Source organism: Heterodontus francisci, chromosome 50 (genome assembly GCF_036365525.1).
Source record: "Heterodontus francisci isolate sHetFra1 chromosome 50, sHetFra1.hap1, whole genome shotgun sequence".
In the NCBI taxonomy this organism is placed as follows: Eukaryota; Metazoa; Chordata; class Chondrichthyes; order Heterodontiformes; family Heterodontidae; genus Heterodontus; species Heterodontus francisci.
In genome coordinates, this window is record NC_090420.1 from 2,845,182 (window position 1) to 2,917,270 (window position 72,089).

Consider the following 72,089-nt stretch of genomic DNA (forward strand, 5'->3'; position numbering starts at 1 on the left):
GATATCGTCGAGCAGTTACACCTCATTCTAGAGGGCGTGGGTGCACAGCCAGAGTTCTTGGTTCACATTGGCACCAACAATATAGGTAGCAAAAGGGATGAGGTCCTGCAGCCTGAGCTTATGGAAATCGGAAAGAGATACCAAACAGGACCTCAAACGTTGTGATATGTGGATTATTCCCAAAGCCATGTGCTAGTGAGTATAGAAATAGGAGAATGCACCATATGAATGCATAGCTGGATAGATTGTACAGGAGGGAAGGCTTCATATTTCTGGGACAGTCTGGCCAGTTCTGGGTAGGTAGGACCTGTATAAGCCGGACGCAATACACCTGAAGTGGAGAATTTTGTGGCTAACCGGTCTATAATACCCTGCCTCCTTTTTAAGTAGTGGGGTGACATTAGCTACCGTCCAATTCTTTGGAACTGTTCCAGAGTCGATAGAATTTTGAAAATAAAATAACCAGCAATGCATCTACTATTTCTAGGGCCACTTACTTCACTCCTCTGGGATGTATATTATTAGGGGTCCTGGGAATTTATCTGCCTTCAATCCCGTCAATTTTCCTAACACCATTTCCCTAACAATACTGATTTCATACAGTTCGTCCTTCTCACGACACCCAATGTTCCCCAACACTTCTGGGAGGTAATTTGTGTCTTCCTTTGTGAAGACAGAAACAAAGTATGTATTTAATTGGTGTGCCATTTCTTTATTCCCCATGATAAATTTCCACGTTTCTGACTGTAAGGGGCCCACATTTGGCTTCACTAATCCTTTCCTCTTCACATACCTATAGAAGCTTTAACCGTCAGTTTTTATGTTCTCAGCAATCTTACTCTCATAGTCTATTTTCCCCTTCCTAATCAACCGCTTTGTCCTCTTTTGATGAATTCTAAACTACTCCCAATGCCCAGGTTTGTTGCTTGTTCTGGCCTTTTTATATTTCTCCACCTTGGATCTACTGCTGTTGCTAATTTCTTTTGTAAACCACGGTTGAGCCACTCTTCCTGCTTTCTATTTTGCGTCTGACAGGGATGAACAATTGTTGTAATTCATCCATGTGCTTTTTAAATGCTAGCCATTGCCAATGCACCATCAACCCTTTAAGCAACGTTCCACAATCTATCATAGCCAACTAGCCCCTCATACCTTCATAGTTTCCTTTATTTAGATTCAGGACCCGAGGCTCGGAACCAATTCCCTCACTCTCCAACTTAATGAAGAATTCTATCATGTTATGGTCTCTCTTCCGGAAGGGACCGCCGCACAGCAAGATTCTTAACTAATCACTTCTCATTACACAATACCCAGCCTATAATGACCTGTTCTCTAGTGGTTTCCTCAATGTATTGGTCTAATCAACCATCACGTATGCACTCCAGGAATTCTTCCTCTCCAGAATTATTGCTAATTCGGTATGCCTAATCTATATGTAGATAAAAGTCACCCATTATTACAGTTGCACCCTTATTGCATACGTTTCTAATTCCCTGTTAAGTGCCATACTCGATATTGCCACTGCTGTTTGGGGGGTCTATATTTAACCCCCACCAATGTTTTCTGCCCCTCGGTGTTTTTTAGTTCCACCCATACAGATTCCACTTCAGGATTCCCTCAGCTAATATCCTTCCTCTCTATAGTATTGATGTTCTCTTTTCCTAGCAATTCTACTCGACCTACATTTCCTTTTTGACTGTCCTTCTTAAATATTGAATGACCCTGGATATTCAGTTCCCATCCTTGGTCACCCTACAGTCATGTCTCCATAATCACAATTACATTGTATGCATTTGCATCTATTGGCATGGTTAATTCACCTATCTTATTGTGAATACTCCGCGCATTGAGATGCGATGCCTCTACGCTTGTATTTTTAACATTCTTCATCATCTCAGCATTATTTTGCACTATGGCCCTATTTGTTTCTTGCCCTTGATTTCCATGCATTTCCATGGACTTTTGCATTTTTGGTTTCCTGTCTTTCGTTTCTATCCGTGTTTCCTCCTCCTCAGTCTCTCTACTAAAGTTCCCATCCTCTGCGATTCTAGTTTAAATCCTCCCAAACAAGACTAGCAATCACCCCGTTGAGGACATCGGTCCCGTCCTGCCTGAGTGTAACCCGTCCCGCTTGTACAGGTCCCATCTTCCCCAGAACTGGCCCCGATATCCCAGGAATCTAAATCCCTCCGTCCAGCCACGCATTCATCTGGTCTATTCTCCTAACACGTGGCACAGGAAGTAATCTTCAGATTACTACTTTTGAGGTATTACTTTTTAATTGCAGGACCTCATCCCTTTTTTATACATATGTCGGTGGTACTAACATGTACCACGACTACTGGCTGGTCACCCTCCCCCTTCAGAATGTCCTACAGCCGCTACGAGACATCCTTGATACCAGCACCAGTGAGGCAACATACCACCCTGGAGTCTCGTTAACCGCCATAGAAACGCCTGTCTGTTCCCCTTACAATTGAATCTCGTATCACTATGGCTCTCCCAGCCTTCCCGTCCAGCTTCCTGTGCAGCAGAGCTATCCATGGTGCCACGGAATTGGCTGTTGCTGCTGTCCCCTGGGAGGCCATCGGCCCAACAGTATTCAAATTGATATACCTATCTGAGGGGGGTATGGCCACAGGGACCCCTGCAGTCCCTGCCTGCTCATACTACTCCACCTTGTGTGCACCCATTACTTGTGGTGTGACCACCTCTTTAAACGTTCAATTCACAACGTCCTCAGAATCGCGGATGTTCCACATTGAGTCCGTCCGCAGCTCGAGCTCCGTAATGCGGGTAGCCAGCAACTACAGCTGGATGCACTTCCTCCACACACTGGAAGCGTCCCTGATTTCCCACATAGTGCAGGAGGAGCGTATCATGGGTGCGAGCTCTCCTGCCATGACAACTTTAGATTATTAGTTAGTCCCTATAAATTAACATTCGTTACAGTAGGGGCCTTATGCTACTCCAAACACTACCCCATACAGTCTAAAGTCCTTAATAAATTGCAGTAATTAAAAAAAACATACTTTAGTATTACTCACCTTATCAGTTATACGGTAGGTTTTGAGAGTTAAAAAAAAAACTGCCCCCTTATTTCTTATGCTATTAAAATCCACTAACAGCTGTTACTTACCCAACAAGTTCGCTTACGATTTTCCCGTGATGTCACTGGAAGTCTTTTCTTCCCCCTCTTTTGATTCTCTTTGAATTGGGGCCATTCGAGTCAGGGCAGGAAGTGCCATCGGCCCTTTAAAGGGAGGTGGTGTGCCCATACTTATCCCAACCCTCCCATCTATCTTCCCATTGTTTCATTTTTTCGCCCATGTCGCAGTCATTGTTGCCCATCGTCGGGGCAGATGGCACCGTGGTGTGGACTCCCTTGATGTGTTTCTGCATCAATCTGATCAGTTGCCGATACGTCTCCAAATTATTACTGTCGCTTTATCACTTTTTTGTTCTGCCTGAGCTTCCCAACATTTTCTCCTGCGGGTTGGCAGATCATTTGCCTGTCACCCTTGTTGCTTCATTCTCTCTATGAGTTTTCTGTGTTTCTGGGCAAGGTGGACAGATATACTGCCTTCCCCTCGCCATTGTACCGCAAAGTCCAACTCCGCTTTCTTGATTGCAATCATTTCCACGCACTCAGAGATCGCCTTGTCTCCCGGAGACCCCCTTCTCTCCCCGTTACAGCTCGAATCTGCCTTCTAACCCATCCTTCCCTTATGCGAACTTACTTTTATGAATATTTTTCAATAACTTGAAGTAATACTCACCCAGGTTTCTTCCTGTCTCTCGTGGGGTTGACAGATCCTGCTGACTACTCCAAACTGAAGCGAAGAACTTTGTTCTCGCTTCCCACGGTAATAAGACGAGACAGAAGCGTCTTTTCTTCACCAATTTATTCAAACATATGTTCCGTCATAGATCTCACCAACTGTTCGCCGATCATTTATAGACATTAGTTTAAATATACATTGATATAAATTGCTAAGCTCCATTCACCAATTCCGTACAAACATCATCTTATCAGTATCCAATCATGCTGATCGGGTTATTTATTTATTTTATGGCCCTTCGGCCCACCGACTCTGTGCCGACCATCAACCAACCATTTATACTAATCCTACATTCTTACCGCATCCCCACCTGTCCCTCTATTCCCCGACCACCTACCTATACTAGGGGCAATTTATAATAACCAATTTACCTATCAACGTGCAAGTCTTTTGGAGGAAACCGGAGCACCCGGCGAAAACCCACGCAGACACAGGGAACATTTTCAAACTCCACACAGGCAGTACCCAGAATTGAACCCGGGTCGCTGGAGCTGTGAGGCTGCGGTGCTATCCACTGTGCCACTGTGACGCCCGTTGGCGACAAAGGATACAATTCTCCAATCACGAATACTGCATACACTTTTGGTTGCACAATTCTGAAAGTAGACAGACTTATCCTGTCAAGAGTGAGCCGTTCGTGCACAATTTCTTCAAACAAACTTAGATATTCATTAAAACTTAATAGGTGTCTCGTGTTTTTCAGTTAATTATTTTCTATCTATATATACGAAGTAGACTTGTCTCATTGCCTTCCATATGTTTCTGCTGAGCGAGCACTCTGTCGTACGTCCTGTCAATAGCTCTTTACACTTCCATGTTATTTGTTTTTACAGTTCTAAAGAAAGGACATCTGCTGATCTCAGTTCTGCATTCTGTTTTTGCAGATCACTTCTTACGACAGTAACAATTTTTTTGACTAAGTGTCCCATTTAACCTACACTAAACTAAACTTCTCATCCCTTAGGCTCCCTTTCAACAGTTGAACAGGACTGGGATGAAAACCCTTTCAGGAAGGTTTGCTAGTGCTGTTGGGATGCTTTCAGCTAGTCTGGAAGGAGGATGGGAACCTGAGGGTAGATTCAGATAAGAGAAATTCAGGGCAGGGAACGGGAGGCAGAAAATAAGCGTGTGAATTTGAGGCTATTTCAGGGTAAATCAACATCTGACATGTGGGAGTCTTTCAAACGTCAGTTGATTAGAATCCAGTACCAGCATGTTCCTGTGAGGAAGAAGGATAAGTTTGGCAAGTTTCGGGAACCTTGGATAAAGCGGGACATTGTGAGCCTCGTCAAAAAGAAGCGTTCGGAAGGAATGGAAGGCTAGGAACAGACGAATCCCTTGAGGAACATAAAGACAGTAGGAATGAACTTAAGCAAGGAGTTAGGAGGGCTAAAAGGGGTTAAGAGAAGTAATTGGCAAATAGGATTAAGGAAAACCCAGGGCTTTGTATACGTATATAAAGAGCGAGAGGGTAACCAAGGAAAGGGTTGGCCCACTCAAGGACAGAGAATGGAATCTATGTGTGCAGCCAGAGGAAATGGGCGAGGTGCGAAATGAGTACTTTGCATCAGTATTCAGCAAAGAGAAGGACTTGGTGGATTATGAGCCTACGGAAGGGAGGGGAGATAGCCTCAGTCATCTCATTATCTAAAAGGAGGAGTTGTTGGGTGTCTTGCACAGCATTAAGGTAGATAAGTCCCAGGGCCTGATGGGATCTACCCTCGAATACTGAGGGAGGCAAGGGAAGAAATTTCTGGGGCCTTGATAGAAATCTTTGCATCCTCATTAGCTACAGTGAGGTCCCAGAGGAATGGAGATTAGTAAATGTTGTTCCTTTGTTTAAGAAGGGTAGCAAGGATAATCTAGGAAATTATAGACCGGTGAGCCTTACGTCAGTGGTAGGGAAATTATTAGAGAGGATTCTTCCGGACAGGATTTACTTCCATTTGGAAACAAATGAACTTCGCATGGTTTTGTGAAGGGGAGGTCGTGTCTCAATAATTTGATTGAGTTTTTTGAGGAAGTGACGAAGATGATTGATGAAGGAAGGGCAGTGGATGTTATCTATTTGGACATCAGTAAAGCCTTTGACAAGGTCCGTCATGGCAGACTGGTACGCAGGATCAGAGGGGAGCTGTCAAGATGGATACAGAACTGGCTGAGTGGAACAGTGGAAGGGTGTTTTTCTGAATGGAGGGATGTGACTAATGATGCTCCACTTGGATAAGTGCTGGGACCTTTGCTGTTTGCAGTATATATAAATGATTTGGAGGAAAATGTAGCTGGTCTGATTAGTAAGTTTGCTGATGGCACAAAGGTTGGTGGAGTTGCGGACAGTGACGAGGATTGTCAGAGGATACAGCAGGATATAGATCGGTTGGAGACTTGGGCGGAGAAATGGCAGATGGAGTTTAATCCGGACGAATGTGAGGCAATGCATTTTGGAAGGTCTAATGCAGGTGGGAAGTATACAGTAAATAGCAGAACCCTTAGGAGTATTGACAGGCAGAGAGATCTGGGCGTACAGGTCCACAGGTCACTGAAAGTTGCAACGCAGGTGGGTAAGGTAGTCAAGAAGGCATACGGCATGCTTGCCTTCTTCCCTCGGGGCATAGAGTATAAAAATTGGCAAGTCATGCTGCAGCTGTACAGAACTTTAGTTCGTACACACTTAGAATATTGTGTGCAATTCTGGTTGCCACACTACCAGAAGGACGTGGAGGCTTTGGAGAGGGTACAGAAGATGTTCACCAGGATGTTGCCTGGTCTGGAGGGCATTAGCTATGAAGAGAGGTTGGATAAACTCGGATTGTTTTCACTGGAACGACGGAGATGGAGGGGCGACAGGATAAAGGTTTACAAAGTTATAAGCGGCATGGACAGAGTGGATAGTCAGAAGCTTTTTCCCAGGGTGGAAGAGTCAGTTAAGAGGGGACATAGGTTTAAGGTGAAAGGGGCAAAGTTTAGAGGGGATGTGCGAGGCAAGGTTTTTACACAGAGGGTGGTGAGTGCCTGGAACCTGTTGGAGGGGGAGGTGGTGGAAGCTGGTACCATCGAGATATTTAAGAGGCATCTTGACAAATGCATGAATAGGATGGGAATAGAGGGATACGGACCCTGGAAGTGCAGAAGGTTTTTGTTTAGGCAGGCATCAAGATCGGCGCAGACTTGGAGGGCCGAATGGCCTGTTCCTGTGCTGTACTGTTCTTTGTTCTTTGTTGTTTTCTGGCTTTGAAAGGCAGAAGAAGCAAAGGTTAAGATGTGGACAGTACAGACATTTGGCAATGTTAAAAGGCATGTATTTATATGCAAGAAGTATAACAAATAAAGTCGATGAACTGAGGGCAGAACAATATCTTTGCTGTAACGGAAATTTGGCTTAAAGTGGGGGAAAAATGGCAGGTATATCCCTGGATATAGAGTTTTCAGGCGTGATAGAGAGGGGGGATACAAAGAAGGGGGTATAGCATTATTGGTTAGGGAATTAATAACAGCTGCGGGGAGAGATGTTATGCTAAATGAATCATCAATTGAGGCCATAAGCGTGGAGCTCTGAAATAAAAAAAGGGAAGCCTCACTACTAGGAGTGCACTATAGACCCCAAAAAGCAAGAGGGAGATAGAATAACAAATATGTAGGCAAATGTCTGAGTGCAAAAACAATAGGGCAATAATAGTTGAGGATTTCAACTACCCTAATGACAATTGGCATACAAGCAGTGTGAAGGGTACAGAAGGCACAACATTCTTAACCCTTCCCTCGCCCCAGTAGTGTCACGCCGGCATTCCCCAGATGGGGAATTAAAGGCATGGAATGCTAACCACCGTACTGAGGATTGCAGCTGGTCCAGATGACTGTAGGGATGTTGATTTAAATCTATTGATCTCCATAATTTAAAAAGTATTGCTTTTTCCCTCGCTCAGCGGCGTGGTGGCTGTCACGGAGCTTCACCACCGCTGTTAAGATCAGGTCAGGCCCTTGCAGCGTCAGCCTCTGTGGTGGACCTCTGGCGGAACCGTATTATAGCCGCCCCGACGTCGTGGAGCCCGACGGCACGGGCTTAGTAATATTCAGCCCAAGGTGATAATGGTAAGTCGATGATTGGTCCAAAATCATTTAGTGTGTGTATCTTAATGAAATGGTTATACAAATAGGGTCCGATTTACAGAATGTGTAGAAGACTTCAAGAGACAATTGCAGATTGAGGCAAGTGTTTTCACACGAGGCTGAAGGCATTTATTTCCATGACTTTTCGCAAGGCAGAAATGCTGTAAAATAACTCTCAGGCACACACTGTAAAGTACTTCTCAGATACTATTATGTATCAAGTCTTACTTGTGCAGGATAACGTTTAATCACTGCCATCAATATGGATCAATGTCGACTCAATGCCTATTAAGGTATATCAAAAGGAAAACGTAACATAAAGTAGATGATGAAAATCTATTTCCACTGGTTGTGGAATCTAGGAATTGGAGGCAGGGTCTAGAAATGAGATCCAGACGTTTCAGCAGTGAAACTAGGAAACACTTGTACACACAACGTGTCGTCAAACTTTGGAACACTCTTTCACAGACAACAATTGCTGTTAGATCAATTGTAAATTTTAAATCTCAGAGTGATAGTTTCTGTCAACCAATGTTATCAAGGGATATGGGACAAAGGTACCTGTATGGATGTCGGTCACAGGCCCGCCATGATCTCATTGAATGTTGCAACGGGCTTCAGGTGCCAAGGGCCACTGACCTGAAACTTTAACTCTGCTTCTCTCTCCACAGATGCTGCAAGACCTGCTGAGTATTTCCTGCATTTCTTGCTTTCATTTCAGGGGCTAAATGGCCTCCTTCTGTTCTTATATTCCTATGATAAACCCACCTCCATCACCAAGACTACACAGTGCTGATTCCCCATGTACTTATCGACTCGCCATATTTTAACATTACATCAACACGCACTTACCTGATACACAGCCACAGGGTTGATTCACCATGTGACTATCGACTGGTCATATATTAACATCTCATCAACATGCACTTACCCTATACACGGAGCATCCCAGAACATCCAACTCTAAAATGTTTCATACATATTTCTGTCAAATTTTCCACGAGAAATTCCAATAACCACATTTTCGATAAATATTAATGATCTGGTCTTGGGTATTTCGTGCACACCGTCAACGTTTGCAGATGAGTCAAATCTCGGTGATGTAGTAAACAGTGAGGCAGATAGTAACATACTTCAGGAGGTCCCAGACTGACTGGTCAAATGGGCAGACACATGGTAGATGAAAGTTAACACAGTGAAATGTGTGGTGATATATTTTGGTAGGAAGAAAGAGGAGAGGAAATATAAATTAAATTTTAAGTGGGTGCAGAATGAGAAACCGGGGGTATATGTACACATATCCTTGAAAGTCCCAGAACAAGCTGTGAAGGCTTTTTAAAAATCATACAGGATCTCTAACTTTATTAACAGAGTACAAAAGCAAGGAGGTTGCGCCAAACTTTTATAAGACACTGATTCCTGCTCAGCTGGAATATTGTGTTTAATCCTTAACTTTAGGAAGGATGTCGAGGCCCTGGAGAGGAAGCAGATGGGATTTATTAGAATGGTTATGCGGTAAGAGATTTCAGTTATGTGGGCAGACTGGAGAATTTGGTGTTGTCCCCCTTAGGGGAAAGATAGTTAAGACGAGACTTGGTAGAGACGTTCAAAAACATGAGTAATTTTACAGATTAAATAAGGAGAATCTTTTTTTCTGCAGTGGCAGAAGGGTCTGCAATAAGAGGTTGCAGATTTAAGGTGATTGGCAAAAGACCATTGGCGCAAAGAGGAGACATTGTTTACACAGAGTTGTGATCTGGAATGCGGTCCATGAAAGGATGGTGGAAGCAGATTCAATGGCAACTTTCAAAAATGAATTGAATAAATATTTGAAGGAAACTACAGTGCTGGGATCTGTGAATAAAGAAATTACACTTCAACTCGGTACGAAACGATCGACTCTTATTCTGAGTCTATGACCATGTACTCTAGACTCAACAGCCACGGGAAACATTTTCTCAGCATTTACCCTGTCAAGCCCCTTAAGTCGTTTATCTATTTTCAATAGATCACCTCAAATTCTTCTAAACTCGAGGGAATATACATATCGTCCAAGCAACCTCTCCTCATGGGACACTCCTCTTGTCCCATTAACCGGTCTACTGAACCTTCCTTCCACTCCTTCTAGGGGAAGTATATCGTTCCTTAAGTAATGAGACCAAAACTGTATACAGGAATCCAGGTGTAGCCTAACCTAAGCCGGTATAATTGTACTAAGAATTATTTACTCTTATCCTTCAACTACTTTGCAAAAAAAGGTACATACAATTTGCTTTCATAATTTCTTGCTGTATCTGCGTGTTACCTTTCTGTGATGTATGTACTAGGACAGCTAGGTCCGTCTGAATGTAAACATTCCATGTCTCTCACCAATCAACAAATACACAGATTTTTCTGTACCTAAGTGGATCACTTCACATTTTGCCACATTGTATTCCATCTGCCATGTTCTTGACAACTCACCCAAGCTGTCTATATCCCTCGGCAGCTCCTCCCAGCTTACCTTCCAACTTAACTTTGTATCGTCAGCAAAGGTGCATATGTTGCACTCATACTCTTTATCCATGTCATTAACTCACCTTGTAAATAGCTGAGGCCCAATTACTGATCCTTAAGACACCCTTCTAGTCACAGCGTGTCAATCTGTAAATGCCCTGTTTACACCAACTTTTTTTCTACTTTCCAATCCTTGGGAACTATGCTAGAATCTAAGGAATTCTGAAAGATCAAAACCAAAGGATCTAATATCTCTGCAGCTACCTCTTTTAAAACTCTGAGGTGCAGTAGTACAGGTACAGGGGATTTGCCACCACTTTGTTCCATTAATTTCAGGAGTACGATGTCTTTACCTATACTGATCCCTACAAGCCCCTCATTCTCACGAGACACAGTGTTCTCCGTTATTAACGGAACATTTTGTCTTCTACTGTTAATAGTAACAAAATATTTGTTTAATGACTCCGCCATTTCCCCAATATAATTTCACAGGTCTGTGCCTCCAATGGGCCCACCTTTATTTCCACCAATCTTTTTCCATTTACATAACAATAGAAATGTTCACAATCTGTTTTTATGTCTCTCGCTCATCTACTCTAACAGTTTCAGTTCTCTTACCTGATCAAATTCCTGGTCCTCTACTGAAGTCTAAAATCTTCCCAATGCACAGGCTCACATTGAACAACTTCTCCTTCAACTTGACTCTCTTTCTTCAAGTAAAAGGTGTTGCTATGGGTATGCACATGGGTCCTAGTTATGCCGATCTTTTTGTGGGATGTGTTGAACATTCCTTGCTCCAGTCCTACTCAGGCCCCCTCCCCCCACTCTTTTTCCGGTACATTGATGACTGTATTGGTGCCGTTTCCTTCTCCCGCCCAGAACTGGAAAACATCATCAACTTTGTTTTTAATTTCCACCCTTCTGTCACCTTTACATGGTCCATCTCCGACACTTCCTTTCCCTTCTGCGACTTCTCTATCTCCATCTCTGGGGATAGGCTGTCTATAATATCCATTATAAGCCCACCAAATCCCTCAGCTACCTCGCCTACACTTTTCCACATCCTGCCTCCTGTACGGACTCCACTCCATTCTCCCAGTTTCCCGGTCTCCGACGCATCTGCTCTGATGATGCAATGTTCCATGACAGTGCTTCTGATATGTGTTCCTTTTTCCTCAATTGAGGATTCCCCCCACTGTTCTTGACAGGGCCCTCAACCTTGCCCGGACCATTTCCCGCAGCTCTTCCCTCACCCTTTCCCCTCCCTCCCAGAGCCGTGACAAGGTTCCCCTTGTCTTCACTTTTCACCCCATCAGCTTCCATATCCAAAGAATCATCCTCCACCATTTCTGCCACATCCAGCGTGATGCCACTACCAAATGCATCTTCCCCTCCCTTCCCTTGTCAGTATTCTGAAGGGATCCGTGACACCCTGGTGAACTCCTCCATTAACCCACCACCTGACCCCCTTCCCATGGCACCTTCCCCTGCAACCGCAGGAGGTGCAAAACCTGCCGATTTACCTCCTCTCTCCCGACAATCCCAGGCCCCAAACACTCCTTTCAGGTGAAGCAACGATTTACTTGTACTTCTTTCAATGTAGTATACTGTATTCGTTACTCACAATGTGGTCTCCTCTACATTGGGGAGACCAAATGCAGACTGTGTGACCACTTCGTGGAACACCTCCACTCAGTCTGCAAGCAGGGCCGCGCGATTCCGGTTGCTTGTCATTTCAACACTACCCCCGCTCTCATGCTCACATCTATGTCCTGGGCTTGCTGCAGTGCTCCAGTGAACATCAAACGCAAGCTCGAGGAACAGCATCTCATTTACCGATTAGGCACACTACAGCCTGCCAGTCTGAACATTGAGTTCAATAATTTCAGAGCATGACAGGGCCCCCATTTTACTTTTATGTTTAGTTATTTTTTCTTTTTCCCTTTTTTACATTTTTTTGTGTTTATTTAATTTGTTTCATCTTAGTTTGTTAAGTTTGCTTACCCAATGTTTTTTCATGTTTGTACTTGCGGCAGTTCAATTTTCAGTCCGTTAACACCCTATATGTACTGATGCTTTGTCATTCAACACATTATTGACATATTGTTTGCCTTTTCTCCACGATGTTTCCGTCAGCTATTTTGTGACCTTGTCCTATCTACACCTTCTCCTTTGTTATCTCTTGCCCCACCCCCACTTTACTTGCTTATAACCTTTTACATTTCTAATATTTGCCAGTTCTGAAGAAGGGTCACTCACTTGAAACGTTTACTCTGCTTTTCTCTCCACAGATGCTGCCAGACATGCTGAATATTTCCAGCATTTCTTGTTTTATTTCATATTTCCAGCATCTGCACTATTTTGCTATTATTGAGTACAGGCTTACTACTCTTTTTGGCAACATTATAAACTTCTATCTTTGATCTGTAACTATATTTAACACCCCTTGTTGGCCACAGTTGGACCACTTTTCTTCGGTGTGATTCCTGTACATTTGTAAAGGTAGTATTAATTCTTGAAATGCTATCTATTGCTTGTGTACCATGATATATTTCAATGTAGTTTCCCAATCTAACTTAGCCAACCGGTCTCTGAATTTTACATAGATTGTTTTCTTTAGGATTAAGACCCTAGTTGCAAATTTCACTTTCAAACTCAATGTAAAATTCGACAATGTTACGGTACCACTAACCATATTATGGTACGCTTTACTGCAATGTTATTATCTAACCCTTTCTCATCAAAAACTTAAATACATAATGAAGATGGTGACTTAATTCAGCTTACTATTACCTCCCCGTAAGCCCATCAGATACTGTCAATGTTGTCTCAGGCCTTGGCCAGCTCAGCCACGCCGGATAACATGGGCCAGCTGGCCTTCTGCCCTGGGGCTGTTTGTTTCTTGACATGAGCATTATCATTACAACGGAAACACATGCAGAATGCCGGAGCACACCCCAGGAGTAGCACCATGCATAGCTAAGAGTGAGGTGTCAACGTTCTGATGCTACAACCACAGGACTACTTACATGCCAAACAGTGGAAGCAGAACGCGATAGACAGGGCAACGCAATCCCAAAAAAAGGATCAATATCTAAGCTCTGCAGTCCTGCCACATCCAGTGGTGAATTGTGGTGGACAATTACACAACTGTCATGAGGAGGATGCTTCAGTAAGATCCCCATCTCCAATGATAGAGTAGCCCAGGACATCAGTGCAAAAGAAGCATTTACAACAATCTTCAGCCAAAATGGATGATCCATCTCGGCCTGCTTTGAGGTCCCCAGCATCACAGTTGCCAGTCTTCAGCCAATCCCATTCACTCCACACGATATCATGAAGCGGCTGAAGGCACAATTCAGAAAAGTCTGTGGACCCTGACAGCAGTCCGACAATAGTACTGAAGACCTGTGCTCCAGAACTATCCATGCCCCTAGCTAAGCTGTTCCAGTACAGCTACAGCACTGGCATCTGCCCTGCAATGTGGAAAATCGCACTGGTATGTCCTGTTCGCAAACATAAGGACAAATCCAACCAGACCTATTACCGCACTATCAGCCCAATCCCAATCATCAACAAAGTGATGGAAGGGGTTGTTGCGAGTTCTATCAAGCGGCACCTGCTTAGTAATAACCTGCTCAGTAACCCTCGGTTTGGGTTCCGCCAGGGCTACTTAGCTCCGGACTTCATTACAGTCCTGGTACAAGCATGGGCAAAGCAACTGCACTCCAGACGTGAGGTGAGGTGAAAGTGACTGCCCTTGACAGTAAGGGTGCATTTGACAGAGTATGGCCCCAAGAAGCCCTCGAGAAACTGGAGTCAATGGGAAGCAGGCGGAAGATTCTCAACTGTTTCGAGGCATACCAAGCAAAAAGGAAAGATGGTTGTGGTTGCTGGAGGTCAATCATCTCAGTTGCAGGGCATCACTGAAGGAGTTCCTCAGGGTAGTGTCTTAGGCCCAGCCATCTTCAGCTGCTTCATCAGTGAACTTTCCTTCATCGAACCATCAGAAGTGGGTTTGTTTGCTCATGATTGCACAATGTTCAGTGCCATTTTGCGATTCCTCAGATACTGAAGCATCTCTTGTCCAGATGCACCAAGGCCTGGGCATTATTCAGTCTTGAGTTGATAAGGTGAAAGTGACATTTGTGCCACAGAATGCTAGGCAATGATCATCTGAAACAAGAGAGAATCTAATATTTTCCCTTGATGTTGACTTGCATTACGATCGCTAAATCCCCGACTATCAACATCCTGGGCTTATCATCGAGCAGCAAATGCACTGGATCATCCACATAAAAATTCTGTGGTTACTGCAGCATGCACGAGGCTGTGAATTTTGCAGCAAATACCTTGCCTACTGACTCCAAAAAGCCTGTCCAACATCCTTAAGGAACAAGTCAGGGGTGTGGTGGAATACTGACCACTTGCTTGGATGGGTGTAGCTCCAAAAACACTCAAGAAGCTCGACATATTCTAGGACAAAGCATTCTGCTTGATTGGTACACCATTCACCACCTTCACAATTCACTCCCTTCACTACCGATACAGTAGCAGCAGTGTGCACTGCAACAACTCGTCAAGGCTCCTTCGACAGCACCTTCAATACCCGCGACTCCTATCACCTAGATGGACAAGGGAAGTAGATGCATGGGAATGCTACCACCTGCAACTTTCCCTCCAAGCCACACACCATCCTGACATGGAACTATATCACAATTACTTCACTGCCGTTGGTTAACAATCCTTGAAATATCTTCCTAACAGTACTTTGTGTCTACCTGAACCTGATGGACTGCAGCGGGTGAATAAGACAGCTCACCATATTCTCAAGGGCAATTTGTGGTCAATAAATGCTGGCCTAGCCAGCGATCCCCACACCCCTTAAATGAATCAAAATCAACCATTTATTCTCCCCCAACAGTCATTGTCTCACACGTAGGATCATGTGCGTATGATGGGGAGGATGCTCTCCTGTCTAGGATGCCTTCAATACCATGCTCCGTAACTATGCGGAGTAGAACGTCCTGCGATTGCGAGATGAGCCTGAGGGGATAAGTCTTGATGATCCTGTAAAAGGAACAAGTGAGCGGGAGTAGGTCATTCAGCCTCTCGAGCCTGTGTCACCATTCCATTGCAAGATGATTGATCTTTATCCCCAGTACATGTACAGTTTATTTTTTTTATCCTTTAATAAATGTATCCAACAAATATATATATCAGTTTCTAGCATTTTCAATCGTTTGCCGGCCTCAACAGCTTTTTGTGGACACTGTTCCAGATTCCCACTACACATTGTCTGAAGAAGTGCTTACTGAAATCACCCCCGAACGGCCTGGCTCTAATTTTAATGTTTTGACAGCTTGTTCTGAACTCCTGAAACAGGGTAAATAACTGTTCTGCATCGACCCTATTAAATGATTTAACCACCATAAATATCTCAGTCGGATTACCCATTAATTTTCTATACTCACTGAAATAAAAAACTTAAGCTATGCAACCTGTCCTCACAATATTAGCCTAGGTATAATTCTGGTGAATGTGCACAGCACCCCCTCCACATCGGAAATATCCTTCCTGAGATGCAATGCCCAGAACTGATCAAAATACTCCAGATGGAGTCTAACCAGAGCTTTATTCAACTTTAATATTTCTTTCTGTAACAACTGTCATTCATTGTCTCTGCCCATCTATTGCATTGATGCAGATTCTGGCATTCCAATGTGAGCTAAACATTTATGAGGAGGAGGTATTGGATAGGCAGGCTGTTCTTAGAGTTGATAAGACATCAGTAACTGTTGAGTTGCATGCAATGTTACTGATGAGGTAAGAGTGGACATTACAGATGTGCTGGAAATGATCTTCCAATCCACATGGGTGGTGCCAGAGGGGAGGAAAATTGCAATTGTTACACCATTCCTCAAAAAGGGTTTAAGGACAAGCTCTGTGACTGCAGGTCAGTCAGTTAAACTTCGGTGGTGGGAAAGCTTTTAGAAACGGTATTTCGGGACAAAATTAATAGTCACTTGGACAAATTTGGTTTAACTAAGGATAGCCATCAAGATTTTTTAAAGGGAAAATCGTGTTTAACTAACTTGGTTGATTTTTCTTTTGAATAGGGAAATGAGAGGGTTGATGAGGATAACACAGTTGAAGTGTGTGCATGAACTTCCAAAAGGCATTTGACGAAGTGCCACATAATAGGCATGTCAGAAAATTTGGAGGTATGGAATAAAAATTGAGAGTAGCAGTATGGATAGTAAATTGGTTGAGTGATACCAAACATACAAACACACAAATTGTGAGCAGGAGTTGGCCATTCGGCCCCTCAGGCATGCTACACCATTTGATAAGATCATGGCTGATCTGATTGTCGCTTCAACTCTACTTTCCTGTCTACCCACTATGCCTTTGACTCCTTTGTCACTCAAATAAACATCGAACCCAGCCTTAAAATATTTTTTAAACTGTGTTCCCTAGTTCCAGTCGCTCCCAAAAGGGGAAACATCCTCTCAGCATCCACCCTGTCAAACCCCTCAGGAAATTATATGTATGAATAAGATCACCTCTCATTCTTCTAAACTCTAATAGATACAGACCCAACCTGTCCAACCTTTCCTAAAAAGATAAACACTTCAAAATATGAATCAGCCGAGTTACCCTTCGTTGAACTGCTTCTAATGCAATTGTATCTGTCATTAAGTAAGGAAACAAAAACTGTTCACAATACTGTAAGGTTTGATAAGATACCGGTGGTTTATGTCCCTTCTAACGTGGAAACAGACCTGGCAACACAAAGCTTGTTGAAACTCGACTTAATTCAGATAAAGGGAAATACAACTATTTATTTAAATTTTTAGGTGAACCATAGTCTCAAACACAGGCACTGATTCACAGTCTAATACAGATATTACCCGTAGTAGAGAGTGGAAAGCTAAGTGCTAAAGCTCTTTTTGATGCAGCTTTTTGTCTTCTGTTTTTCGGTCCGTCTCTCTGCCTCTTGCCTCTTGCTATTCGAAAATCCTCTGCTGTACCATGTCAAAGACAGGACTTATTTAGTCCTGGAAGCTTTCCAATTAACCCTCCCCACTTCCAATCAGTTAGTACTCTTGTATAAAAGGATACTTTTCTTAAGCAACTAAGGATCGTTTTGTGTCATAAGAGAAAAATATTGCTGATGCTGGAAATCTGAAATAAAAAAACAGAAAGAATTAGAATTATGCCTGGTCACGCAGCATCTGTGGAGAGAGAAACTCTGTTAACGTTTCAGGTCCGTGACGTTTCATCAGAACAGGTAAAGTTCAGAAAATAATTAAATTTTAAGCAAGTGAAGTGGGGGGTGGGGAGCATGGGGAAGGGAACGAAGGAAAATGTGCTTGATAGGGCACAGGAATATTAAATAACAACGCTTCCGTGGGACAAAAACAAAGAGTATATTGATGCTTGTGGTGAAAGGAAAAACATTAGTCCAGAGCGAGTATTAATATAAGAATAATGAGCAGCTCTCACGACATGAAAACCAGGCACATGGTTAAACATAAAACAAAATATGAAAAAGGCCAGTCATGCTCTGAAGTTCAATGTTCAACGCACAAGGCTGCAGAGAGCATAATCAAATGTTCAGGTGCTGCTCCGCGAGCTTGCGTTGATGTTCACTGGAACACTGGATCAGGCCAAAGGCAGAAACGTTGACACCAGAGGGGGGTGTTCAAATAACAAGCGACATGAAGCTCGGGGTCATGCTTTTAGACTGAGCAGATGTGTTTCAGAAAGCAGTCACCCCATCTGTGTTAGTTCTCCCCAATGTAGAAGAAGCTGCAATGCGAGCAGCGAATACAGCATACTAAATTGAAAGAATTACAAGTAAATTGCTGCTTCACCTGGAAGGAGCTTTTCAGGCCTTGGATAGTGAGGAGAGAGGAGGTAAAAGGGCAGGTATTACACAAAGAACAAAGATAATTACAGCACAGGAACAGGCCCTTCGGCCCTCCAAGCCTGCGCCGATCCAGATCCTCTCTCTAAACATGTCGCCTATTTTCTAAGGTTCTGTATCTCTTTTCTTCCGGCCCATTCATGTATCTGTCTAGATACATCTTAAAAGACTCCATCGTGCCCGCGTCTACCACCTCCGCTGGCAACGCGTTCCAGGTGCCCACCACCCTCTGCGTAAAGAACTTTCCACGCATATCCCCCCTAAACATTCCCCCTTTCACTTTGAACTCGTGTCCTCTAGTAATTGAAGCCCCCACTCTGGGAAAAAGCCTCTTGCTGTCCACCCTGTCTATACCTCTCATGATTTTGTACACCTCAATCAGGTCCCCGCTCAACCTCCGTCTTTCTAATGAAAATAATCCTAATCTACTCAACCTCTCTTCATAGCTAGCGCCCTCCATACCAGGCAACATCCTGGTGAACCTCCTCTGCACCCTCTCCAAAGCATCCACATCCTTTTGATAATGTGGCGACCAGAACTGTACGCAGTATTCCAAATGTGGCCGAACCAAAGTCCTATACAACTGTAACATGACCTGCCAACTCTTGTACTCAATGTCCCGTCCGATGAAGGAAAGCATGCCGTATGCCTTCTTGACCACTCTATTTACCTGCGTTGCCACCTTCAGGGAACAGTGGACCTGAACACCCAAATCTCTCTGGACATCAATTTTCCCCAGGACTTTTCCATTTACTGTATAGTTCACTCTTGAATTGGATCTTCCAAAATGCATCACCTCGCATTTGCCCTGATTCAACTCCATCTGCCATTTCTCTGCCCAACTCTCCAATCTATCTATATTCTGCTGTATTCTCTGACAGTCCCCTTCACTATCTGCTACTCCACCAATCCTAGTGTCGTCTGCAAACTTGCTAATCAGTCCACCTATACTTTCCTCCAAATCATTAATGTATATCACAAGCAACAGTGGTCCCAGCACGGATCCCTGTGGAACACCACTGGTCACACGTCTCCATTTTGAGAAACTCCCCTCTACTGCTACTCTCTGTCTCCTGTTGCCCAGCCAGTTCTTTATCCATCTAGCTAGTACACCTTGCACCCCAAGCGCCTTCACTTTCTCCATCAGCCTGCCATGGGGAACCTTATCAAACGCCTTACTGAAGTCCATGTATATGACATCGACAGCCCTTCCCTCATCAATCAACTTTGTCACTTCCTCAAAGAATTCTATTAAGTTGGTAAGACATGACCTTCCCTGCACAAAACCATGTTGCCTATCACTGATGAGCCCATTTACTTCCAAATGGGAATAGATCCTATCCCTCAGTATCTTCTCCAGCAGCTTCCCTACCACTGACGTCAGGCTCACCGGTCTATAATTACCTGGATTATCCCTGCTACCCTTCTTAAACAAGGGGACAACATTAGCAATTCTCCAGTCCTCCGGGACCTCACCCGTGTTTAAGGATGCTGCAAAGATATCTGTTAAGGCCCCAGCTATTTCCTCTCTCGCTTCCCTCAGTAACCTGGGATAGATCCCATCCGGACCTGGGGACTTGTCCACCTTAATGCCCTTTAGAATACCCAACACTTCCTCCCTCCTTATGCCGACTTGACCTAGAGTAATCAAACATCTGTTCCTAACCTCAACATCCGTCATGTCCCTCTCCTCGGTGAATACCGATGCAAAGGACTCGTTTAGAATCTCACCCATTTTCGCTGAGCCCAAGCATAACATTCCTCCTTTGTCCTTTAGTGGGCCAATCCTTTCTCTAGTTACCCTCTTTCTCCTTATATATGAATAAAAGGCTTTGGGATTTTCCTTAACCCTGTTTGCTAAAGATATTTCATGACCCCTTTTAGCCCTCTTAACTCCTCGTTTCAGATTGGTCCTACATTCCCGATATTCTTTCAAAGCTTCGTCTTTCATCAGCCGCCTGCACCTTATGTATGCTTCCTTTTTCCTCTTAGCTAGTCTCACAATTTCACCTGTCATCCATGGTTCCCTAATCTTGCCATTTCTATCCCTCATTTTCACAGGAACATGTCTCTCCTGAACGCTAAGCAACCTCTCTTTAAAAGCCTCCCACATATCACATGTGGATTTACCTTCAAACAGCTGCTCCCAATCTACATTTCCCAGCTCCTGCCGAATTTTGGTATAGTTGGCCTTCCCCCAATTTAGCACTCTTCCTTTAGGACCATTCTCGTCTTTGTCCATGAGTATTTTAAAGCTTACGGAATTGTGATCACTATTCCCAAAGTAGTCCCCTACTGTAACTTCAACAACCTGGCCGGGCTCATTCCCCAACACCAGGTCCAGTATGGCCCCTTCCCGAGTTGGACTATTTACATACTGCTCTAGAAAACCTTCCTGGATGCTCCTTACAAATTCTGCTCCATCTGGACCTCTAACACTAAACGAATCCCAGTCAATGTTGGGAAAATTAAAATCTCCTATCACCACCACCCTGTTGCTCCAACATCTTTCATTAAACTTTTTACATATTTGTACCTCTATCCCACGCTCGCTGTTGGGAGGCCTGTAGTACAGCCCCAACATTGTTACCGCACCCTTCCTATTTCTGAGTTCTGTCCATATTGCCTCACTGCTCGAGTCCTCCATAGTGCCCTCCTTCAGCACAGCTGTCATATCCTCTTTGACCAGTAATGCAACTCCTCCACCCCTTTTACCTCCCTCTCTATCCCGCCTGAAGCATCGATATCCTGGGATATTTAGTTGCCAATCATGCCCTTCCCTCAACCAAGTCTCAGTAATAGCAGTAACATCATACTCCCAGGTACTAATCCATGCCCTAAGTTCATCTGCCTTACCTACTACACTTCTTGCATTAAAACAAATGCACCTCAGACCACCAGTCCCTTTATATTCATCATCTGCTCCCTGCCTGTTCTTCCCCTTAGTCACACTGACTTCATTATCTAGTTCCTTACAGGCTTTTGTTACTACCTCCTTACTGTCAACTGACCTCAATTGGTTCCCATCCCCCTGCCACATTAGTTTAAACCCTCCCCAACAGCGTTAGCAAAAGCACCTCCAAGGACATTGGTTCCAGTCCGGCCCAGGTGTAGACCGTCCAATTTTTAATAGTCCCACCTCCCCCAGAACCGGTCCCAATGTCCCAAAAATCTGAACCCCTCCTTCCTGCACCATCTCTCAAGCCACGCATTCATCCTGACTATTCTTTCATTTTTACTCTGACTATCACGTGGCACTGGTAGTAATCCTGAGATTACTACCTCTGAGGTCCTACTTTTTAACTTGGCTCCTAACTCCCTAAACTCTGCTTGTAGGACCTCATCCCGTTTTTTACCTATATCATTAGTGCCTATGTGCACAATGACAACTGGCTGTTCACCCTCCCCCTTTAGAATGTTCTGCAGCCGATCTGAGACAACCCGTGCACCTGGGAGGCAACATACCATTCGGGAGCCTCGTTTTCGACCACAGAACCGCCTATCTACTCCCCTTACAATCGAATCCCCTACGACTATAGCCCTTCCACTCTTTTTCCCGCCCTTCTGAACAGCAGAGCCAGCCACGGTGCCATGGACCTGGCTACTGCTGCCTTCCCCTGGTGAGCCATCTCCCCCAACAGTATCCAAAACGGTATACTTGTTTTGGAGGGAGATGACCGCAGGGGACTCCTGCGCTGCCTTCCTGCTCTTTCTCTGCCTTTTGGTCACCCATTCCCTTTCTCCCTCAGCAATCCTAATCTGCGGTGTGACCAATTCACTAAACGTGCTATCCACGACCTCCTCAGCATCGCGCATGCTCCAAAGTGAGTCCATCCGCAGCTCGAGAGCCGTCATGCGGTCTAACAAGAGCTGCAGTTGGACACACTTCCTGCACGTGAAGGAGTCAGGGACATCAGCCGTGTCCCTGAGCTCCCACATTGAGCAAGAGGAGCATGACACTGGTCTGAGATCTCCTGCCATTTTTAATCTTAAGCTTAACTTAGTTAAATGAAAAAGGAACGAAAAGTTTTTACCAATCACAATAAAACCAGAGAAATCGAAAAAGCCTTACCTTATAAACACCCCACCGAGTCCTTTTTTTTTTGGTTAGAGGAGGAGGGCGGGTGGGAGACACGACAAGTGTGGTGTCTCGGGTTCAGAAACCGTCCAAATATATAGTGTTTTTCTTACCCAGCAGCCCCCTGGCCTCCGCCGAAAAACAAAAGGAAATTAAAGTTACTTTCAAACTGACCTTCCCAGCTGCTCACTCGCTCACTCTCTGCTCCCGAAAAAGCTGCTGCAGTGAAAGGAAAGTTATTTCAAACCGCCCAGATATATAGTGTTTTACTTACCCAGCAGCCCCCTGGCCTCCGCCGAAAAACAAAAGGAAATTAAATTTACTTTCAAACTGACCTTCCCAGCTGCTCACTCGCTCACTCTCTGCTCCCGAAAAAGCTGCTGCAATGAAAGGAAAGTTATTTCAAACCGTCCAAATATATAGTGTTTTACTTACCCAGCAGCCCCCTGGCCTCCGCCGAAAAACGAAAGGAAATTAAATTTACTTTCAAACTGACCTTCCCAGTGCTCACTCGCTCACTCTCTGCTCCCGAAAAAGCTGCTGCAATGAAAGGAAAGTTATTTCAAACCGCCCAAATATATAGTGTTTTACTTACCCAGCAGCCCCCTGGCCTCCGCCGAAAAACAAAAGGAAATTAAATTTACTTTCAAACTGACCTTCCCAGCTGCTCACTCGCTCACTCTCTGCTCCCGAAAAAGCTGCTGCAATGAAAGGAAAGTTATTTCAAACCGCCCAAATATATAGTGTTTTACTTACCCAGCAGCCCCCTGGCCTCCGCCGAAAAACAAAAGGAAATTAAATTAACTTTCTAACTGACCTTCCCAGCTGCTCACTCGCTCACTCTCTGCTCCCGAAAAAGCTGCTGCAATGAAAGGAAAGTTATTTCAAACCGCCCAAATATATAGTGTTTTACTTACCCAGCAGCCCCCTGGCCTCCGCCGAAAAACAAAAGGAAATTAAATTTACTTTCAAACTGACTTTCCCAGCTGCTCACTCGCTCACTCTCTGCTCCCGAAAAAGCTGCTGCAATGAAAGGAAAGTTATTTCAAACTGCCCAAATATATAGTGTTTTACTTACCCAGCAGCCCCCTGGCCTCCGCCGAAAAACAAAAGGAAATTAAATTTACTTTCTAACTGACCTTCCCAGCTGCTCACTCGCTCACTCTCTGCTCCCGAAAAAGCTTCTGCAATGAAAGGAAAGTTATTTTAAACCGCCCAAATATATAGTGTTTTACTTACCCAGCAGCCCCCTGGCCTCCGCCGAAAAACAAAAGGAAATTAAATTTACTTTCAAACTGACCTTCCCAGCTGCTCACTCGCTCACTCTCTGCTCCCGAAAAAGCTGCTGCAATGACACCTCCTGTGATAGCTTGGGAAGGCGCCGTGGGAAGGGATCCCAGCAGAATGCTGATGGGGAGGAGAAGGGAAGATCTGCTTGGTAGTGGCGTCACGCTGGATGTGGCGGAAATGGCGGGGATGATCCTTTGGATGTGAGGGTGGTGGGATGGAAAATGAGGGCAAGGTGAACGCTACCATGGTTCTTGGAGGCAGGGAAAGGGGTGAGGGCAGAAGTACTGAAAATGGGTCAGACACGGTTGAAGACCCTGTCAATTATAGTGCAGGGGAATCCTTGGTGAGGGGAAAAGGAGACATGTCAGAAGCGCTGTCATGGAAGGTTGCATCATCAGAAGAGACTGTTACACAGAAACTGGGAGAATTGGATGAAATCATTACAGGAAGCAGAGTGTGAGCAAGTGTAATCAAGAATGCCATGGGAGTCGGTGGGCTTATCATGAATATCAGTAGACAGCCTACCCCATGAGATGCAGACAGAGAAGTCGTGGAAGAGAAGGGAATAGACTATGGAAGGTAAGAGAAGGGTGTAAATTGGAAGCAAAGTTAATGAGGTTTTCCAATTCAGGGAAGGAGCAAGAAGCGGCACCGTAACAGTGATCACCGATACCAGAATAAGAGGGGAAAGGAGGGTGCCTGAGTAGGACTCGAGCAAGAAATGTTCGACAGATCCCACAAAAAGACAGGCACGACTAGGACCCATGCGGTACCAATAGCAACACCTTTTAGTTGAAGGAAATGAGCGGAGTTGAACGAGAAGTTGTCCAATGTAAAAACACGTTTAGCCAGGCAGGAGGGTGGTGGTGGATGGGACTGGCTGCGTCCCTGTTCAAGGAACAAGCGGGGAGCCCTCATATTATCCTGGTAGGGGAAGGAGCAGTCGAGAGATTGGACGTCCATAGTGAAGTGGAGGCAGTTAGGGCCAGGTAACTTGAAATTGCCAAAATGACTTACAGCATCCGAAGAGTCACGGATGTAGGTCGGAATGGACTGGACCAGGGGAGAAAAGGTAGAGACAAGGTAGGAAGGAATAAGTTCAGTGGGGCAGGAACAGGCTGGAACAATGAATCTGCTGGGACAGTCCTGTTTGTGGATTTTAGAGAGAAGGTCGAGGCAGGCTGTCTGGGGTTGAGGGCTGGAAGCAGTAGAGGGAAGATCTCCGGAGAAGATTAGGTCAGTGACAGTCCAGAAGGCAGTGGCTTGAGGTTCGCAGGTGAGACCATGGTCCTGGGGGAGGTAGGGCGAAGTGTCTGTGAGTTGACTCTGAGCCTCTGCAAGGTAGAGTTCAGCATACCAGACAATAAAAGCGGCACCCTTGTCACCAGGTTCCATCACCTGAGAGATGGAACGCAGCAAGTTCGGACATAGTCAGATTTAGAGTGGGTAAGGGAAGTGGAGAAATTAGGACGACCGATGTCACGCCGACTTTCGACAATGAAACGATCAAGACTTGGTAAGAGGCGAGATGGAGGTGTCCAGGTGGAGGGAGAATACTTTGGATGGGTGAAAGGGTCCACTGGTCGGCAGGAGGTCTCAAGGTCAAAGAAATGAGCTCGGAGGTGAAAGTGATGGACAAGGAGCTCAACGTCATGCCGAGCGCGAAATTCATTGCGGTGGGGGCGTAAGGGGACAACACTGAGTCCGTTGTTAAGTACAGATTGTTCAGAATCAGAGGTGGGAATGTGTGATGGAACTGAATTAACAGTGCATTGCTCCAGCCACGGTCATAGAACATAGAACACAGAACATAGAACATAGAACATAGAACATTACAGCGCAGTACAGGCCCTTCGGCCCTCGATGTTGCGCCGACCTGTGAAAGCATCTGACCGACACTATTCCATTTTCATCCATATGTCTATCCAATGACCACTTAAATGCCCTTAAAGTTGGCGAGTCTACGACTGTTGCAGGCAGGGCGTTCCACGCCCCTACTACTCTCTGAGTAAAGAAACTACCTCTGACATCTGTCCTATATCTATCACCCCTCAACTTAAAGCTATGTCTCCTCGTGTTTGCCATCACCATCCGAGGAAAAAGACTCTCACTATCCACCCTATCTAACCCTTTGATTATCTTATATGTCTCTATTAAGTCACCTCTCCTCCTCCTTCTCTCTAACGAAAACAACCTCAAGTCCCTCAGCCTTTCCTCGTAAGACCTTCCCTCCATACCAGGCAACATCCTAGTAAATCTCCTCTGCACCCTTTCCAAAGCTTCCACATCCTTCCTATAATGCGGTGACCAGAACTGCACACAATACTCCAGGTGCTGCCGCATCAGAGTTTTGTACAGCTGCAGCATGACCTCGTGGCTCCGAAACTCGATCCCCCTACTAATAAAAGCTAACACACCATATGCCTTCTTAACAGCCCTATTAACCTGGGTGGCAACTTTCAGGGATTTATGTACCTGGACACCAAGATCTCTCTGTTCATCTACACTACCAAAAATCTTCCCATTAGCCCAGTACTCTGCATTCCTGTTACTCCTTCCAAAGTGAATCACCTCACACTTTTCCGCATTAAACTCCATTTGCCATCTCTCAGCCCAGCTCTGCAGCCTATCTGCATGTCGTAACATATTAGTTGGAGGCTCGTCTCTGGGATCACATATTAATTGGATGATCACAATTTCTGGGTTAAACCCAATGCTGACAACGTTCAATTCTAAGTGAGGTAATAAAAATTGGAAAAGGGTAAATAAAATGAACCAGGTTTCTTCTATAAATGGGTCAAGGCTTTATCATCTGAATGGTGTTAACAGTTGCTGCAGAGTTTCTGGGAAAGGTGAATGTGCCCCTCAGTGACGACTTTAACCACGATTAAGCTAAAAGGTTTGGCAGCAAAGTTAGGATTGGAATTAAAATAATGTGGTAAAAAAACAAAGATAATTGACGTCATAGCCCAACATTTAAAAGTAAAAGAGGAAGAACAAGAAGATAGTAAGTGAGAGGATGATGCAGCTGAAGTGGCTAAGATTTAGTTAGAAATTTTAATAAAACACTCAGGCTTCAACAGGAAAAGGAAATGGTAAAATTTGAGGCTGAGAAAAAATTATGAAAACCTAAACTTCAGAGAGAAAGTGAAAGAGATGGGAGGGATTTTAGGTTATAAGAAATGCAACTAAGACAAAGCGGTAATCTTGATTCCAGGTACGGTCTGGTCAGGAAGAATTTTAATTCTGACCATAACCCAAGGAAAAGCTGTTTAGATATATACAAGCTCTTCCAATGTTTGAGGAAAGGGACTAGAGTCATTTTTCACATCTTGTGCAAAAATAACCAAACAAACGAATTTGCCAAACGAAAGATGGACACTGCTTATGCAAAGTCGGTAGATGGGCAGAGCTCATGAACTTCATGCCATGCTTCCTGAAGAGGCTTCTGCAGATTATGAGATCGAAAAAAGCGCTATCTTCGCTGCGTATGAGTTAGTCCGTGAAGGTTACCATCAGAAGTTTCAAAACATATGGAGATTTTTTTTGGCAGACGCATGTAGAATTTGAGAGGGTGAAGCAAATTAGTTTTGACCGTTGGATACGGGCATCAAAAATTGAAACCACATATGAGAATTTAGAGAACTGATTCTCTTGGAAGAGTTCAAACAAATCAATTCCTTCAGTACTGAGAACTCATGTGGATAACCTGTGAGACTTGTGAGTTATAAAGGCCAGGCAAGCGGCAGAAATTGCTGATAATGTTGTGCTTGTGAATAAGCCAAAACCTTTTGTCCGTCACCCTCATAAACCCAAAACGGATATAAAGTGGGAGAGTGAAAGGAAGGCAAGTAGCCAGGAAGAAGAAGCAACAGCTGGGAATGTCCCAGCTTACTGTTTTCCTTGTCTTTGAGTTTCTTTTGGCGCCGGAGGAACCGGAAGCTGGTCGGCAGCGAGGACTCCTGGGTAGGTATTTTCCTTAAAGGTGCGGAGCTGAGTAAACCCGAGCCACTACACATGTAGTGTCTCCCACCCATCCTCCTCCTGTAACCTAATAATAAAACCCTTTTTACCCTCCTCCTCTAACCAAAAAGGACTGAGCAGGTAAGCTATTTACTGTTTTTGTTAATATCTATAGTTGTACTTAACTAAGGGGTAATTGAATAAAAGAAATGGCAGCCAGTGTAGTGTATTGCTCCTCCTGCAGAATGTTCGAGGTGAGGGGAACCTCCGGTGACCCTGCCGACTTCACCTGCTGGAAGTGCATCCGTCTCCAGCTCCTATCAGACCGTGTTAGGGAATTGGAGCTGGAGCTGGATGAACTGAGGATCATTCGGGAAGCTGAGGGGTTGATAGATAGAAGCTACACGGAGGTCGTTACTCCACAAATCAAAGGCAGCTGGGTAACAGTTAGAGGTGGGAAGAGGTCAGTGCAGGGATCTCCTGTGGTCGTTCCCCTCAACAACAAGTATACAGTTTTAGATACTGTTGGGGGGGACGGCCTATCGGGGGCAGGCTGCAGTGACCGGGCCTCTGGCACGGGGTCCTGCACTGCGGCTCAGAAGGGAAGGAGGGAGAATGGGAGAGCACTAGTCATTGGGGACTCGATGGTGAGGAGTACAGACAGGCGGTTCTGTGGGCGCAGGCGAGACGCACGGATGGTTTGTTGCCTCCCTGGTGCCAGGGTCCGTGATGTTTGTGATCGCGTCTTCAGGATCCTTAAAGGGGAGGGGGAGCAGCCAGAGGTCGTGGTGCACATTGGCACCAACGACGTAGGAAGGAAGGGTGGCACAGATGTTAGAAGTGAGTTTAGGGAGTTAGGCTGGAAGCTGAAAGCTCGGACGGACAGAGTTGTTATCTCTGGTTTGTTGCCGGCGCCACGTGATAGTGAGGCTAGGAATAGGGAGAGAGCACAGCTGAACACGTGGCTGCAGGAATGGTGTAGGAGGGAGGGCTTCCAGTTCTTGGATAATTGGACTGCATTCTGGGGAAGATGGGACCTGTTCAAACAGGACGGGCTGCATCTGAACCAGAGGGGCACCAATATCCTGGGAGGGAGGTTTGCTAGTACTGTTCGGGAGGGTTTAAACTAGTTTGGGAGGGGGATGGGAACCGGACTTGTAATCCAGGGACCAGTGGGTCCACTCAGAAAGACAAAGAGTGTAGTGAGGTATTGGGGAAGGTAGCACTGTCACAGAGGACAGATGGGCACGGAGAAGGGTTAAAGTGCGTATACTTCAACGCAAGAAGCATCAGGAATAAGGTGAGTGAATTGAAGGCGTGGATGGGCACTTGGGACTACGATGTTGTGGCCATCACTGAAACGTGGATAGGTGAGGGGGAGGAATGGTTTTTGGAGGTACCTGGTTATAGATGTTTTCATAAGATTAGGAATGGTGGTAAAAGAGGTGGGGGGGTGGCATTGTTAGTTAGAAATAGTGTAACAACTGCTGAAAGAATTTTCGAGGAGGATCTGCCGACTGAGGCACTGTGGGTTGAGGTCAGGAACAGGAAAGGAGCAGTCACCTTGATGGGAGTTTTCTATAGGCCCCCCAATAGCAGCAGGGAGGTGGAAGAGCAGATTGGGAAACAGATTTTGGAAAGGAGCAGAAGTCACAGGGTAGTAATTATGGGGGATTTCAACTTCCCAAATATTGATTGGCAACTCTTTAGATCGAATAGTTTGGATGGGGTAGTGTTTGTGCAGTATGTCCAGGAAGCTTTTCTGACTCAGTATGTAGACTGCCCGACCAGAGGGGAGGCAATATTGGATTTGGTACTAGGTAATGAACCAGGGCAAGTGATAGAGCTGTTGGTGGGCGAGCACTTTGGAGATAGTGATCACAATTCTGTAGCATTCACTGTGGTAATGGAGAGGGATAGGTATGTGCAACAGGGCAAGGTTTACAATTGGGGGAAGGGTAGATATGATGCTGTCAGGCAGGAACTGAGGAGCATAAGTTGGGAGCATATGCTGGCAGGGAAGGGCACGGTCGAAATGTGGAACTTTTTCAAGGAGCAGATAGTAGGGGCCATTGATAAGCATGTCCCTGTCAGACAGGGAAGGGATGGTCATGTGAGGGAACCGTGGTTGACAAGAGAGGTTGAGAGTCTTGTTAGGAAGAAGAAGGATGCGTATATAAAGTTGAGGAAAAAGGGCACAGGCATAGCTCTGGAGGGATACAAGATGGCCAGGAAGGATCTGAAGAAAGGGATTAGGAGAGCTAAGAGAGGGCATGAAAAATGCTTGGCGGGTAGGATAAAAGAAAACCCCAAGGCCTTTTACGCGTATGTCAGAAATATGAGGATGACCAGGGGGACCATAGGTCCGGTCAAGGACAATAGCGGGAGACTGTGTGTTGAGCCGGAAGAGATAAGTGAGGTTTTGAATGAGTACTTCTCTTCGGTATTTACGAATGAGAAGGGGTGTATTACTGAAGAGGACGATGTGAAACAGATTGGTAAGCTCGAGGAAGTGCTCGTTAGGAGGGAAGATGTGTTGGGGTTTTTGAATAACTTGAAGATAGACAAGTCTCCCGGGCCTGACGGGGTATATCCAAGGATGTTATGGGAAGCAAGGGATGAAATTGCAGAGCCGCTGGCAATGATCTTTTCATCTTCTCTGCTGACGGGGGTGGTACCAGGTGATTGGAGGGTGGCAAATGTTGTGCCCCTGTTCAAGAAAGGGAATAGGAACAACCCTGGGAATTACAGGCCAGTTAGTCTTACTTCGGTGGTAGGCAAGTTGATGGAAAAGGTGCTGAGGGATAGGATTTCTGAGCATCTGGAAAGACACTGCTTGATTCGGGACAGTCAGCACGGTTTTGTGAGGGGTAGGTCTTGCCTCACAAGCCTGATTGAATTCTTTGAGCAGGTGACCAAGCAAGTGGATGAGGGTAAACCAGTGGATGTGGTGTACATGGATTTTAGTAAGGCATTTGATAAGGTCCCCCATGGTAGACTTATGGAGAAAGTCAGGAGGCATGGGATAGTGGGGAATGTGGCCAGTTGGATTAAGAATTGGCTAACTGATAGAAGGCAGAGAGTGGTCTTAGATGGTAAATACTCAGCCTGGAGCCCAGTTACCAGTGGCGTGCCGCAGGGATCAGTTCTGGGTCCTCTCCTGTTTGTGATTTTTATTAACGACTTGGATGAGGAAGTCGAAGGGTGGGTCAGTAAATTTGCAGATGATACAAAGGTTGGTGGAGTTGTGGATACCGAGGAGGGCTATTGTCGTCTGCAAAGGGACTTGGATAGGTTGCAGTGCTGGGCTGAAAAGTGGCAGATGGAGTTTAACCCTGAAAAGTGTGAGGTCGTCCATTTTGGAAGGACAAACATGAATGCAAAATACTGGGTTAACGGTAGGGTTCTTGGGCATGTGGAGGAGCAGAGAGACCTTGGGGTCCATGTGCATAGATCATTGAAAGTTGCAACTCAAGTGGATAGGGCTGTGAAGAAGGCATATGGGGTGTTAGCGTTCATTAGCAGAGGGATTGAATTTAAGAGCCGTGAGGTGATGATGCAGCTGTACAGGACCTTGGTAAGGCCTCATTTGGAGTACTGTGTGCAGTTCTGGTCGCCTCATTTTAGGAAGGATGTGGAAGCCTTGGAGAGGGTGCAGAGGAGATTTACCAGGATGTTGCCTGGAATGGAGAATAAGTCTTACGAGGAAAGGCTGAACATTCTAGGCCTCTTCTCATTAGAAAGGAGAAGGATGAGGGGTGACATGATAGAGGTTTATAAGATGATCAGGGGAATAGATAGGGTAGACAGTCAGAAACTTTTTCCCCGGGTGGAGCAAAGCGTTACAAGGGGTCATAAATTTAAGGTGAAGGGTGGGAGATATAAGGGGGATGTCAGGGGAAGGTTCTTTACCCAGAGAGTGGTCGAGGCATGGAATGCCTTGCCCGGTGAAGTTGTTGAGTCAGAAACTTTAGGGACTTTCAAAAGGCTTTTGGATAGGTATATGGATAAAGGAGAATGATGGGGTATAGATTAAATTGTCCTTGACAGAGGACAAAGGATCGGCACAACATTGTGGGCCGAAGGGCCTGTTCTGTGCTGTATGTTCTATGTTCTATGTTCTATATCCCCTGCACAGGCCAGAAAGGAAGGTGATGAGGATCGGAGTGAGGTCCACAATCCAAAGTGCTTTCATTGCCAAAAGCTGGGTTATCTTCGTGCAGAATGCTGGAAATTGCGAGGTAAACCCATAGGACTTAATACGTAGAGAGTACAGCAGACTAGGCTGTAGCTTTGACGGCAGCTGTAAAACTCGATACAAAAACGAAAGTGAGTGTAGAGGTTAAAAATAGATAGCCGAAAGTTATAATGAATTCTTGTCCAAGGGAAAAGTAACTTCATATCCTTAAGTGAGGCAAAAAAAACCATCATTATACTCTGGGATACAGGTGCATCCCAAACACTCTTGCTGAGGAAATATATAACGTTTTCACCAGAGATCACCCTAAATGCTGCCGTTTGAGTTAATGGGACTGCAGGGGAATATATGCCCCTACCTTTTTATGAAGGCCTCAATTGCATTCCGTGGTAGAGAATTCCACAGGTTCACCACTCATGTCAGTCCTAAAAGGCTTACGCTTATCCTTAGACTGTGTCCCCTGGTCCTGTACTCGTCCGCCATCTGAAACATCCTTCCTGCATCCAGTCTGTCCAGTCCTGTTAGAATTTTGTAGGTTTCTATGTGATCCGCTCTCATTCTTCTAAACGCAAGCGAATACAAGCCTAATCGACTCAATCTCTTTTCATACGTCAGTCCTGCCATCCCAGGAATCAGACTGGTGAACATTCGCTGCACTTCCTACATGGCAAGAACATCCTTCCTCAGATGAAGAGACTAAAACTGCATCCAATACTCCAGATCTGCTCTCACCAAGTCCTTGTATAATTGCAGCAAGACATCATTTCTCCAGTACTCGAATCCTCTCGCTATGAAGGCCAACATACCATTTGCCTTCTTATCTGCCTGCTGCACTTGCATGCTTAATTTCAGCTTAACTTGGTGCACGAGGACACCAAGGTCTCGATGCACCTCCCCCTTTCCCAATCTATCGCATTTGAGATACTAATCTGCCTTTCTATTTTTGCCACCAAAGTTGATACCTCACATTTATCCACATTATACTGCATCTGCCATGTATTATCCCACTCGCTCAACCTGTCCAAATCGCACTGGAGCTTCTCTGCATCCTCCTCACAGCTTACTCTCACACCCATCTTTTTGTCGCATTTTCGCAATTCCACATACGACTTTCTCATCTACCAGGAGCGTAATCCATATAGACTTAGGTTTCTATTTTATTCATAAGAGACAGTTAATTTAAAAAAATGACAAAAAAAAACCGCTTCGCTACTACTACTCTTGTTGAATGTATGTGGGTGAATAGGGGGAGGTAAATTAAAATAAGAAGTTATAAAATCTTTAGTCATAGGTTTATCTTAATACTGTTTAACATTGTTTTGATAAATGGTTAAGTTGCTGTTGTGTAAAAATACTTGGTATGGTTTGTTTTGTTCCGGGAGTTACTGGTGTTTAATTTGACTATTTTCCGATTGGGCGTGCAAGCTTAATAATATGCTGTGATACAGATGACACTCTATCACTTTCATACCTCCCTGTCTCATGCTCCGTCTGTCTCACTCCATTTCCCTTAATACTTGTTCATTCCCCCCTTTCTCTCTCTCTCTCCCTCTCTCTGTCTCTGTCGCACACACACAGACACACTTACTCTCCCTGTCAATCTGTATCTCTCGCTCTATGACGCTCATTTCCTCTCTCTCTCTCTATTTCATTCACTCTCACTGTATATCTGTCTATCTGTCTCTCACACTCTATCACTCTCATTAGCTGCCTGACCTTCCCCGGCTTTCTCTCTATTTCTCTCTTTGTATAATTCTCCCACTCTCCCTGTCCATCTGTATCTCTCACTCTTTCAGTCTCACACTCTCTCTCTCTCTATCTATCTATCTATCTATCTATCTATCTATCTATCTATCTATCTATCTATCTATCTCTCATGGCCTGCATGTGGACTCTGACTCCATCTCTGTTTCTCACTCCCTTTCAATCCCTGTCTGTCTGTCTGGCTGTCGTGCTCTATATCACTGTCATTCCCTTTCATTATCTCTCTTTCTTTCTTTCTTTCTTTCTTTCTTTCTTTCTTACTTTCTTTCTTTCTTCCTTCCGTTCTTTCTTTCTTCCTTCCTTTCTTTCCCCCTCTCTCTCTCTCGCACGCACACATACACACACACACTCTCCCTGTCTGTCTGTCTGTCTCTCTCTCTGTATCTTACTCTCTCTCACTCTCCCTGTATCTATCTCTTTCTCTATCAATCGCATTCTCTGTCTGTCTCCATCTATCTCCCCTTCTCTCTCTCATGCTATATCTTTCTCACTCTCACTCCATCTCTCTCTCTCTCTCTCTCTCTCTCTCTCTCTCTCTCTCTCTCTCTCTCTCTCTGTATCTGACTATCTCTCAGTCTCCCTGTCTCTCTCTATCAATTTCATTCCCTGTCTGCCTGTATCTATCTCTCTCTCTCCCCCTCCCTCCCTCCTTGAATCTGACTCTCTCTCAGTCTCCCTGTCTCTGTCTGTCTCCCTATCAATCTCATGCCATGTCTGTTCTCTGTATCTCTCACTGATGCTCTCCCTTTCTCACTCTCACTACATCTCCACCCCTTCTCCTTCTCCTTCTTCCTCTAATTCCCCGTCGATCTTACCATCACTTTCTCGTTCACACTCTCTCTCATCTGTCTCTCACACAAACATTCTCTTCATCTGTCTGTCTCCTTCACACACTCTAGCCAGAATTCTGTACGGCATTTTGAAATGGGAATGGTGGTATGGGGGCCGGGGTGGCGTGCGAGGGGAGGCGGGGTTGTTGGTGGAGAATCGCATCAGAAGCATTCTCCCATAAATATGGTGCCACGATGTCAGTTTTTGATTTATAAGTGGCAGGAAAGCACTAACGTAAATCGATGCCCCGACGTGACGAGAATGGATATGAAATCGTCGAACTAGTAGTTTCATTAAATTAGCATCAAATTTATCGTGATATAATGGGGAGCTTCTGATTAAGTTGATGGCGTGTCTTTGGATACATAACATTTAAAAGCCAGTATCACCGAGGCGAAGCTTCATGACAGGGAGGCAGCAATGACCAACACTCCATCGGGTGAGAGGTGGTGGAGTGGGGGAGGGGTGTTGGTTCTACAGATCATTTTGTAACGGTCGTGCTGTGCACTCTGAAAGATGGGGTCAGGTTCTCGAAAGCTCTTCAAGAGGGTTGGGATCTCAGGGCATCTGCAACGAGATTTGGGAGTCACGTCCTCTGCAGGGGTGGGAATCTTGGATTTAGGTGTGTGTACGGGTTGAACAATCCGTGGTGAGATCTGTCTTTCACAATACTGCTGGAGGAAACGATTGTCCATCAGCTAGTGTGGGCACTGCGGTTCATCGAAAATTCTTCTGGGAGAATTAGAAAAACCTCAAATGCCATGACAGGGTCGTCTCTGGAAGTCCAATGGTCACATTGCATGGTTCTCATACATGCTGTCTTTTTGGACTCGTGTTTCATGATACTGTGCCTTTGACAGAGGAAGTTACAAGACCCAGCTGCACCTAACCATGAAGCTCCACTTGAGAGCGACAGCAGCCAGTCATGCTGACAAGGATGCACCCAGAGTCATAGAGTTTCACAGCACAGAAACAGGATCTTGGGCCCAACATGCCTGCGCTGACCATCAAGCAGCCATACAACTTCACACCATTTTCCAAAACTTGGCCCGTAGCCTTGTATACTGTGGCGTTTCAAGTGCTCATCTAAATACTTCTTAAATGTTGTGAGGCTCCCTGCTTCTACCACCCCTCCAGGCAGTATGCTCCAGATTCCAGCCACTCTCTGGATGAAAAGAAATCCTCAACTCTTTTCTAAACCTTCCGCCCCTTACCTTAAATGTTTGTACCCCGTTACTGATCCCTCCACTAAGGGAGAAATGTTTCTTCCTGTCGATCGTATCAATGCCCCTCATAATTTTGCATACCTCAATCAGGTCCCCCCCTTTGCCAACTCTGCTGTCGGGGGAAAAATAGCATATCCAGTCTCTCTTCATCACTGAAATGCTCACGCCCAGGCAGCATCCTGGGGAATCTCCTCTGCACCATCTCCAGTGCAATCACATCCTCCCTATAGTGCGGTGACCAGAACTGTGCACAGAACACCAGCTGTGGCCTAACCAACATTTTATACAGCTTAAACATAACCTCCCTGTTCTTATATTCTCTGCTTCGGTTAATAAAGGCAACTATCCCATATGCCTACCTAACCAGCTTATCAATCTGTGATGCTGCCTTCAGTGATCTATGGACAATCACCCCCTGGTCCCCCTGACCCTCTGTACTTCCTTGGGTCCTACCATATTCCCTTACCTTGTTTGTCCTCCAAAAATGCATCACCTGAAACTTCTCAGGCTTAAACTCCATCTGCCAATGCTCCAGCCATCCTACCAGCCCATCTATATCGTCCTGTAATCTATGTCTTTCCTCCTCACTATTTATGACACCACCAATTTCCGTGTCGTCTGAGAATTTACTGATCATACAGGCCATATTCAGATCTAAATCATTAAGGTACATTACACACAGTAAGGGTCCCAGAACCGAACCCTGTGGTACCCCACTGATCACATCCCCCATTCGCAAAAACAAACCTCGACTATCACCCTCTACCTCCTGCCACTAAGGTAATATTCGATCCCATTTGCCAAATTACCCTGGATCCCATGGGCTATTACCTTCTGAACCAATCTCCCATGCGGAGCCTCATCAAAAGCCATGCTCAAGTCCATGTGGACCCAATCAACGGCTTTACCTCACATACACACCTAGCCACCTCATCGAAAAATACAATCAAGTGTTTTAGACATGATATCCCCCTATAAAGCCATGCGTATGATTCCTGAGTAATTCCTGCCTCTCCAAGTGGAGATTAATCCTGTCCCTCAGAATTTTTTCCAATAATTTCGCGACCACTGATGTTAGCTTCACCAGCCTTTACTTACCTGGTTTATCCCTGCTACCCTTCCTGAATAATGGTACCACATTCGCTGTCCTCCACTCCTCTGGTACCTCTCCTGTGGCAAAAGAGGATTTGGAAATTTGTGGCAGAACACCTGCTCTCTCCTCTTTTGCGTCATATTGCATCTGGGATCGATCTCATCTGGGGATGTATCCACCTTTAAGCCCATTAATACAGCTAATACTTCCTCCTATTCAATGCTAATTTGATTAAGTCTATCACAATCTCCCTGCCTGATCACTACACCTACATTGTCCCTCTCCATAGTGAACACAAATTAAAAGTAATAATTCAAAGCCTCACCTATGTCCTCTGGTTCCACACACAGATTCCCTCTTTGCTCCCTAACGTCCCCACTTTATCCATAGTTATCCCCTTTCCCTTAGCATACTTGTAAAAAGCCTTTGGATTTCCCTTGTCCTTGTCTGCCAGTGAATTTTCATGTCCCCTTTTGGCTCTCCTAATTACTTGTTTAAGTAAACCCTATACTTTCTATACCCCTCTAGCACCTCCGCTGTTTTCAGCGCTGTCAATCTGCTATAAAACTTTTTTTTGCTTTATTCCTCCATATCCCTTGACATCCAGAGTTCCCCTTGATTTGTTGGTCCTACCCTTCACCTTTAAGGGGACGTGTTTATCTTGAACCCTCACCATTTCCTTTCCGAATGACTCCCACTGGTCTGATGTAGACTGTCCTTTAAGAAGCTGCTCCCAGTCCACTTTGGCCAGATCCTGTTTATCACATTGGAATCTTCCTTCTCCCAATTCATTACTTTTATTTCTGGTCTCTCTATGTCCTTTTCCATAACTGCTTAAATCTTACAGAGTTATGGTCACTCTCCCGAAATGCTCCCCCACTGCCACTTCTATCACTTTTCCTTCCTCATTCCCCAGGATTAAGTCCAGCACCGCTCCTCCTCTTGCAGGACTCTCTACGTGCTGGCTCAAACAAACCCTCCTGAATTCACTTGAAGAATTCCGCCCCCTTCAAACGTTTTGCACTGATGCTATCCCCTCTAATATAGGGGAAGTTTAAATCCTATTAGTTTTGCACCTCTCTGACATTTGCCTCCATGTCTGCCCCTCTATCTCTCCCTGACTGTTTGGAAGCCTGTAGTACATTTCCAGCCAAGTGATTGCCCCAATTTGTTTTTAAGTTCTACCCATATGGCCTTATTGGAGTAACCTTCTCAGATATCATTCCCCACCCCTCCTGACTGCGGTAATTGACACCTTAATCAACAGTGCAATGCCACCTCCTCTTTTACCCCGTCTCCTATCACGTCTGTAGATTCTATACCCAGTCCTGCCCTTCTGTCAATCATGTCTCAGTGATAGCAATAATATACCAAAAAAACATGTGTTAATCAACGCCCTCAATTCATCTGCCTTACTAGTAAGACTCCTTGCATTAAAATGGGTAAAATCCAGCCTTGCATTATTTGCTCGAACCTTAACAGGTCTGCATTTACTCTGCCATTCAAAGTGACTTCGCTTCTCTTCTATATTTGAATGTCGATCACCCCTTACTGTGTTTCCATTCTGCATCCCATCCCCCTGGCAAATAAGTATATATCCCTAACCCCCGCCCCCCACCCCCAACAGCATCAGCAAACCTCCCAGCAAGGATGTTGGTCCCGTTACAGTTCAGATGCAACCCCTCCATCTTATTCAGATCCTAACTTCTCCAGAAACAAACCCAGTGATCCAGGAAACTAAACCCTCCCTCCTGCACCATCTTTTCAACCATGCATTCATCTGCTCTAACCTCCTATTCATATACTCACTAATTCATGGCACCAGCAGAAACCCAGATATTTCAATCTTTGAGTTCCTACTTTTTAATCTGCTGCCTAGTTCCCTAAATTCTTTTTGCAGGACCTCATCCCTCTTTCTATCTATGTCATTGGTGCCAACATGGACCAGACCTCTGGCTGTGCACCCTCACCCTCCAGAATACTCGGTACCCGCTCGATGATATCCATTACCCTTGCACCAGGGACGCAACAGATGATCCTAGAATCACATCTGCGAAAACAGAAACGCCTATCGTTTCCTCCAACCACAGAATCCACTACCTCTATTGTCCTATTTCCCCTTTTTCTCCATCCCAGCACAGCTGACTCACCAATTATATTCTGGTTATGACTCTGTGTGCATTTTCCGAATGAACCCTCTTTCCCATTACTACCCAGAACTGAATACCGGTTAGAAAGTGAGATGTTCTCCGGACACTCTTAAACTGCATGCCCTGACTTCCTTGTCCGTCTGGCAGCCACCCAGTCACGCCCCGACTGTGCCTCGGCACCGGCTTGCTTACCTCCTGAAACGTGCCATCCATGTAGCCCTCCACCTCGTGGATGTGTCACAGTGACTCCAGCCGCTGCTCGAGCTCCGAAACCCGAAGTTTAAGCTTCTGCAACCGGAGACAGCTTCCGCAGGCATGTTCGCCAAGGTCACATGTCATGTTCAGAACTTCCCACGTTGCACAGCAGGCACATTCTGCTTGGCCAAGCTGTCCTACCATTACTTAATTTTATAATGAAAACTTATCAGCTATTTACAATTAGCTTTCATCCCCTGTATCTTTGAGGCTGTGAAAGAAAAAGACCAAAAAGCACCTTCCACCGCCCCCAGCCAGCGAAAATACCCACACTTAACTTCCTGCAAACAGCACTAGCATAGCTAGAAAATACTAATTATTTACAGGTCGCTATTCTAGGGCTTTAATTTAAAAGGTACCTTTTCATTTAACTCCAATCAATCACAGTTATCCCCAGGCAATAACAGCTGTCGGCCACCGACCAATCAGCACACAGAATTTCAGTGATGTCACTACTGTTTCTTTGCTAAATCCAAACAGAGCGCGTGCAGAAACAATCAGAGAGTCCGCCGCTGCCCCTGACGTCAGGTAGGTAAAGGACCTGGAGCCCCGCTCCGTTTCGAAAGCTTTTCATCCCTATTCCTTTCAGGTCCGCCGCTGCCCCGGACGTCAGGTTGGGTTACACAGTATGGGGCAGTGTCCCTTTACCCTGGCTACTTTATCTGACAGTGTACTGGTTTTCAATAAGCGACCTCCAAATGCCCAAACAGCATTGTGAGCATCCGATACCAACCTTTGCGCCATGCTGCGGGATGAGCTGTGACATATGGGATTTTGGATTCACCCTATGCCCGTGGCCCTGACAATCACAGTGGCACTAAACTTCCACACTTCTAGATCTTTCCAGGAACCTCCAGCGACATGTATGGGGTCACACAGGCAGCAGAGCATCACTGCATTAAGGCGTTGAACAATCCCCTATTCAAGAGGGCCGACGAGTAGCGAGTATGTGCATTAACAGACCAACCCTGAAAGTCATGCCGAGGGGGCCAACAGATTGGGGGTCATCGCCAGATTTCCACGGGTGCAGGGTCTGTTAGATTGCATCCATGTGGTCTTCAACAGAGCAGCCAGCCGTCTTCACCAACAGGAAAGGCTTCCCTTCAATCATGTTCAACTGGTCTGCGACCACAAACGACATTTCCTGCAGGTGTTTGCCCACTTCCAAAGCAGCTGCAATGCCTTCATACTTCTCAGAACAAAGCACCACAACTTTTGTGGCCGCCGCTCGCGTTCAGGAATAAATTCTCCGGGAGAAGAGCTACACATTGAGGCGTGCCTTCTCACGCTTATGAGGAACCCTAGAAATGCAGTGGAGGAAAGGTGCAACACTTGCCATGGCTCCACCTGATCGACTACTGAACAGGTCATAGCGCTGCTGACGGTGATATCCTACTGCATCAACCGATCCAGCGGCAGTATGCCCGGCAAGGTTTGCATGTAACTTCGGATTCTGCTGTGTGCTGCACAATCTAGCACTGCAGAGGTGGGTGAAGGACTTTTTAATGCTAAGATGCCCGAGAGACACCCATCAACTAATCAGGAATATGTGTAGGGGTTATCGATACATTTGCAGAACAGAAAGAGGACATTCAGCCCATCGCGTCCATGCCGGCTCTCCACGGAGCTGTGCATTCAGTCAAACTAATCAGCTCGATCATCGTAGCCCTGCAAGTCTATTTCTCGCAAGTGGCCATCAACTTCTTATTAAAGTCATTGATTGACTCCGCTTCCAATACTCTTGAAGGCAGCATGTTCCAGGTCATTACCACCCACCGCATAAAATGTGCTTCCTCATATTCCCTTGCATCTTTTGCCCAAAATCTTCAATTTGTATCTCTTAGTCCTTGTACCATTTGTTAATGGGAGAACATTTTCCTCGTCTAACTTATCAAACCCTGTCATAATTTGAAACTAAAGTCCATTTTAATTTAAAGTCCGTAAGAAACTAAAGACCATTTTAATTTCCAGGAAGCCCAAAATTGGAATTAACCGACTGGAATTGCCGAGTGGGGTAAGAGCTGTGGGAAATACCTCTTGTCTTACACTTTCTTCACCTTGCATTCTCAGAGATAAAGGGAGGCAGCCTAATTGCTGAAGTAACCTTTTTGACAGAGAGAAAACAGGAAGAAAGTGGAATTTCCTGCTGGTTTTCAGCATGTGTGTTCTTTTTGATAGCCTGACAAACAACAAGAGTCGTTTTAATTTACTTGCTCCTTGTCGAAAGGGCTCAGAGAGAAGTAAGAATGCAGCTTGAAGGCAACTGGAGTTTGAATGAGCTGTTCCCTCAACAGCTACAGTTTCAAATCCAGACAGGGTGAAAAGCATGGTTTCTGGATCCTGTGAGTGGACCCCTTCAGGTACCTGTCCTCCCTGATTTCCCTACTCCATTTTAAGAAGTGGAACACAGAAATAAAAACTTAACATGACAGTTGACAACAAGACCCAAGTGCACAAAACACAAGTTACGGTTGGTTCTCAACTGTTCATGAGACCTTTCCCCCTTGGAGAAAAAAATCAGTTTACTTCATTTTTTTTTCTTAACATAGTTTTGCATTAAAAAGGAAACAGAACAGGTAAAGAGGTATTCATTTGTTCTCTCATTCACACTTAAACGTTATATACAAGGGGTTGTCTGGTGCAACCTCAGTACCTGGCCAATTGCAAAAGGGGTTAACCTCGGGACAAGGCGTCAGCGATGACGTTGTTGTTTCCTGTAATGTGAGTGATTTTTAGGTTAAAGGGCTGCAGCAGCAAACCCCAGCGGAAGAACAGGTCATTAGTGGCTCTGAACTTCTCTAAGAATTTCAGAGGGTTGTGGTCCATATACAAAGGTTCTCGGTGTCCATGGTGAACATAAATCTCAAAATTTAAAAAAGCTAATAGGAGACCCAAGGTTTCTTTCTCGACCATGGAGTACCTGCCTGGTGTCTGTTTAGCCTTTTTGAGAAATATGCAATTCGATGTTCGATCCCAGAGTCATTCTCCAGTCGTAGGACTGCTCCCACTCCTAAATCGCTGGCATCAATGACCACTCTGAATAATTTGCTGAAGAAAGGGACAGATAATATGGAATAAAAACAAGTAATGCTGGAACCACTCAGCAGGTCTGGCAGCATCTGTGGGAAGGGAAGCAGAGTTAACGTTTCGGGTCAGTGACCCTTCATCGGAACTGACAAATGTTAGAAAAGTCACAGGTTATAAGTAAGTGACGTGGGGGTGGGGCAAGAGATAACAAAGGAGGTCTAGATTGGACCAGGCCACATAGCTGACCAAAAGGTCACGGAGCAAAGGCAAACAATATGTTAATGTTGTGTTGAAAGACAAAGCATTAGTACAGATTAAGTGTAAATACACTGAATATTTAACAGCAGCAAGTGCAAACCTGAAAAAAACAATGGGTAAGCAAACTGAATAAACTAAAATGAAATGAAATAAATGCAAAAAAAAAAGATTGCAAAAAATGTAAAAAAAAAGAATGGAAAAGAAAAAGGAAGAAAAAATAACTAAAAATGAAAGTAAAATGGGGGGCTGTCATGCTCTGAAATTATTGAACTCAATGTTCTGTCCGGTTGGCTGCAGCGTGCCTAATCGGTAAATGAGATGCTGTTCCTCGAACTTGCGTAGATGTTCATTGGAACACTGCAGCAATCCCAGGACAGAGATGTGGGTTCAATCCCAGGACAGAGACAGATAATATGGGTTCATTTACTTGGATGCCTTTGAATTTTGCAAATATCTCTGATCATTGCTTTTTCTTAGTGCATCTGCTAGTGGGGCGGCTAGGGTGCTAACGTTTAGGACAAACCTTCATCAAAACCCAAAATCCCAAGGAATTGCCTGATCTCCCATTAGTTCTTGAGAGTAGGTAATGCGACCAGGGCATGTACTTTGGCTTCGCAGAGTAGCACAGTTCCCTGTCCTACTACATTACCCAGGTAAGTCACTCTGGCATTAGATGACTCGCTTTTTTTCCAGGTTCAGCACCCGGTTTGCCCTTTTCAGTCACTGAAACACAGCCTGCATGTCGTTTCAATGCTCATCCCAGGTGTCACTGTAAATTATCAAGTTGTCCAGGAACACAGCACAATTGCTAGGTCCAGCTATTACCTGGTTTCTCAACCATGGAAATACTGATGGGGCATTTTTTAAGACCAAAGACCTTACACTGATATAGGCCATCCGGGATGACAAATGCTGAGATCTCTCTCACACTGGGTGGTCTTCCAAGACACGTGCGTTTGCAGTCTAACAGCCGGGGGTTCAACCGTGGTCTCGTCCTCTTCGTTTGACTCCTCCTGGCTGCCCTCAGATAGTTTTACCCTCTGGCAAACACGCACTGGTTGAGTGGGTTTGGTTTTGCGTAGCGATCCCAAACAATCTATCAATAGATGGTCAAATGGTTTGCCAAATGCCGGAATGGATTTGAGGGAGGTGGGGGGGGGGGGCGGGGGGTGGGGGGGGGGATGGTGGGGGCGATTGGGGGCGGTTTAACTGTGCCCTGGACTTTTTCTGCAACCTAGAAAACATGGCAGGTTTTAGAATATTCGGCCACATCGGACCGGAGGCAAGGCCAGAAAAAGTGTTTGTATATTCCACCTAACGTTTTTAAAGTACCCACATGTCCAGCCATCAGGATAGCATGGGTTATCCTTAAAATCTATTGCCGGTATTATGTGGTTGGTGGAGCACTGTCCACAACTGCTCCGCAGGTCTCCACGTCTGCATTGCTACCCCATCTGGCAGATCGTAACACTCAAGGATCAGAGTTGTCCCTGCCTCAGAACAAGCAGTCTGTGCTGTGTGTTTTACTTCAGGATCTGCCTGCTGACCGTTAATTAGAGCGTCTCGACTGAGCACCCCCTCCACTTCGGACAGGTCCTTGAAGAAAGCTTCAGCTAATCAGATAATCAAGTCTCTGGCACATCCAGCTGGGGCACTGATTCGCTTTCAACTGAATCATTCCTGTCTGGTTTGGAACTGAGTCACTACTCAATCAGGGCAACTTCCTGGTACTTCTTCTTGTAGCTGTTCAGTTTCCCTGGTTTCACTGGACTGGTCGAAGATTATAGTGGTTGTTATTATCTTTCTGCCAGCCAAGGCAGTCCCCAGTAGGAAGTATATCACTGTTAAAGTAACTCTGAGACAATTACTACGGCTATGGGTCCTGAGACTAGGTCGCACTCTTGGTGGACTCAACGGAGGGGAACAGACGGGCAACCTTCTCCCACTCCGCTGACCAGTGCCTTGGTTTTCATGGAGGTTTCGGGAGGAAGGATTAGGCTGCTCTCTAACATCAAGTACTAAGTCGCCCCTGTATCCCTGAGCAGTATAATGGACTTGGTCAGCACCTGAGAATGGTAGGGAGCACGGTTCCTCCGAGGGCAAAACTCTGGTAACACTCTGGGAATTTTTCTGGTCCAGTAACATATACAAAATTTCCCTCAGAGGGTCTCGACTCTTCCATGAGAGACTTTGCCGGTCCTGCTATGCTCTTTACTGGGCTACCCTCTTTGGGATCGCCTTTGCAGAGACCTATTTGAACCGCTAGTTTTCATTTTAGCCTCCAGCATTCGAGCCTGAAGTGACCCATCATGTTGCAGTGGGAACACACTGGTCTCTGGAGTTTCTTTTTGTGGGTTAGAGGTGGACTCTTCGTACTCTCGCTCTCGCATCTTTCCAGCTGTGGCTCTCATAGAGCATTAGGAAAAATATGGCACATAAGGAGGCCATTCAGTCTGTCGTGTCTGTGCCGGCTGAAAAGAACTAGCTGCCGCATCAAATCCCATAGTCATGCAGGTTACAGCACTTCAGTGCATGTCCAGGCACATTTTTAAAGGAATTGAGGGTATCTGCCTCAACCACCGTTCCGGACAGTGAATTCCAGACACTCACTACCCTCGGTGTGAAAAAGTTTTTCCTCATGTCCTCTCTAACCCTTCTACCAATCACCTTATAGCAGTGCCCCCTGGTAATTGACCTCCCCACGAGGGGAAACAGCTCCTTCCTGCCTACTCTATCTAGGCCCCTCATAATTTTGTACATCTCAAACAAGTCACCCCTCAGCCTCCTCTGCACGAAGGAAAACAACTCTAGCCAATCCAATGTGTTATCATAGCTGCAACTTTCAAACCCTGGCAACATTCTTGGAAAACTCCCCTGCACTCTCTCCAGACCAATTATGTCCTTCCTGTAATGCGGTGACCAGAACTGTACGCAATACTCCAGCTGTGGCCGAATAGGCGTTTTATACAGTTCCAGCATTACATCCCTGCTTTTGTATTTTATACCTCAGCCAATAAGGGAAAGCATTCCATATGCCTTTTGCACCACTCTGTTTACCTGCCTTTCACCTTCAGGGAGCTGTGGACATGCACTTCTTCTACCGCTCTCAATATCCTCCGTTTATTGTGTATTCCCTCACGTTATTTGCCTTCCACAAATGCATTACCTCCTACTTTGCTCGACTGAATTCCATTTGCCTATTTTCCGCCCACTCAGCCGAACTACTGATATCATTCTGGCATCTATGGCTACCCTCTTCACTCCCAACTGCACCACCAATTACTGTGTTATCAGCAAATTTGCCAATCGTGCCTCCCACATTTAAGTCCACATCATTAATATATACCACAAGCAGCAAGGGGCACAACGCTGAACCCTAAGAAACGCCACTGGAAACAGCTTACCATTCACAAGAACAAACATCGACTACTACCCTTTGTTTCCTGCCCCTGATCCAATTTTGGATCCAACCTGCCACATTCCCCTGTATCCCATGGGCATTCATTTTGCTTACCATTCTTCCATGAGGGACCTTGTCAAATTACTTATTAAAATCCATGTAGACCACATCCACTGCTCTACTCACATCAATCCTCCTTGTTACTTTCTCAAAAGACTCAATTGAGTTACTACGAAACGACATACCCTTAAAAAATACATGCTGATTATCCCTGATTAATTCATGTCTTTCTAAGTGGCAGTTTACCCTGTACCTCAGAATTGATTGTAACAATTTACCCACCACCGAGGTCAGACTGACCGGCCTATAATTATTTCGCCTATCTATCACACGCTTTTTAAACAATGGTACAACTTTTGCAGCCTCCAATCGAATGGTACCTTGCCTGTATCTAGTGAGGATTTAAAGATGATTTTCACTGCATCCCCGATTTCCTCTCTGGTTTCCTTCAATAACTTGGAATGAAATCCAACCGCCCTGGCAATTTGTCCACTTTCAATGATGTCAGACGCTCTCGTCCTTCCTCTCTCATTATGCTTATTGCATCTAATATTTCACACTCTTCCTGTTTAACTACAATGTTCTACATCAACCCTCTGCTTTTTAAAGACAGAGGCAAAAAACATTTTAAGAACACTGTGCACATCTTCTGCATCCACACATAAGTTCCCTTGTACATCTCTGACAGGCCCTGCCCTTTCCTAAGTAATTGTCTTGCTCTTAACGTACTGAGAAAACATCTTTGCTTTTTCCTTGATTTTACCTGCCAATATATTTCATGCCCTCTCTTTGCTTTTCTAATTTCCTTTTGTACTTCACCCCTGCACTTTCTATATTCCTCTAGGCTTTCTAAAGTAGTACATTTTTTGGTGATCGTCATAAGCTTTCTTTTCCTCTTTTACTTACCCTGTAAGCTTCTAGATAACCGGGGGATCTAGATTCAGTCGTATCACCCTTTATCTTTGTGGGAACATGCCAACACTGTGCCTGTAGAATCTCGCTTTTGAATGCCTCCCACTAGTTTACCACAGATTTTCCTTCAGGTAGCTGTATCTTGTCCACTTTCGCCAGGTCACTTCTCAGTTTGGTAAAAGTTGACTTCTCCCAATTTACTCCCGTTTTATATTTGTCTTTTCCCATGAATACGCTAAAACTAACTTTATTATGTTAAGTATATCCAAAATCGTCACCCACTGTTACTTCGTCCACTTGTCCAGCTTCATTACTGAAGACTAAATTAAGAATTGTGTCCCCTCTCGTTGGGTTTGTTACGTGCTGACTAAAAACGTTCTCTTGAATGCAGTTCAATAATTTTGTCCCCTCTGTGCCCTTCACACTGTTTGTATCCCAGTTGATATTGATGGAGTTGAAATCCCCAACTATTATTGCGCTATAGTTTTTGCAGTCTGAAATGTCCCTACATATTTGTTCTTCTGCCGTCCTCTCATTATTTGGGGATCTATAGTACACTTCTAGTAGTGAGGCTGCCACTTAATTATTTCTGAGCTCCACCCATATGGCCTCGTTTGATTATCCATTTGGAATAACATCCCTCCTCAAAGCTGTTATTGATTCCTTAACTTGTAATGCAACACCCCCTCGTTTTTAATCTCCCTCTCTATCCCGCTTAAAAACTCTATATCCAGCGATGTTACGCTGCCATTCTTGCCCCTTTTTAAGCCAAGTGTCCATTGTAGCAACGATATCGTGTTCCCATGTATCTATCTGTGCCCTCATCTCATCCGTTGTATTTACTATACACCTTGCAGTTGAATAAATATCTTTCAACACTTCAAAATTCCTGTGCAGCACATTTTTTTAAACTTTACTTCTTCTGTCTTTCAGCGTCAGTCGCTAATTTTCTGCCTCCTGATTCCTGCCCTGAAACGCTCCTAACTGAGACATATGGATTGCCTTTGCTCCATGACCTTTTGGTCAGATATGTGGCCTGGTCCAATCTACACCATCTCTGTTATCTCTTGCCCCCCACCATTTGCTTATAACCTGTGACTTTTTTTTATTATTTGTCAGTTCCGAAGAAGGGTCACTGACCCGAAACGTTAACTCTGCTTCTCTTTTCACAGATGCTGCCAGACCTGCTGAGTGGTTCCAGCATTTCTTGTTTTTATTTCAGATTTCCAGCATCCACAGTATTTTGCTTTTATCTAACTAAGACAGTGCTCAGGTTCTCATCCCCCTGTCAAGATAGTTTAAACCATCCCGAACAGCACTGGCAAAACTTCCTGCAAGGTTATTTGTCCCAGTGCTGTTCAGGTGTACTCTGTCTGGCGTGTACAGATCCCAGATTCCCCAGAAACGGCCCCAATGACCCAGAAATCTGAAGCCTTCCCTCCTGCACCATCTCTCCACCGCACATCAGCTGGTGTATTTCCCTATTTCTATATTCACTAGCACGAGCTCGTGGGAATAATCCTCAGATTACTACCTTTGTGGTCCTCCTTGCGAATCTTGTTCCTAACTCCCTAAACTCCCTCTTTCTCCCTATACCTTTGGTACCAATGAGGACCACGACCTCGGGCTGCGCACCCTCGCCCTCCAGAATGCCCTGTAGCTGCTCAGTGATATCCATGTATCTTTCAGCAGGGAAGCAACATACCATCCTGGAATCATGGTCTGCGACCAGGAAACGCCTATCTGTTCCCCTAACTATAGAATCCCTTATCACTATTGCTCTCTTGCTCTTTCTCCTCCCTCCTTGCACAGTTCAGCCAGCCATGGTGCTGTAGTCATGACTCTCTCTGCACTCTCCAGAGGAACCTTCTCTCCCATTTGTACTCAGAACTGAATACCAGTTAGGAAGTGGGGTGTTCTCCGGGGTCTCCTGCACTACCTGCTTTGACCTTCTTGTCTCTCTGACAGCCACCCAGTCCCTCTCTGCGTGTGCTCTCTTAAGCTCCGGGGTAACTGCCTCCTGAAACGTGCTATGCACGTAGTTCTCCGCCTCGCAAATGCGCCACATTGACTCCAGCCGCTGTTCACGTTCTGAAACCCGGAGCTCCAGCTTCTGCAGCTGGTGACACTTCATGCAGATATGTTCATCAAGGACACATGGTGCTTTCACGACTTCCCACATTCCACAGCAGGCATATTCCAGTTGGCCGAGCTGCCCTGCCTTACCTTAGCTTTACAAACTAATTATTGCTCGTGCAATAAGTAGAATAACTTACCAATTATTTGCCAATCAGGTTCTTCCCCTGCACTGTCGAGGCTGAAAAGGCTGAAAAGAAAAGAAAGTGACCAAAGAGCACCTGTTTCCCCCAGTCAGTGAAATCCCTCACATACAACTCGCAGCCTCAAAATGTCCAAACAGCACTGTTCTAATTAGTAATTATTAACAAATGACACTAATGCAGAAACTTGAGTAGTACTAACCTTCTCGGGTACAAGATAGCTGTTTGAGTTTGTTTTCTTTTAACAACGTTGTTTTTGTCTGTTTCTTTCAAGCTATTTACAGGCAATAACAGCTGTTACTTACCAACCAATCAGCTTCCAGATTTCCCGTGATGTCACTGGTACTTTTTGTTTTCTCTTTTAAAACTCAGCGCGCCGACAGAGAGAAAGAGCCTGCAGGTCCGGCTCCGGATTCGCCTCCTCACAGGTCCGCTGCTGGCTGCCATTGCTTCGTTCGGGGAAACCTTGAAAATCCCTAGCTTGGAGGGTTGGCTGTAGGCAGCCTTGGAGAGTCAGATTTCAGTTTAACTTTTCCATTTTTATCTTGTATTCGCTATTTTAACTGAGATCAAGGAAGCCATTTTAAGATTAACATTTGTCTTTTCAGCCATTTCGTAGTCTGCGTTGTGTATTCTGTATTAACTACAAGCATTGATTCTGTATAAAGCACGAGCCAGTCATGAAACAGATGATTGCAAAAGTAATGAATCCTGATTATGTTATAATGTTTAGTTTAGTTTAGTTTACTTCAGAGATACAGCACTGAAACATGACCTTCGGCCCACCGAGTTTGTGCCGACCATCAAACACCCAATTTGTTATACTAATCCTACAATAACTCCATATTACTAATGTGTTCTTTGTTGTAATTGATCCATATTTTCGGAAGTATGTGTATGCATTTAAAGTATTAATGAATAACAGCTGTTTAAGTAGAACATTTCTGATAAATTCAAATTCAGAAGAAATTGGAATCTTTCTGAACTCTGATAAGTTATTGTACACCATGGTCTTGTAAGAGTCTGGCTTATGAATACCGAATTGTTCAGCAGTAGATTAAAACCGGTATGGTTAAGAAAACATTGTTCTCCATGGATGACACATTGCTGCCCTTTTAAACCAGGTGTTATCAACTGGAAGATGCAATTAAGAGCAAACCATATTTACTAAACAACAGCTAGTACCGATCATTAAGTCAGCACGACGCTAAATGTGACATGTGCGATAGTTATCTAAGGGATAACAACAAGGGTTCCGTCAGGTTTCTTTGTTGGATAGATTCTGAAGTTTCCAGAGTATGAACTACTTTTTTATTTTTGCAAGCGGGTTCGATATCAAGACCAGAGACCTGAGAGCTTGCAAGTGACCTATAATTCAATAGAACATAAAACCGGCTGAAGCTGCATTATCCTACGTTTATGAATGATATATTTCCTTTACTAAATTTCCTTACATTTGCTATCCAAAAATATCCTGATATTGTCTGACTTGTTTAGGTCTCGTATGGGCAAAAGTACATGTATTAAGCCAATTTCAATAACTGAAATTTATCAGGCTAAAAATTAAGCCAAAAGAAAAACCAGAGTGAATCGAAGAATATGGGATCATAAGTCTCTGTTTCTTTGTCCATCCCTTTGCATCAGGGAACTAAGCATTTTCCATTTAAGCAGAATAGTGAGAATAGTATTAGACCCAGTGACCCTTTCTTTCACACCCTACCTCCTGTAAGGGCTCCATTCCATTCTCACAGTTTCTCCTTCTCCGACACATCTGCTCTGATGATGCAACCTTGCACAATAGCGCCTCTGATATGTTTTCCTTTTTCCTCAACTGAGGATTCCCATGCACTGTGGTTGAAAGGGCCCTTAACCATGTCTGGTCAATATCCCACAACAGTGCCCTTATCCCTTCCCATCCCTCCCCAACCCGCGACAGGGTTCTCCTTGTCCACACTTTCCAACCCACCAGCCTCCACATTCTCTGCCATTTCCACCAAGTACAGCATGATGCCACTATCAAATGCAACTTCTCCTGCCCTCCCCTGTCAACATTCCAAGGGGATTGTTCCCTCCGCAAAACCCTGGTCCACTCCTCCATTGCCCAAACACCTCGTCCCCTTCCCATGGCACTTTCCCATGCAATTACAGGATGTATAATACCTGCCCCTTTACCTCTTCTCTCTTCGGTATCCAAGGCCCGAAACACTTTTTTCAGATGAAGCAGTTGTTTAGTTGTACATCTTTCAATTTAATATACCGTATTCGCAGGTCACAGTGTGGTCTCCTCTGATTTGAGGAGATCAAACGTGGATTGAGGACCGCTTTTCAGAACACCTCTGCTCATGCGAAAATATGACCCCGAGTTCCTGTCGGTTTCCATTTCAACACACACCCCAGTTCTCATGCTCAGATTTCTGTCCTGGTCTTGGTGCAGTGTTCCAGTGAACATCAACGCAAGCCAGAGGAACAGCACTTCATTTACCGATTAGGCATGCTACAGCCTTGTGGACTGAACATTGAGTTCAATAATTTCAGAGCATGACTGGCCCCCATTTTTTTTTATTTTCAGTTTTATCCTTCAGTTTTATTTTATTTTACTTTGTTTCATCATTCAATTTTTTCACCATGGGCCTGCCTACTGACTTTATTCATGTTTGTACTTTTGGCTGTAGCTTCCATTATTCAGTCATTTAGTACCCTCTCTGCACTAACGCTTTGTTTTTGACCACACCATTAACACACTCTCTTTGCCTTTGCCTTTGACCCATGATCTCCTTGTCAGTTATTCTCTGTGGCCCTCTGGCTTATCAACACGGTCGTTTTTGTTCTCTTTTACCCCACCTCCGCTTTATTGCTTAAGACTTATTACATTTCTAATCTTTGCCAGTTCTTATGAAAGCTCACTGACCCGAAACGTTATCTCTGCTGCTCACTCCACAGATGCTGCCAGATCTGCTGAGTATCTCCAGTATTTGTTGTTCTTTATTTTATGACCCTTTCTTTAGGCAATTTCCAAATCAGTTTCCATTCCAAGCTCTTGTCTTTTCTTGTTGCCTGCTTAATTTGTGTCTGTCTTTTCCAGAACTCCAGGATCGAAGTTCTCTTCATCAGATTTCGGTCACTGCGACAGTACCATATAAGGTCTTATCAAAATCACAAATGGCATCTCTGTGAGGGAAATAAACATTAACCTTTCCTCCTCGAGTTCTCGCCCTGTCTGTAGCAATTCTTTGAGTTGATTAGTCAATCCTCCAAATCTCTCCACTATCGTCCCCGTGCCTGGAACTGCAATTATGTGCTTCCATTCTTATCTTTATAATCATTGCCAGAATATCACCATCAGTAGATGCTATTTCAAATTCTGCAGCAGTACCTCTGATTATCTCGAAGGATCTATTTCTCACTTACGTTCTGCCTGCCAGTGACATCATCCAAAAAACAGATTGTCAGTTTCAATATTGGTGCTGAATACACCAAACCCTACTCATCCTTACATCTCTCATTCCTTAGCTTTCTGTAGACTGTCGCACGGTTTGTCAAAAATCTGGTACTGGGTGAACAACAATGCCCTTCAATTAAATGTTTGAAAGGCTAAAACCATTTACTCTGTTCTTTGCCACAATTTTCACTCTCTAGCTAGCATTCCTTTTCCTGGAAACTGTCTCAGACTGAAACAGACTTTTCGCAACCATGGTCATATAGTTGACCTCTAAATGAGCATAAAAGCACAAGCCTGCACCATCAAAATGACACATTCTTCTGTCCCCGTTTCACCTTAAATGCTGCTGAAAACTCTTACATGTCTTTTCCAGCTCCAGGATTAAATGTTCAAACACACTCCTGGGCAACCTCCCACATTCTACCCTCGCATTTCTTCTTCTATTATATGGAAGAATCATGCTCATTGTGTCGGATACCAGAACCAGTTGTTGCTTCACTAAAGCTCATGAATGGTAACCAGGGATAAAGCCTGTCTCCAGATAACATCACAAAGGGATCCAGCAAAAATTACACCCACTTCCAGTCAGGCGGGGTCACATGACCAGGCTCTGTTCCAGGTCAGTCTCAATATCCCTGTCTCCGAACCCAGCTTTTGTCTACTCACGGCCAAATCAGGAGCACAGCCTACACGGATGCCGCAGCTCAAATCCTGACCAGGAATATGACCCCAATCCCTCTCCTGCACCGTTGCACCAATTCCCCTTATCATCGTTGCTCCAGTGAAATAATTTGAAGAATCGTGGACGACTCTAACAATACTGTTGTAGATGACACCCTGTCAATCACAACAATTGCCAAGCTATAAATCGCACTGAACATTCTCCATTCCTCCGTTGGCATCCTTTGTCCAACAGTATTTGTTATGCACCACTGTTTCTGCTGCACCATCGCCAAGTGTTTTCCAACAAACTGCACCCAGGATATCGGAAATTCCAGAACTACATCACTTCAACTCCCTTCCTGTCTTCAAAACCCGTCTGGAAGTCGATATCTCTCACCACATGCGCATCAGTCTCTCATTCTCGATATTTTTCCACGCGTCCTTCATGTCATGCTGCTTTTACCTGCTCTATTATGTGTTCTGAGATGTCTCTTTGGATATGTGTAGAACTTTGTTAATGTAAGTTGTCATGGTTTTGGTCGGCAGCCATTTCACTGCAAGACACCGGCCTGCCACAGATGCATCTGTCCATGACAGCATTGGTAGGAGTGACTACCCCACAGTTGTTGTGGAGACGAAGTTCCTCCATCACATTGAAGATACGTTCCTTCATGTTGTGTGCCACTACCACCGTGCTAAATGGGATAGATTTCGAACACATCTAGCAATGCAAAGCTGGGCATCCACGAGGCGCTGTGGGCCATCAGCAGCATCAGTACTGTACTTAACCAGAATCTGTAACCTCATGGCCCAGTATATCCCTCACTCTACCATTACTATCAAGCCAGGAGACCAACCCTGGTTCAATGAAGAGTGCAGGAGGGCATGCCAAGAGCAGCACCAGGCATACCTCAAAATGAGGTGTCAGCCTGTTGAAGCTACGACCCAGGACTATCTGCGTGCCAAACTGCATAAGCATCATGCGATAGACAGAGCTAAGAGATCCCATAACCAACGATTCAGATCTAAGCTCTCCAGTCTTGCTGCATCCAGCCGTGCATTGTGAAGGACAATTAAACAACTGACGGGAGGAGGTGGCTCCACAAATATCCCCATCCTCAATGACGGGGTAGCCCAGCACATCAGTGTGAAATATAAAGCTGAAGCATTTGCAACAATCTTCAGCTACAAATGCCGAGTTGATGATCCATCTCGGCCTCTTCCTGACGTCACCAGCATCACAGATGCCAAACTTTAGCCAAATTGATTCACTCCGTGTGATATAATGGCACTGGATGCTGCAAAGGCTATGGGCCCTGATAATATTCTGGCAATAGCACTGAAGAACTGTACTTCAGACCTTTCTGCGCCCCGAGTCAAGTTGTTCCAGTACAGCTACAGCATTGGCATCTACCCTGCAATGTGGAAAATTGCCCAGGTATGACGTGTACACAGAAAGCAGGACATGTCCAACTCGGCCAATTACCGCCCCTGAGCCTACTCTCAATCATCAGTAAGGTGATGGAAGGTGTCATCAACAGTCCCATAAAGCAGCACTTGCTTCGCAATAACCTGCGCAGTGATGCTCAGTTTGGGTTCCGCCAGGACCACTCAACTCCTGACCTCATTACAGCATTGGTTCAAATGGACGGCACAGTGACGCAGTGGTTAGCACCGCAGCCTCACAGCTTCAGCGACCCGGGTTCAAATCTGGGTACTGCCTGTGTGGAGTTTGCAAGTTCTCCCTGTGTCTGTGTGGGTTTTCTTCGGGTGCTCCGGTTTCCTCCCACAAGCCAAAAGACTTGCAGGTTGATAGGTAAATTGGCCATTATAAATTGCCCCTAGTATAGGTAGGTGGTAGGGAAATATAGGGACAGGTGGGGATGTGGTAGGAATATGGGATTAGTGTAGGATTAGTATAAATGGGTGGTTGGTGGTCGGCACAGACTCGGTGGTCCGAAGGGCCTGTTTCAGTGTTGCATCTCCAAACATAGACAAAAGAGCTGAAATCAAGAGGTGAGGTGAGAGTGACTGCACTTGACATTAAGGCAGCATTTGACCGAGTATGGCATCAAGCTGCCCTAGCAAAACTGAGGTCAATGGGAATCAGGGGAAAACCCTCCGCTGGCTGGAGTCATACCTAGCGCAAAGGAAGATGGTTGTGGTTGTTGGAGTTAAATCATCTGAACTCCAGGAGGCCTCCCAAAATGCATCACCTCACACTTCTCAGGATTAAATTACATTTGCCATTGCTTCGCCCATCGACATTGTCCTGCAATCTCAAGCTTTCCTCCTCACTATTTACGACACCGCCAATGTTCATGTCATCTGCGAATTTACTTATCATATCTCCTATATTCATGTCTAAATCATTAATGCACACTACAAAGCGAAAGGGTCCCAGCACCGATCCCTGCAGTACACCACTGGTCTGTCTTCCACTCGCAAAAAGCAACTCTCGACCATCATGCTCTGCCTCCTGCCACTAAGCCAATTTTGGATCCAATTGGCCCCATTGCTCTGGCTCCCATGGGCGCTTGCCTTCTTGATTTATTCTCCCATGCGGGACTTTATCAAAAGCGTTACTGATGCCCATGTAGACTACATCAACAACTTTACCCTCATCTACACATCAAGTCAGCTCCTCGAAAAATTCAACCAGGTTTGTTCGACAAGATCTCCCCCTGACAAAGCCATGCTGACTATCCCCGATTAATCCTTGCCTCTTCAAGTTAAAATTAATCTGCCCTTCAGATTTCTGTTCCAATAGTTTCCCTACCACTGATGTTCGACTCCCTGACCTGTAACTACCTGGTTTATCCCTGCTACCGTTCTTGAATAAAAGTACCACATTCGATGTGCTCATTTTCCTCTGATGCCTTTCCAGTGGCCAGGGAGGATTTGACAATTTGTCTCACAGCCCCTGCTATCTCCTCCCTTGCCTCGCAGAGCAGCCTGGGACGCATTTCATCTGGGCCTGAGGATTTAACCACTTTTATGCCGGCTAAAACACTGATGCTTCCTCTCTTTTAATGGTAATTGGTTCACCTATATCATAATCCACCTCCCTGATCTCTACACCTACATCACCCTTCTCCACAGTGAACACAGATGAAAAGTAGGCATTGAAAATCACACCAATATCCTCTGGCTCCGTACACAGATTGCCACTTTGGATCCCAATGGAACCTATTCTTTTCCTGGTTATCCTCTTGTCCTTAATATACTTACAAAACGCCTTGGGATTTTCCTTTATCTTGCCTGCCAGTGTTGCTTCATACCCCCTCTTCGCTGTCCTAATTACTTTCTTAAGTGCCCACATACACTTTCAATGCTCCTCTAGGGCCTCCACTGTTTTCAGCACTCTGAACCTGCCATAGCCTTTTTTTCCTCCTTATCCAATTCTCTATTTCCCTGGACATCCAGGGATCCGTTTACGGAAACATGTTGGCCCTAAACTCTCACTATTTCCTTTTTGGATGACTCCCTGTGGTCTGATGTAGACTTTGCTACAAGTCGCTGCTCCCAGTCCATTTTGGCCAGATCCTGTTTTATCATGTTGAAATATTTGGACTGATTAAAAAATGCTGCTAATGAGCTCATGTTGCAAATGATTTGTCAATTGAATATGCATAACTGCATGCTCTAATTGTGATTAAGAACAGCTGATACTAATTGTGGAAAGTCAGGGTACATATCGAAGAACCAGTTTCTCCCTGGGTGGGGGTACGCGGGAGCTGGTCTGGAAAAGGGAAATGTAGTCTGCATTTATGCTGTATGGAGTATTCTAAATAAACGTATGTGTAAGACAGACTGGCTCCTGCTTCGTCCTTTGCCAGATGCATGTTTACCAAATAAACAAAATGGACCCAAATTTCGCGCCGTCTGAAAATCAGATCTTGTAATTGGGATACTTCATGATCTTTTGCTGATCTCTGTCAGAGCGTGGAATGTGCTTGATGTCAGGCCAGTGCAGGGTACGTGAGCGAAATATACATGAGGCTATCAGTCAGTCCTTCAGGGTAATTCAAACCAACAAGGAACCTACTCACCACAAAAATAAATCTCCATCAATTGCAATTCATGTGTGGGAGAGGCAGAAGAACATGGACATGCTTTTGTTGCACGATTTGCCTTGAAGATTTTTTAAGAGCCTTTTGAATGCCATGTTAGTTAGTGCAGAACAGAAAAGAGGAGATTAGTGATGGATATACTGATCCATCCTGATATTGTGCGAAATTGAACGCAAAAGCACATAACTATTTGGGACCAAAATGTGAAACTAGGATATCGGTGGAAAAATAGACCTTCCCAGGGATGGACAATAAATTATTGAAACAGGAAAATGTCGAGACTGACAAAGGATTGAATCTGATTCATCATAGATTCCGAGTGTTTGTTTGCTGTTTGTCATGAATGTGAAATCTGTGGCAGCTTTGCCTTTACAGCCAACTGGCATAGTCCTCGGGGTTACAGGTTTCTTGCTGCTGTGTTTAGGTAACCCAGAGGATGCAATGAATGCCTGGCGTGGGAATTGAATTACGTACTTTCTGTGGTACTCCTTCAATCTGTTGTCAATCCCTTCCAGACCTATTAGCCAGAGCCGTGCTGCTAACAGCTTTCTTAATCACCAACTGGACTCTCGAGCTGCACATCCATCAGCAATAAGGCAACGTTAGCCCTCCCATTACCACGACGACAACCCCCACCCTCCCCAACTAACAGTGCAATTCCCCCTGTCACTACAATGTCTCTCCATGTACTGGGAAGAGATGGTTCATGTAATTACCCAGCGTAATCCTTACAAGACCCATGGTTCAATGGACAGCAGCATAACTCTCCATATTGTGTCCTCCCCTTTAAAACATGCATTGACGGGGAATCAAAGAACCTGTATCAGATCCAATTACCCCTCCTCTTGTCCATAGATGATACATTCCTGTATATTGTCTTTGTTCTCCTGATCATTACAATGTATCTATCGAAATTATCGCAACCAATCATGCAGCTCGTGGCTTGATTCAACAAATAGACCAACGACAGTTTATTCTTCCTCCATCTATCCTGTAATTTCCCAATTTCAATTATTCGGTCAAACATTGAAGCCAGCATGAGGCGAAATTTACTCTGGATGATTGACAGCCAAGCTGAACCTGCCTTCTTTCACTCCCACAAAAAAAAACACCACATTTTTTGCATTGTTTGCAACAGGTCTGTGCAGAGAAAAGGACATTAAAAACCGCATCACACATTTGCCAGGAAATTACCAAGTGCAACAAGAAAGAATCTAACTACCTCCCGTTGATGATCATCGTCATGGTCATTCCTCAGTTACCACATTATCAACATCCTATGCGTTACCTTTGATCAGAAATTTAGCTGGGTCGGCCAGATAAATATTGTTACTCCAAGAAAAGATCAGACGCTGGAATTTATGCAACAAATAACTCATCCACTGTCTCTGACGTCCGCAATCTACAAGGCATAAGTCATGAATAATGGAATGATCTCCATTTTCTTGGATCTATTCCACCTCCAACAAAACTCAAACGCCTCAGTAAGATCCAAGCAAATGAACTCACTTGATGTGCATCTGATGCACCACGCTAACACTTAACTCCTTCCACCAGCAGCGCACAGTGGCTGCCGAGTGTACCATACATAATATCACACTGCAGGAAGTTAGTAAATTACAAACGACAGCTCCTTTCTAGCGCGAGACCTGCATGGACACCTGCAAGTTCCCTTCAACCAACACTCATCCTGAGTTGGAAAGACTTCACTATTTCTTCACTATTGCTGGGTCCAAATCCTGGAAGTTTCCTCCTAATTGCACTGCGGGTGTACCTAAAGCAGATGGAGTTTCAATAAGGTGGCTCTCCACAACGTTCCCAAGGGAAACTAAAGATGCATAAGAAATCCCAGCCTCGCCAGCAATGCCAACATACAAGGAACAAGAAGGAAGATCCTTCACCTTGATACCTCAGGCTAAGCCCAGATGTGTGGTACATTGGTGCCCTGCCCGGCCCTGAGCTCAGTGTGCTTGTATTCAATCCATCAGCAACCTGCTGTTGATCAACGCTGAAATACTACCAGCTCTCATACTTTGCTTCCACAACCATTATCCAGCCTTTCTCACCACGGCTCTCAATCTCCACACTGCTCGCCTTACCAAGCGACCCACTTCATTCCACTGCAACCTCCATGTATACCGGATGTCACAGCTAAGATCTTATTCTGGTCAAGGACACATGCCCTTGAACTCTGCCTTCTTGCCAATTTTCATTGTTTTCCAGTGGTTTCATTGAATCGATTTGAAGATTTTTGTCAATTCCTAACATTAATTTCGTGCTTCACTCCCTGTCCAGCTCAGTGATCACCCACAACCATAAATCTCTGTGCACATTCTCCACGGTTTATGAATTAGCGATCTCCTAATTAAAACGGTGATGAGAAGGAATTTCTTCTCTTGCAGGTTCCATAGCATTTATAATTCACTTACCCAGAAGGCAGTGGAGTCTGGGTCATTGAATATACTCAAGGTTGGTTTAGACCGACTTTTCATTTACGATGGAGTGAAGAGTTATTGTTGTATGGCAGAAATTGGAATTAAGGCCATGGTCAGATCAGCCATTATGGTATTGAATGGCAGAACAAGATATATGGGCTGAATGGCCGCTTCTATTTCTAATGACCTTATGATCATAGGTGAGAGGAAAGCTATTGCATTTCTTGCACTTGCATAGAAAGGAGCTGCGGGAAAGCAAATCAGATCGTGGGTGTGACGGAAGAGTGAACAAAAATATTTTGTTCACGACTTTATTTGGACATGGGGGAAATGGAGCAGGACGATGTGTTGAAAGTGGAGGCAGTTGGAATGGAAAGTGAGAATAGGTGAATTAATGTCATGGTTCTGGATGGTAGGGAAGGGGGTGAGGACAGTCACTTGGGTGATGGAAGAGATACAGCTGAGGCCTCTGCAAAACTAATGTGGGAAATGCACGGTTCGTGAGAAATGAAGAGACTGCAGAAGCTCTGATATGGAAGATGGCATCGTTGGAACAAACAGAAGGTGATGAGGAAACTGAGAGTATGGAAGTGATTATTTGCCTGAAGCGGAGTTGGAGAAAGTATGGTCAGGAGAACTGTGGGAGTTGGTGGATCACCTAAATATTGATGCAGAGTCTGTCCACTTAAATGGAGAGAGGGAATTCGTGGAAGAGAAGTGGAGAGTCACAGATCGACCGTTTGCAGGTGAGGGAGGGACAGATATTTTAATGCAATTTTGATTACATTTTAGAGCTCAATGCGAAAGAAGGTTTTGACATAGATACAATTATCAATATAATAAAAGCAAAATACTGCGGATGCTGGAAATCAGACATAAAAACAAGAAATGCTGGAACCACCCAGCAGGTCTGGCAGCATCTGTGGAAAGAGAAGCAGAGTTAACGTTTCGGGTCAGTGACCCTTCATCGGAACTTAATGATGAATATGTCGGATAAAGAGGTGGAAAGGGGAACCGTAGTAGCTCAGAGCTTGTCAAGGTCAGAATGATATTGAAAATCCTGCCATTGTGTCCAGTTCTAGGCTCTAAACTTGAAGAACAATGTGTAGGCTTTTGCACAGGCGTAGGAAATAATCAAGAGAACATTTTCTAGGGGTGACAGATGTTTTATGCTGACAGATTAGAGAATCAAATTGAGAGAAAGGTTGATAGAGTTGTTGAAAATCACGGGCGGTTTAAAATGAGTAGACACAGAGAAACTGCTCTGATTGGCAGACGTGATGAAAACCGAAGGACACATGTTTAAGGGATTTGCAATAGAATCATTGGCGATATGAGGGAAAACGTATGTTTCCACAGCACGTGTTGAGGATATGAAATGAACTGCCTGAGAGTGTGGTGAAGCCAAAATTCAATCAGAAGAGAATTGAATAAACAACTGAGGAAAAAAACAATGCAGGTCAGTGATGAGGAGATATGGGAGTGAGATTAGTTGAACTGCCCGTCCAGGGAGCTGACACGGATAAGACAGACCAAATGGCCAACGGCTGTGTTGCAACCATTCTATGTCCCTTTTTGTTTGAATATGTGAATTGTTGAACGGAATTGCACAGCTAAAGAGAGCACACAAAGTATAGACAAACATCCCTCAGAGGCTTCTCTGACGTTAGGAATTTGATTTCTGAACGGTCATGCAGAGTGAAGACCATCACCGAAACAACATGCGAGCTGCAGATGGGACTCATGTTTTTTTTTGTAGGACATCCTTTATTTCTGTTTAACACAACTTACAGTTATGATTAGTTGCTTAATGTGATCAGATTTGTCCAGTTTTTGGCATGGAGATGTGTCCAATTCAATTTCAGTGCTACATATATTCCATCAACAGGGACTTAACATAGCTGTCATAATCTGTTTGTTCAAAGATTAAGAAAAGCTGTTTGAACAATTTTGCAACCGCAGTATCCCATGGAAATCGGCAGGGTATACAGTTATACACTGGGAATGTGTCACATCAGAATTTGCACCGACGAATTCAATGGGTGAGGAAAATATTCTGTGCGATCCTTGCTATAATTGTCATTCCTGGTAAGAACAAAACAAATAACAAAGATAATTACAGCACAGGAACAGGCCCTTCGGCCCTCCAAGCCTGCGCCGATCCAGATCCTCTCTCTAAACATGTCGCCTATTTTCTAAAGATCTGTATCTCTTTTCTACCTGCCCATTCATGTATCTGTCTAGATACATCTTAAATGACTCCATCGTGCCCGCATCTACCACCTCCACTGGCAATGCGTTCCAGGTGCCCACCACCCTCTGCGTAAAGAACTTTCCACGTATATCCCCCCTAAACTTTTCCCCTTTCACTTTGAACACGTGTCCTCTAGTAATTGAAACCCCCACTCTGGGAAAAAGCCTCTTGCTATCCACCCTGTCTATACCTCTCATGATTTTGTACACCTCAATCAGTTCCCCCCTCAACCTCCGTCTTTCTAATGAAAATAATCCTAATCTGCTCAACCTCTCTTCATAGCTCGCGCCCTCCATACCAGGCAACATCCTGGTGAACCTCCTCTGCACCCTCTCCAAAGCATCCACATCCTTTTAATAATGTGGCGACCAGAACTGTACGCAGTATTCCAAATGTGGCCGAACCAAAGTCCTATACAACTGTAACATGACCTGCCAACTCTTGTACTCAAAGCCCCGTCCGATGAAGGAAAGCATGCCGTATGCCTTCTTGACCACTCTATTTACCTGCGTTGCCACCTTCAGGGAGCAGTGGACCTGAACACCCAAATCTCTCTGGACATCAATTTTCCCCAGGACTTTTCCATTTACTGTATAGTTCACTCTTGAATTGGATCTTCCAAAATGCATCACCTCGCATTTGCCCTGATTGAACTCCATCTGCCATTTCTCTGCCCAACTCTCCAATCTATCTATATTCTGCTGTTTTCTTTGACAGTCCGCTTCACTACCTGCTACTCCACCAATCTTAGTGTCGTCTGCAAATTTGCTAATCAGTCCACCTATACTTTCCTCCAAATCATTAATGTATATCACAAACAACAGTGGTCGCAGCACGGATCCCTGTGGAACACCACTGGTCACACGTCTCCATTTTGAGAAACTCCCTTCTACTGCTACTCTCTGTCTCCTGTTGCCCAGCCAGTTCTTTATCCATCTAGCTAGTACACCTTGGACCCCAAGCGCCTTCACTTTCTCCATCAGCCTGCCATGGGGAACCTTATCAAACGCCTTACTGAAGTCCATGTATATGACATCGACAGCCCTTCCGTCATCAATCAACTTTGTCACTTCCTCAAAGAATTCTATTAAGTTGGTAAGACATGACCTTCCCTGCACAAAACCATGTTGCCTATCACTGATGAGCCCATTTTCTTCCAAATGGGAATAGATCCTATCCCTCAGTATCTTCTCCAGCAGCTTCCCTACCACTGACGTGAGGCTCACCGGTCTATAATTACCTGGGTTATCCCTGCTACCCTTCTTAAACAAGGGGACAACATTAGCAATTCTCCAGTCCTCCGGGACCTCACCCGTGTTTAAGGATGCTGCAAAGATATCTGTTAAGGCCCCAGCTATTTCCTCTCTCGCTTCCCTCAGTAACCTGGGATAGATCCCATCCGGACCTGGGGACTTGTCCACCTTAATGCCCTTTAGAATACCCAACACTTCCTCCCTCCTTATGCCGACTTGACCTAGAGTAATCAAACATCTGTTCCTAACCTCAACATCCGTCATGTCCCTCTCCTCGGTGAATACCGATGCAAAGTACTCGTTTAGAATCTCACCCATTTTCTCTGAGTCCAAGCATAACATTCCTCCTTTGTCCTTTAGTGGGCCAATCCTTTCTCTAGTTACCCTCTTTCTCCTGATATATGAATAAAAGGCTTTGGGATTTTCCTTAACCCTGTTTGCTAAAGGTATTTCATGACCCCTTTTAGCCCTCTTAATTCCTCGTTTCAGATTGGTCCTACATTCCCGATATTCTTTCAAAGCTTCGTCTTTCATCAGCCGCCTAGACCTTATGTATGCTTCCTTTTTCCTCTTAGCTAGTCTCACAATTTCACCTGTCATCCATGGTTCCCTAATCTTGCCATTTCTATCCCTCATTTTCACAGGATCATGTCTCTCCTGCACGCTAATCAACCTCTCTTTAAAAGCCTCCCACATATCACATGTGGATTTACCTTCAAACAGCTGCTCCCAATCTACATTTCCCAGCTCCTGCCGAATTTTGGTATAGTTGGCCTTCCCCCAATTTAGCACTCTTCCTTCAGGACCACGCTCGTCTTTGTCCATGAGTATTTTAAAGCTTACGGAATTGTGATCACTATTCCCAAAGTAGTCCCCTACTGAAACTTCAACAACCTGGCCGGGCTCATTCCCCAACACCAGGTCCAGTATGGCCCCTTCCCGAGTTGGACTATTTACATACTGCTCTAGAAAACCCTCCTGGATGCTCCTTACAAATTCTGCTCCATCTGGACCTCTAACACTAAGCGAATCCCAGTCAATGTTGGGAAAATTAAAATCTCCTATCACCACCACCCTGTTGCTCCTACATCTTTCCATAATCTGTTTACATATTTGTACCTCTATCTCACGCTCGCTGTTGGGAGGCCTGTAGTACAGCCCCAACATTGTTACCGCACCCTTCCTATTTCTGAGTTCTGTCCATATTGCCTCACTGCTCGAGTCCTCCATAGTTCCCTCCTTCAGCACAGCTGTGATATCCTCTTTGACCAGTAATGCAACTCCTCCACCCCTTTTACCTCCCTCTCTATCCCGCCTGAAGCATCGATATCCTGGGATATTTAGTTGCCAATCATGCCCTTCCCTCAACCAAATCTCAGTAATAGCAATAACATCATACTCCCAGGTACTAATCCAAGCCCTAAGTTCATCTGCCTTACCTACTACACTTCTTACATTAAAACAAATGCACCTCAGGCCACCAGTCCCTTTATATTCATCATCTGCTCCCTGCCTGCTCTTCCCCTTAGTCACACTGACTTCATTATCTAGTTCCTTACAGGCTTTTGTTACTACCTCCTTACTGTCAACTGACCTCAATTGGTTCCCATCCCCCTGCCACATTAGTTTAAACCCTCCCCAACAGCGTTAGCAAAAGCACCTCCAAGACATTGGTTCCAGTCCGGCCCAGGTGTAGACCGTCCAATTTGTTATAGTCCCACCTCCCCCAGAACCGGTCCCAATGTCCCAAAAATCTGAACCCCTCCTTCCTGCACCATCTCTCAAGCCACGCATTCATCCCGACTATTCTTTCATTTTTACTCTGACTATCACGTGGCACTGGTAGTAATCCTGAGATTACTACCTCTGAGGTCCTACTTTTTAACTTGGCTCCTAACTCCCTAAACTCTGCTTGTAGGACCTCATCCCGTTTTGTACCTATATCATTAGTGCCTATGTGCACAATGACAACTGGATGTTCACCCTCCCCCTTTAGAATGTTCTGCAGCCGATCTGAGACGTCCCTGACCCGTGCACCTGGGAGGCAACATACAATTCGGGAGCCTCGTTTTCGACCACAGAACCGCCTATCTACTCCCCTTACAATCGAATCCCCTACGACTATAGCCCTTCCACTCTTTTTCCCGCCCTTCTGAACAGCAGAGCCAGCCACGGTGCCATGGACCTGGCTGCTGCTGCCTTCCCCTGCTGAGCCATTTCCCTCAACAGTATCCAAAACGGTATACTTGTTTTGGAGGGAGATGACGGCAGGGGACTCCTGCGCTGCCTTCCTGCTCTTTCTCTGCCTTTTGGTCACCCATTCCCTTTCTCCCTCAGCAATCCTAATCTGCGGTGTGACCAATTCACTAAACGTGCTATCCACGACCTCCTCAGCATCGCGCATGCTCCAAAGTGAGTCCATCCGCAGCTCGAGAGCCGTCATGCGGTCTAACAAGAGCTGCAGCTGGACACACTTCCTGCACGTGAAGGAGTCAGGGTCATCAGCCATGTCCCTGAGCTCCCACATTGAGCAAGAGGAGCATGATACGGGTCTGAGATCTCCTGCCATTTTTAATCTTAAGTTTAAACTTAGTTAAATGAAAAAGGAACGAAAAGTTTTTACCAATCCCAATAAAACCAGAGAAATCGAAAAAGCCTTACCTTATAAACACCCCACTGAGTCCTTTTTTTTTTGGTTAGAGGAGGAGGGTGGGTGGGAGACACTACAAGTGTGGTGTCTCGGGTTCAGAAACCGCCCAAATATATAGGGTTTTACTTACCCAGCAGCCCCCTGGCCTCCGCCGAAAAACAAAAGGATTTTAAATTTACTTTCAAACTGACTTTCCCAGCTTCTCACTCGCTCACACTCTGCTCCCGAAAAAGCTGCTGCACTGAAAGGAAAGTTATTTTAAACCGCCCAAATATATAGTGTTTTGCTTACCCAGCAGCCCCCTGGCCTCCGCCGAAAAACAAAAGGAAATTAAATTTACTTTCAAACTGACTTTCCCAGCTGCTCACTCGCTCACACTCTGCTCCCGAAACAGCTGCTGCACTGAAAGGAAAGTTATTTTAAACCGCCCAAATATATAGTGTTTTACTTGCCCAGCAGCCCCCTGGCCTCTGCCGAAAAACAAAAGGATTTTAAATTTACTTTCAAACTGACTTTCCCAGCTGCTCACTCGCTCACACTCTGCTCCCGAAAAAGCTGCTGCACTGAAAGGAAAGTTATTTTAAACCGCCCAAATATATAGTGTTTTACTTACCCAGCAGCCCCCTGGCCTCTGCCGAAAAACAAAAGGATTTTAAATTTACTTTCAAACTGACTTTCCCAGCTGCTCACTCGCTCACACTCTGCTCCCGAAAAAGCTGCTGCCCTGAAATGAAAGTTATTTTAAACCGCCCAAATATATAGTGTTTTACTTACCCAGCAGCCCCTTGGCCGTCGCCGAAAAACTAAAGGATTTTAAATTTACTTTCAAACTGACTTCCCCAGCTGCTCACTCGCTCACACTCTGCTCCCGAAAAAGCTGCTGCACTGAAAGGAAAGTTATTTTAAACCGCCCAAATATATAGTAAGTATCGATAACCAATGAAATTTTGTAAATCTGTGTATGAGCTGGTTTCTTCTATTACCATGGGAATAGTAATATTACAGGAGATCGAATGATTATAGTTACACAGACATTCAATAATATAATTGCATTAATTTCCTGAATGATCTGTGCAGTTTTATTCTGTTGTCTCAACTGTTTCCAGCTCAAGGGACTCTGCATTTTAAAGTTATTGAATCGTGTTGAATGTTGTGTTCTGCAGAATTAGAGCTCAAAGCAGCAAAATCTCAGAGGGGAAGGATTAATGGAATTATCTATTAATGTAGAATTATACTGTGTGTGTGCACCAGCTGGAGTGGAACACCTGACCTCAGCGATCATGTATAACTGGGAGTGTATGATTGACAGACTGGTGTGGACCACATAACATAAGGGGCCATGTATTTCCTGGAGTATCTGTCATTGAATTCAGTGCGGATCCCCACTTTGTTCTTACTCTAAGTTGAGTTGTTGACAGCACTATCTCCTTCCAGAGAACAGTCCTGATAAGCGTTTGGTCACGAGAGCACTGCAATAATAAATAATCCTCTTCAATATTACGAAAAACACTGATGACTACGACTTGTTAATACACAGGTTACCGATTTTCCAACACAGAAGCTGTGCATTCGGCAAAACTAGATTGCAACTGTTTTCCTGCTCTGCACGAACCTCTCTTCATGCTAGCTGATCGAATCATATCAGCATATCCTAATCCTGTCTTCCTCATGTACTAATCTCGCTTCCTTTTGTTTTCCATTGTGACTACTCCAAGAGGTCTCAATTCCACGTTCTCAGCAGTCCGAGTAAATAGGTCTCTCTTGAATTCCGTCATGGACGCTGGTGACCTTCTTATTTTGAGGGAATGCAGAACTGGTCACCAGCAAAGGTGAAAATGTCAGATCCACGCTTTCCCTTTGTAACCCCTATATAATTTTAGAGGTCTCTATTAAATCAACACTCAACCTTCTCTTATCAACAGAATAGAGCTACAACTTACCCCGATAATTATAATCTCTAAGTTATGGCATTCTTTTTGTAAAAATGTGTGCACCTGCAGGTTAGCCTGGATATTTTTATTATCTGTAGTCCCGAAGGGAACACATTATTTTAAGTGTTCTATAACGGTCTTTATAATACGCTATTCTATCACTTTTCCTTTAATGATATTCCTGAAGAAATGAACGACTGGACTTTGATCACATTTGCATTGCCTCATTAAATTCCCTTATCTATTTAATTCATTTATACATCAGAGGGAGTGGTGCAAGACGTACGAGTGCCTCCTATCCGAGGGACTGGTTCGAGTCAGGGAGGAATTTCTTCGAGCCCAGGCAGAGATTCTTGTCTGCGATGTGTTCTTACACTGAGAATGGTTGGAGACCGGGAAAAGTTCTCCAATCTACCTGTTGTTTGGGTCCTCATTGCTATATTTAACTTGCTGACCAGCGTCCAGTGAACGGTGCACTGTTCGCCCCTGTTCAGGATTTGTTAAATCTGGAAGTGCTGGGGTTGGAGGCTGGTTGAGATCATGACCCGATCTGACCCGATCCCAACCCCCACGTTTTTGGTACTGAACAGCTTCCTGCCTGGGTTCAGAAGCGAGGAATGCTTTTCAGAAATTTACAGTTACTTCTCCATTCTCTCCTTTTCAGTTAATGTAGTGGCAATTGTGATTCTGTCCAAGGGCAATTTCGGACTCTCCACGTGCACCACTCGCCACCTGGTGGCCATGGCAACGGCGGATCTACTGGTCATTATTACTGAGGTCATACTCGGGAGAATCAATTACCTTTATTTCCCATTAAATTTCCTGGACCTCACCTCTGTGTGTGTCGAGCTCTCTATGTCCTAACCCGTACAGCCATAGACTGTTCTGTCTGGTTCGCTATCACTTTCACCTTTGATAGATTTGTTGCCATTTGTTGCCAGAAGCTGAAATCAAAATATTGCACCAAGAAAACAGCGGCTATGGTTCCAACATCAACCGGCATTCTGTTCTGTCTAAAAAAATATTCCCACCTACTTTTAATTTAAACCTGGCTCGGTACTCGACAATGTAGAATTGAGCTGCTCTAATAAGCTCAGCTATTTTACTGACCCACGATGGATTGGATTTACAATGTTTGAAAAAGCTTTAGCACCATTATTGCCATTCGTATTAATTATTTTGCTGAACGCTCTGACGTTCAGATACATTTTAGTGACGAGTAGAGTTCGTCAGAGACTGAGGGGTCAGAGCAATAAAGATAATCACAGTGACTCTGAAATGGGGAGAAGAAGGAAGTCTGTGATTTTACTCTTCACCACATCTGGCAGTTTCATATTTCTGTAGCTGGTGTATGTTTTATATATCTTTCGTGATGGTTATTTCTTAGACGATGATTCTTATTATATCTTTGAAAATATAGCATATGTGCTGCGGAATTTAAGTTGCTGTCCAAATACATTTATTTATGTGGCGACTCAGTCCGAGTTCAGAGAGCAGTTAAAGAGCGCGGTGAAATATGCAGTTACATCAATTATTAAATTAATTAATAAACAAAGCAACTGAGACCAGCTTAAAGATTCAGTGGTCAATGGACAAATGGGGACCGCTGGAGGTCCAGAGGGAAATGGCCTGGAGGAGTAAAGATAAACACTAGAGCTCTTAGCAACGAGACGATGGGGTCGAGAGCAGGATGATCAAGAGTAAATTAGCAGCAGCTATCCGATACGCCAAAGACCAGTTAATAAAGAACAAACAGTGACATTCAGAGGACCTGAAGTAAGTGAGCAAGAGTAATCGGGTACGCCAAAGAGTAGTGGGAAAAGTGCAAGAGGTTCCATTCAGAGGGCCATTAATAAATAAGTAGGAGGATACAGACAGGGTATAGAGCAGCGGGACACGGGAGCGATAGGAGACACTGGGAGGAACGGAAGTACATAATCAGGAGTCGAAAAAGATAAACAGCAGTGAGCAAAGGGAAACAGATTACCTTTGTAGTTACAGGCGTAAAGGGGCCAGGAGGAGAGTGATTGTGCTCCCTGAAGGAACTGATGTGAAAGAAGCTTGAACTGGATATGACACCTATGATAAAACAAAAACCATGCAGTTTAATAAATATGCTAACTGACTTGATCCATTAACTATATCTGTAGAAGAATACATTTAAATAAAAAAACACTTTCTTTTCCTGATACTCCACTTGAAACATTTATTTAAATTGTTTTGGCACGCTGGGAATGTTGAGGTGAATTATTTACGATAGTTGAGATTGTTGATAAGAAGATGAAACATTGAGTGGACAACCGCTTTGTATCTACAAGGATGTGTTATTTGTTCACACAATGAAATGTTAACTCTTGGAGCCTAGGGAAAAAAGAGATGGGCATGTGTTTAGCGTGCACCACTCTAGTTACGAAGGTGAGGTGACAGCAGATGAACCTCAGGTTAAACTAATGGAAATAGGTAATTCAAAGTATTTCAGAATAAGGAATCAGAAGTCCAAAAGATGGAAACTCAGAATCTTTGCTGGCACAGACTACCATGGTGTCTGTGGTGTAATTATTCTGACACACAGTTCGACGTAATTTCAATTCAGAGACAGGAGAACTAAGGCATCAACAGTGCTGGCAACATTCAAGGAATACTGGGCGTGAAGGGTAAGAAACTTCCATGTAGTCTTCAGTGCTTTTTTGGTTAAGTATTTATAACATCATGCTTCATAAATTATACTGAATTATACTGGGCAGCACAGTGGCGCAGTGGTTAGCACCGCAGCCTCACAGCTCCAGCGACCCCGGGTTCAATTCTGGGTGCTACCTGTGTAGAGTTTGCAAGTTCTCCCGGTGTCTGCGTTGGTTTTCACCATGTGCTCCGCTTTCCTCCCACATGCCAAAGACTTGCAGGTTGATAGAAAAATTGGCCATTATAAATTTCCCTTGTATAGGTAGGTGGTAGAGAAAATGTGGGGGTGTGGCAGGAATATGGAATTAGTGTAGGATTAGTATAAACAGGTGGTTGATGGTCGGCACAGACTCGGTGGACTGTATCTCTAAACTTCAGTTGTCGTTATTTGTAACTTGTTAGGACAGGCACCGCTGAGGACCCGATTGTAATAAATTGAAAATCCGGAACTGAGAATTTTTAAATAAAAAAGGTTTTATGTCTCAAAACCCCAAAACGGTGCAAGTTTGGGCCAGACGTTGAAAAAGACTAAAACCAAATGACTGGTTGTGATCTGATTAGTCCGATCAACTTTTCCGATTCAAGGAAGGCAACCCATAGATCTGGAAGACCTGTGAATAAGATGTCATTTGAATTTGGAGATAAACGATTGGTGAGAAGCATAGAACGAATATCAGAGGAAAAAAATAAAAAATAGTATTTTTAAGCTTCCAAGAATCATAGAATCATAGAATTATAAAATATTCAAAGCAGAGAAAGAGGCCACTTTGGTCCATCGTGTCTGTGCCAGCCGAAAAAGGATCCACCAATACCAATCCCACCTTCCAGCATTTGGTTCTTCGCCCTGCAGATTATGGTACTTGAGGTGCATATCCAGACTCCTTTGCAATGAGTTGAGATTCTCTGCCTCAATTACCATTTCCGACAGTGAGTTCCAGACCCCTACCACCCTATGGGTGAAAAAAAGTGTTTCCTCATCTCCCATCTATTTCTTTAGCTGTCCGTTTAAGGCTATGCCCCCTCGGAACTGACCGCTCTGCTAAGGCGAATAGATTCTGCATTTCCATTCTATCCAGGCCGCTCAAGATTTTGTACATCTCAACCAAATCTCCCCTCAGCCTTCCCTGTTCCAAGGAGACAAACCATAGCGCATCCAATCATTCCTCAGACCACATTTTCCCTGTCCTGTCAACATACTCGTAAATCTCCCCTTTACCCTCTCTAGTGCAAATACATCCTTTCTGTAATGAGGTCACCAGAACTGCGCACAGTACTCAAGTTGTGGCCTAACCAATGAGTTATACAAATCCAGCATAACCTCCCTGTTCTTATATTCCATACCGCAGCTAATAAAAGAAAGGATTCCATATGCCTTCTGAACCACCTTATCGACCCAAAATGCATCACCTCGCAATCCTCCGGGTTGAATTCCATCTGTCACTTTTGTGTCCATCTGACCAGACCAACAATATTTTCCTGCAGTCTACAGCTATCCTCCTGACTATCTATCAAACAGCCAATCTTTGTGTGATCCGCAAACTTATTGAACA